Raw genomic sequence first — 68,886 nt, 5'->3', positions numbered from 1 at the left:
TTTTGTATTCAGAGCCTTAGGGTTTGGGCTTAAGGTTAGAGTTAGAGTTGGGCTCCAATGTCCTACACTATGTACATACTACAAATACATATTATTCCATCACGTGTGTAACACATAGATACAAGTTATTACATGCTGTTACACAGCACATTACATTGAACTAAATTTGGCAGGTACTATGTATCAAGCTAGTGTAAATATGTGTTACCTAGATCTGATTTATTCCAGATTTAGCATTGTCCTTGTGCTACCGATAAGCCTATGAACGGTTACTTCATGAAGAAAAATTGAGAACCATTGCTTCTACTTTTTTTTGGGAATTACACTATGAACAAAAGTAATAAACGTGTCGACCATAGCGAGTTTAAGAGTTTATAAACCGCTTATAAACCGCTTATAAACCGCTTATAAACCACTTATAAACCGCTTATAAAAAGTGGCCTTATGAACCTGTTAGCTATGTTATTATCATTTATGTATTATTTGCACCTGAAACACCTCCTGTCGAACAGATTGTGTTAACAGCTGATTATAGAAGCAAGTGCACATCACTGCCAGATCTACTGCGAAACTGCACATGTTCACCTCAGACTAAAATTACCCCAGCACTTTACACATACCAGGAACATTTCATTAATCTGCTTTTTCCTTTTTATAGACCCACCACTGCAAAAACTAGAAGGTGCTTATAACTTAGGCCGAAACCATTACCCTATGAGAGCAGAAATCAAAATTGTACAATATAATGTTTACCTCTGAAATCTTTTTGAATGCCAGACCACCAGTTTTAGTCCAGCTGATTTTTGATTGTTACCATAGGCTACCATATAATTACATGCTCTTATACAGTATGTAGACAATAGGCTTCTTCTTTTGAACATTCTGAATAGTTGTAGTTTTCTCGTCCTGATGTATAGGCTGCTTTCATTAGCCTACTGCAGATTCAAAGGTACTCGGCTCAGGTCTATTCTCTCCTTGCCTTGGCGTGGGTGTGACTCCCTTTTGAAGCTCAGCTTTGTGGATTTAAGTAATTTAACACGGGATTTATTCACACTAATGCAATACTTATTACTGATTCAAAACTACAATTTGGACTGGACGGTCTGTGAGCTTGGCCCGTCTGCTGAGGGATCCTTCGGCCCTGGGTCTCTATAGCCTGTCCGTCCATGGGAGTGGATCTCTCCTTCTGTGGTCTTCCCCAAGGTTTCTCTTTTCTCCTGCCGGGTTTTTAAGTTTTTCCTTGCCGTGCTGGAGAGTCTAAGGACGGGGGACACCCATGCTGCTCGTCGCTTCCTCCTATTGGACATTATATTTGCCTGGATTCACCTGAACTTTTAATTGTCATATTTATTGCTCTGTTTTATTGCCTTAATGTTTGGTGCAGCCCTGTGAGGCGACTTCTGTTGTGATATTGGGCTATACAAAACCATTAAACTTGAACTAGAAACTCACAATTTCCTCTGGGAAAAAAAGGTTTTTGTTTGAAACCTATCACCTTATTTAGCATACTTGTTGATCAAGATTTACAACCTTAGTCAACCCTTCAGTAGTGCTCCACACACCCCCAACCTCAAGGGTCCTGCAGTTTATTTTGAAAGGGGTCACTTAAAAGTACTATTTATAGCTAAAAAGACAATGTTGTGTATTCAAAATAAAGCTAAAACCATATATTTTACTGCAAAATATTTCAATACCTTTTCTTTTCACAAATAATGTTCTAATAGTGCTGAAATAGTTCCAAGTACCCCCTGTTAAGTCCTCAAGTACCCCTGGGGGTCGCCGTACCCCTGGTTGGGAAACACTTCTTTTATAATTAATAAAATAAATTTAAAAAATGCAAGAGTTCTGTAAATTGACACTTGAACTGAAAATGCAAATTGCCCACTGACAAGAGGGGCATGGTAAATAAATGGTTTCTTTAGTTTGAACGACCCTCACTCGCACAGACACAGAAGCCCGTTGTACTGCTACATTTGTAACCAGAGTGAGATGAGCAGGTGGTGCCATCTATAAAGTAATTAGTCATCTGTCATGCTGATGTGAATGCATGGCACTGTCACACTCTGATTCAGTAATGGATGGTGGGCATCCTCCAAACCTCACTTAGTACCAGCGAGACAGAACCGCGGAATTAGCTCAGCAGAAAGGAAAGGGAAAATGAGGAGTGCGGGACTTGTGTGTGTGTGTTTTTCAATCCAATTTGGTAATGCTTTATAATAAGGGTACATGAATTCATCATGACTTCCTGAATTAATTCACTATGAATTTGTGTGAGTTCATGATGCTTCATGATGAGATGCTCATGAATTAACACAGTTAAATCAGGCAATGAACTCATTATTGATAATGATTCATTAATCATGAAGAAATAAACGGCGGCAAGGACCAAACTTTGTATAAACTAAATATAATCTCATGATTTGTCTTCATGACTTCATTATGAATGTGATCCTTAAACTGAAGTGTTGCAGCTTTGATAACTTGTAACACATATTAGCAAATACCTGTGAGAATGTAGTGTAAGAGTGAATGTGTGGTGGTGGTCAGAAGAGCTGATGGTGCAACTTGGCAGCCACGCTTCTGTCAGTCTTCCCCAGGGCAGCTGTAGCTACAACAGTAGTTTTCTACCACTGAGTATGGAGTGAAGGAATAATGCAATGTAAAGCGTCTTTGAGTGTCCAGAAAAGCGCTATATAAATCCAATACTGTATTATTATTAATTATTATTATTATGTTGGATGAGTACGCAGCTGTAAGCCTATATTCATGTTTAAAATTATCTAAAAATGTGTAAAAATATTTTTAAATAAATGAATAAAAAAGTCTTGAATGTTGATGAATGCTGAACTAACCATGAGATCATTTTTAGTTGTAAGTTCATACAAAGCTTGGTCCTTGGCGTGGTTGCTTTCTTCACAACAAAGAATTTAATAATTATCATTAATGAGTTCTTTTCCTGAATTAACTGTGTGAATTCATGAGTATTTCATCATGATGCATAATCACCTCACATTAATTGATAATGAATTAATTCATGAAGTCATGATGAATTCATGCCTGAATTCATGTACCCTTATTATAAAGTGTTATCGTTTCAAATCCACATGCATATTTACACACTTGGACAAATGAGCTTTCACTGACTTGTCTTTATTGCCTTTATCATGCTATTATTTGCTGTTTATATTTATTTTATTTTTTCAGTATTTGTATTATCTAAATTGTTCTTCATTGTTCTTGTCTTCATCATGGAGTATTTTAATTTGTGAAGCAACTTGTGAGCTCATCTACGTGAAAGATGCTCATCAAAACAGCTACATTGAACTGAACTCATGTCTTTCCTATGCTCAGAAAGTGCATACATTTTTCACACGCATGTGGGACATCGGTCGCATTAGACATGGGCGACTGCACATAATGATAATAAGGTGATACACTTCAGTTTTCAGAAGGTGACTTTCATGAATGTGCCGCATCACAGGGACATTTAGCCTATAGGTCGACTTATGATATATATGATAGGGCTGCATGTGCACGGTGTTATGTAGACAGGATTTTCTTTACATATCTAACCACAATGAAGAAATACTTAGATACATAAATCTACAAAACCCCAATATATCCCCCACAATATTTGGAGTGCATGAACCTACTGAATCTGATTTAGTCCTCTGTCAACATGAGGAGTCCAGTCTCTTTATCTTGACCGCTGCTTAGATATTCTATCAATAGCCAACCTCTGGAGTCTGAGAGTCCCAGGACGTGCAACACATCTTTATAATCTAATCCTCAACTTCAGCCACTGGACTTTCACTCAAGAGACACTCTCAAAGACACAGGGACAGAGAGGACAGATTTCAACCCACGTGTTATGATCTTGCACAAGTCAAGTTGGTAGACTACAGTCACGTTGAGGTAAAATGTTTAATTATCATAGTTTGATGGGACAATGTTCATGAATATTAATCATAATTTTACACCACTAAAGTGGTATTGCTGTGAAGACATTTTTATTTTATTTTATTTTACCTTTATTTAACCAGGAAAGTCCCACTGAGATCAAGAATCTCTTGGGGACTCATGGGGAGTCTTGGCCCCAGACTGGAACCTAATGTAATTTTTTTTAATGGTAGGGGAAGCTGGAATACCCGGAGGAAACCGACGCAGACACGGGGAGAACATGCAAACTCCACACAGAGAGACCCCATCCAGGTGGGAATCAAACCCGGGACCTTCTTACTGTGAAGCACATGCGCTAACCGCTGCACCACCGTGCCGCCAAATGTTGATAAGTTAAAAATTATGGGATGTATTCTTATTTATCGATCTATTACCAGTAGCTTTGTGTCGGGAGGGCACTGGTTTAAAAAAGACACTACATCTATAATGTAAAATTACAATTATACTGTTACATTACAATTGTCATCACGAAAACCAATAGTTTTAGATATTTATATGTTGTATAACTTTAGATCATTTCACATCAAATTCACTTGACACACGTTTTCTTTTACCAACACTAATGATAATGTCAATAAAGTCATATTTATGACAAGTCTTGATGTACTTGTCCAGCTGGAGCAGAGCCTTGGGGTTAATGGTTGTCTGGAATACAACCATCTTGTCTTGTACGGAGCTATTATTAACTCCTGCAGAGGTGAGGCTGCACTCTCCAGTTTTCACAGATTAATGAAAAGGTAGTCTGCACATGAATTATTTAGCTTCAGCTCCTTGGATTTTGGAACACATTGGGCACTTTCACTTAACCCAATTCAAATGAAGTTATCTCATAAAGTTGATTTGTAGGTTAAAAAAAAAAAGTTGTCCTTGTATTAAATACATTTCTATTATAATCTTGGAATAAATTAGAGAAAATGCAGAGGCAACAATTTAAAAAATGGTTGAGTTAACTCGAAGTTTACTTTTAAGAGCCCCAAGTTTGTTTCTCAGTTGATTGCTGGCACTTACATTCAACGTGGAAATTCTCTGATTGCATAAGATCATGCTACATATAAAATGCACAATAGAGTGAGCTGAGTGTACTGTGGCTCTACACAGGAGTTTCTGATGTTGGAATGCAATGAGTAAAAAATGTGGCAAAAGTTTCAAAAATTATTTAGAATTAATGCACTTGTCAAATATGCCTAACTGTGATTTATTTTGGTTTAGCTGAATCTTACAGGACATCTAACTTTTTACTTACCTAATATAACTTACAGTACCTCAGATTCTGCAGATTCTGCCCCATGCCATGAGCCTTGCCTTGAGAAGATATTGCACATGCTCACAGTAACTCTGGGGCCACTGACATTTGAAAGAGCAATTTGGAGGAAATGGATGTGAGTGGAGCACCAGCTGAACCATGTGATTGAATTTTTCCCACGTTCAATCTAATACTCAGGACATTGCGCAGCCATGAATCTGAAGTACAGTGCTTTTTATGGCACACGTATCTTGATTTTAATGAAAAACAAAACAAACAAACCAACAATATACTATGATCAAATCCCCAACGTCTGCATGTGACCAATTTTCCAGTACCACTGTTTGAGAACTTTAGTGAACTTTTAGTTTGATCAAGTGAATCAAGATTGCAGTTTTACATCCTGCCAGCAACGCCAGTCTGTGCGCTGACTGCATGCATTATTGACTAAGAAGCACAGTGCAAAAGTGCATCTCAAAAAAAAAACGTATATTCAGAAAAAGTCGGGCCTTAAAACCCAGACAGTGACCCGCTGTGAGCAGGGGCTGCAAAGGAGGACAAAGCAATGACTGAGTGACCAAGGCTGAGTGCATCTGACCAGTGTGCTGAAATAACATGTCTGAAAGGTCACAATCCTGTTGGTTTTACTGATTCATCCTTGAGATCGATTTACATCAGACATGGCAAAGGTTGACACCAAAAGAAAGGGCGCTTAATCTATTGATCGCACCAATTTATCAAAACCATGATTTTCCTCTTCGGGCTGAGAGCGGTGCATTGCAAGATTGGCGCAGATTAATGGCTAAAGGGTCACTTCAATTTTTCGATCGGTCAAGTTTGAGGTTTAGCTTACCATGATCAAGAGTATCTAAATGAAAAAAGTAATGTTTCCTGAAAGTCCTGAGAAGTGTTTCTGTGTAAGACTCTGTAGGACTAGAAAACTGTCAAGCAAATGCATTAGGTATTTAGGTATAAACGGGTCGGTCACAGATGATCTTGTGATGCTGTAAGTCTCACCTTGAGCGTGAGAATTCTCTGAGCATGGATTGTCTGTGTTTAATTAGTGTGAGTCAGGTGACAGAGGCAACAATTGGAGCCAAAGCAACAGCTTTGTGGTGTGAATTCCCTCGAGGCGATTTTAGCTTTATTTTATCTTTAAACGTACCTCTATTTAACCACAAAATGACTCCGACACCCCTGGAAACCAGCAATTGTGGTTTTCTGGCCAGAGACACCAGGGGGAGATGAAAGACCCCCCAAATCATCCCATTAACACTTGTTTTTCCTTAGAAAAAAATTGTTTAGTTGACCACTTTGCAAAAATATTGAAAGATATGGGGTTCTGGGAGTTTATGGTAAAGGAACGATGTAAGGGTGCTCGAGACAAAAAAGGTTGGGTATCACTGGGTTAGGCTATGGATGCTATGTATAGTCTCATTTCTCAAAAAACAAATGTCTCTACTTATTTAGGAGCTTGCTGTGTCTCTTGCTGTGTCTCTTGCTGTGTCTCTTGTTGTGTCTCTTGCTGTGTCTCTTGCTGTGTCTTATAGGTCTTAGTTACTCTGGTTTTCTGGATGAGTTGTTCCTGACCAGTTCCATAAATTAAGATTGAGAGACTGCACTGGTCACCAACACTCACACAGAAGCAGCAGCATAGACAATAACAATCTGGAAGATGGCGGTTTTGTGGAGTTTTCCATAGGCTACGTGTGTCTTCTGAAACATGCACCAAATGAGACACACAAAAAATCTAGATTATATTTGGTAACATATCCCATTGCAAAACCACAACTTCTTCCTACTTCGAGCTCTGATTTCAAGCAACCCAACACCTCTGTGGATTTTTACTTCTCCCTGTTCAACACCTGAAAGCGCATGGGCAATGATTCATAATTATACTTTTTTTTTGTAAAGCATTGCTATTAAATCTATTTTGATCAAGCGCAGAGTGTACACTGAATGTGGGAGTCTGGTCTCAAAGCATGAAAAAAAGGGTCATGAGGCAGAATAATGAAGCAGACAGTTATTTAAAGCTGGAGCCATGACAACAGAAGACCACTGCTGAGGGAAATTGTGCTGCTTTTCACGTCGGAAAAAGGGGAAGCAGAGGGGGATACGCGGCTAAAGTGAGGGTTTAGGAACAAAAAAGACATGGGGGTCCTTTGAAGAGTCTTGACAGCCAGAAATAGTTTCCAAGGTAACCCCGGCTTGGTAGTTGAACAGGTATAAACCCATACCCATATTGATGTGAGTGTGGCACATGTCATTATGGGGCAACTCCAGTTTGTTTTTGGTTTACAGCAGTGGTTATGCACTCAACTTTTTTTAATTCTTATGTTACTGAAACCATTTTCCTTTATAGATTTATTTGTAAACTTGCAACTTCAAAGGCCGCCTCTCAAAATGCACCCCCCACCCCGGATTAATGTGTTTACATCTATTTCCTTGCCTGATTTATTGAGCCTTAATTTAAAGGATTTATACCTGACTTTTTTTTTCACTTTTTGTACGGTATAATTATTTTTGCCCCATGAAAAGCAAAAGTTGTAAGTTGTAAAAGAAGTCTTTTGTGAAAAAAATCTGCCTGATGTGCGAAGTTTGCATCATATTATGATTTGTTGATATGGTCAACCCAAAGAGTCAATATGTGACGAAAAGAGGTTTGCCGTGACGGTAAAAAATACCCATTTCGTCACATTTTGACTAAAATTGTTCAAAATTAGGTAAAGTCCCTTGGCATTATTACCATTTTTTCCATGAGATTCATTTTTTCAAAAAACTAAAGATCCCCTCTGAAAAAGATCTTGTTGTTTTATATGCTAACAGTAAAAAAAACCCATTTAAACTACAATTGAAGCTATATAATTTGTAGGTAGCAAAAATATACCATATGATATACTGTAACTGCAGCATCTCGGCTTATATTTGAAATGAACATACAATTAAGATCCCCCTTCCTTAAAATTCTGAACAAGATATTGCTATTGAAAGGTGTGTGTATCCTTTATATTTTGTCTGGCTGCCAGTTGTCACTGTTGCTAAGCTCAAAAGGGAAAAACGTGTTTTTTCTATCTTCACCTAAACCAAATCTGACATGTTTACGCCCACACTCCATGCTCACTGTCCAGTGAGAATTATGCAGCCCACACTTTTGCCCCTCCCCCTAACGCACATGCCCCGTGAAGAGTAAAGATCGTGGGAGACCCTGTCTGACTGACCTGGGGAAGCAGGTATCGACAGACAGATCTCTATAGGAAACCTCTTTCATGATCATAAGGGGCACTATTGATCCATTGCACCAGGAGGCCCGCGAGATAAACGCTCACCAGAGAGTAGCAAATACCCCTCAAGATCTTATTCAGCCTCGAAAGGTCAAAAGAAGAAAGACTTCTATACTTATGCTGCACTGGTAGCTACTATGATATTGTAGCCAAAGCTGTATGTTTATTATAATAGTTTTAATGGATTTTTTCTTTGGTCTTTTTTTCTTTTCTTTTTTTCACATTTTGTTGCCTATTTCACATTCTTTGTCAGAACATTGAGATGAAGGATTTCTGTGATTATAATTCAAGATCCTGTTTCTGTTTTTAGTTGTTTATTCTTACTTTTTTAATACTGGTGGGTAATCCTTTTTGTATCTTTTTGCCCAGGGCACCTTTAGACTTTAGCTGCACCTCTGGATGAAGAGCATCCTCTCAAAGTGCATCCACCGCATACACAAGAAAGGCCACTGATGCATATCACATGAGGTGTTTTTCTGCAAACTCAACATAATTACACGTCTCACCTACGCACATTTGTTTTGTTCGTAATTTGTGACTTTGTTTTGCAGACTTGTGCACACATTTGTGCCCTCAAAAAGTGACAGTAAATGCAGATAAGGGTGAAGTGGAAGGAGACAGTTTGAGAGAGCAGGGAGTGGGTGGCGGGCCTTTACTTTGAAGTGTTTTTCCACAGGGGATTGCATTTTCTCATACAACACTGCATCTGAATGTGTCACATAGGCTAAGCATAAGCACGGATCTAAGTGCAAAGTCCTGTAGGCCAGTCACTATTAGAACAAACCACCCAAATGGTGTGGTTGGGGACTTACTTTCATTTCTTTTACTCATGTTTTCTTATGCGATTAGAATTATCCGCCAAGAACAGAGTATCTCACTAGTGGTGCCAGAAATGAAGACACCATGTATTACATGTTCATTGTACATGTCATATATTATATGAAAATCAGAATATGAGAGATGGCTGGGAGCTGACATGATGCACAATATGCCTCTCTTCTGAATGACCAGTTTGCCTAAACTTCTGTTTGCTGTGCTGCTGCGTCTTGGTTTGATATTCAACTTCAACAATGGAGAGTTGTCCAAAACATTAAAAAATGTCTACACCAGACTAAGATACGTCAAGTTATAAAGACACACGATTAATATTACTTTATTTTTATTTTATTTTTTTCTTAAATACTGCAAATACATTTCACTTATAATGCACAGTTTTATTTCACAATATCCACTTTATTGACACTCGCAGAAGTTTCAAACGTCTGGGGCCACACATGGTTAAAGGCAATTCGCCTATGCGCAAATGACAGACGACACTGACTTTCTCGTCTTTGCTATTGTCCAGTTCAAAGTTAACAATGCACATCTTGTCAGTCCACTTTAAAAGACCTCACTGTTTACAAAGAGGCTGAGGATTCACCCCTGCTCCTCCTCCGCTCAGTCTCCGGGCTGGACTTCATCTCCATCAGCTCTACCTCGCGCTTTGCCGCTATCTCCAGCACTTTTTGTTTGTTGTAAAATATAACAAAGTTGTTGATAATGGGGTGTATGGGGAGTGCGATGGCTATGACCCCGCAGAGAAAGCTCACCGCGGCGTTGCATTTTCCTAAGGTCGTTTTGGGGTAAATGTCTCCGTACCCCACTGTGGTCATGGTAATGATGGCCCACCAGAAAGACTGCGGGATGCTTCTGAATAGTGTTTCTGGGTGGCTTTGCTCCATGGTATAGGCCAACGCTGAGAACACGAATATCCCCACACCCATGTACATAAGAAGTAGACCCAATTCTTTGAGGCTCCTCTTCAGCGCATAAGTGAGAGTCTGAAGTCCGGCAGAGTGGCGCGCCAACTTGAATACCCTCGCTATGCGCATGATACGCAGGGCTTGCACCGCTTGCTGTACATTTGCGAGTTCCATCATTGATGTAGTGCCAAGATATGTGAGTGACAGAACCACGTAGAAGGGCATAATAGCCATGAAGTCTATCACGTTCATAAATGAAAGGGCAAAGTGGATTTTGTTTGGAGAAGAGGCGAGGCGCAGAACATACTCCGCTGTGAACCACAGCATGCACACGGTTTCTATGGCCTCGAGTATGGGGTGTTCAACAAGTTTCCCATCGCCGTCTGTCACCTGCAGCTCCGGGATGGTCCCCACACACATCACAAATGCAGAAACCAGGACGGAGAGGAAAGACGCGATGGCGATGACCCGCGCTGCCAAAGACGAGCCAGGCTTCTCCATGAGGCGCCACAAAAACCGCTGGCACTTCTGGCTGCGCGTTACGCACCGCTCCACCTCCAAGTCCTCCAGGATGATCTTCACTTTACTGGAGATCTCATTCAGCTCTTCTTCTTTCTCAGTCAAATAACTCTTACAGCACTCGTCCAAAACGCTCGCGTCAATTTTCCAGAACTCCATCTCTTTTATGAAGCAGATTGGACAGATGCCATTTTTGATGTGGATTTCATCAAAGTAATAAACGTCTATGATGCACTTGAACGCGTCCGGGTCTCGGTCAAAGTAGAATTCTTTTCTCCCGGTGTCAAAATCGTCGCATAGACTCAAGATGCCCTCGTAGTTTTGAGAGGAGCAGGTGAGTAGCTCCGCCAGCCTGCTCTCAGGGTAGCGGTTTATGACGTCCCCGAGGAGAACCACGCGAACTCCGCCAATGTTCACGGCGATCTCTCCATGGGCGCTCAAACCAGGTCTGTAATTTGGCTTCGGTGTAGTCCACATGTTTAAAGTTATTAGTTGAGGTTGTGGAAAAGTTCTCACCAGAGCTCTTTACCCAAAATGAGTGACCATAACTCTGGTGCGTAAAACAACCATCACTCTCCAAAGCGCTTTATGAAATGAGTGACACAGCTTGAGCGCACAGCTTTACCAACACCAGTAGTTTCCTTCCCCCCCTCCCTCTCCCTCTCCCTCTCTCTCTCTCTCTCTCTCTCTCTCTCTCTCTCTCTCTCAACGTGAGAGAATGGCGCTTGTAACACCTATCGTTTAACGTGGCTGAACTGCAATATGTAGCGTTTGGTTCATGACTGAATATCCATCTACAGAACATGTTAGCCAACAGTAAAAATGACAAGGAAGTGTAACTTTAGTGTCTATCTCCAAGTATGAATCATAATAAATCATAAATACCTAGAGGTCTATCAAACTCTGAAGTGCTGGTTTTACGAGCAGTTTCATGCCCTTTATTGCATTCTACACCAAATAATTTATGTGCCACACTGTTTATTCCTGCTATCATAAATTTGCATTATTAGGGGAAAAAAATATTTTACCATGGAAACTGGTTCGTACATGAAATAGACCTCTCAAAGCAAGGATTGTGAAAGGCATACATTACAAGATTGCTTTGAAAAACAGAATGTATAAAAATCAGTGTCTACTAGTTGCCATTTCAAATATATTTCACAATACACATTTATTTAAAAGCATACCTGATTTTCTTTTGAACATCTTGACAACACAGAGATAATGAACTATGTGGTCATTTTACAATGAGCAATGTCCATTTACTTTGAATGCGTGCGCCGTCCTAATGGGAGTGTTTTAGGCAGATTAAAAACTAAAAACTTAAGGCAAGTTTGAGTTACTGTTCCAAACTCTGGCGTGGGCCCAAATGCAGGACTTTAATTTATTATACCATTAAAAACTGTATGTGCTTTGATAAAGATTATCCTCACCTTGTTCGTCTGTACACAGCCTTATTTGCCTTATGCACTTCAGTTTTTTTTATTCTGTTGTGTGTGTACAGGAGGATGTGAGGGACGTAGGTGTTGGGTGTGTGAGTGTATTGTGATATCTGCAAATATTGGGGGTTCTGGGCATGAATGTATTTCAATATTTTAATGTAAAGCCCTTTGTGATGCACCTGTGTATGAAAAGCACTTTATAAATATAGTTTGATCTGATTTGAAATCTGTAGAGTCAAATGTAAGTGTATTGTGTAAGTGTTTTTTTCAATCACATTTTCTATTATCTAGATGACATCAGACACCATCTCAGTTATTATTACGTCCAACAGTTGTACAGGAGTTGAAAAAATATAGCATCTGTACATCTATTTACAGGGCAGTTATCTTCAGGCCATTATGTTTTTTACTGAGTGGGTTTGCAGTTTTCCAGCTGCTAGCTGAGCTCCAGGACACTGGTGTTGATGTGGAAGGAGATGTAGGAGAAATACTCCTGCTGACATAGTCCTGGGATGTCGCAGTTCACCTGCACACAGTGAAGACAGAAACATTATGGGTCACCTTGAAATGATCCGCTGCTGTTTGCTGTGTGAGCAGAGCATGCAGATGAACTCCCTCGGGTGCTATGGATAATGTCCATCATTATGGTTGCAGCAGTCAATGACTGATCTTTCAACAACGGTCCAATGGGGCTGAGATTTAGCAAGTTACACTGGTCCAGTTTTCCAAACCCTTTGAAGCCTGGACAACACAACACTTAGAACGTTTGAGCCTCTTTGTACATAATTATCTATTTTTCTTTATTGCAGTGTTTATGCATCATGTTGACATAGAACTTTGCAGGTTTATTGATTTGCTAGTGATATTAACAATGTTCTTCTTACATCTGTTTTGCTGGTCATGGCAGTGGGGTCAAGGTGCATAAAGAGTGAGGCGAGTTCCTCTCTCATTTTTTTTGAGCGTTTCCTTTCCGTCTGCAGCAGAAGAGCTTGGAAGTTTACTGGCAACCCGTATCTAACATAAATTACAATTACAACATTAATATCAACAATCCATACCTAAATTATAAATATGCATCAAAATGGATGTAAATTATGACTGACCTAAGGACGGATTCTGCAAAAACTCTCAAAGCTTTTATGTGAATCCAAGCGATAAACAGCTGGTTAAAGTTCACCTTAAGCCAACGCACAAAGACCCCCTGTGTAGAAGCACAAGCATAGACTTATTCAAATGTAAAAAAGGTTATGTTTGTTTCTTTTTACGGCTTACACTTACATACTGCTCTTTCTTGCAAACAGTGAGCTGCTTCAATTCTCTCAGCTTCTGCTCCTCCAGCTCCACACAGTATTCGCGCACAGTGAACCTATTGGATCATAGGCTACACCATGTTAAGTGACACAGACAACACAGTGGACACACCACACCAGTCTGGTTTTCTGCTGGTGCACCCTGCTTACTTGCTCTCCTGTGCTTTGGCTCTGAACGGGTTCACGGCTCGCTTGAAGAGCGTCACTGAGAAAACGCCAGCTTCCTCGTCCTCATACAGCCGCCTGGTGGTTGCACCGAGGAACAAGCAAAAGATTCACATCTCGGTATATATTTTGCATACCAAAGATTTACTGAGGTGTAAAAAATATTGTGGACTAAAGGGGCTTTAATGAATACAAAATGTTTTCTGTTTTACAATGAAACTACATGAAACAGGGAGGGACAAGAACCATTTTATATATGGACTAGTTACTAGGACTAGTTACAAATCATTGTTGCAAAGGTTGAAGTACAGATGGTCATGGTTTCTTTCCACGTTTGTTGAGATGCAAAATACCTGGATGACTGAAAGCTTACATAGTACACTATTTTCTATCACTGAGGCTTAATGGATAATGTATTTGCCTGAGAACTAGATCTTTGAGTTAGAATCAATGTACCTTAACCATTGCACATAATAAGAGTGGTGCCCCATTTATAAAGGTGGACTTTAATACTTGATCTCCTATAAACATTTTAATTATTGCCACCTATACCGTATCTCCACAATGGGAAATTGCCACAATGTCACCTCCTTTGGCTGATCCCAGCGAAGTGGGCAATTACTTTCTCCTGGTAACTGAACACCTTTGGTAGTAACTAGTGGTGAATGAACTCAGGCTGATTGGAAACCCGGATCTAGTGCAATGGCTACTCACCTACTCGACCGAGGAACCACAAAATCTGAAAGAGATTCGTATGTCCTGTCCCACTGGTTATAGCTCCCTCTAGACGCACAAATACATACGTTAAACATGACAAATACACTGCAATAGCACAAAATGTCTAGCAACTGACCTGTTAACGATAACTAGGAGAGTCGTGAGGTACTCAGAGACAACCAGATCTTCTTTCCTCACAATGTCATTCAGACAGCGACTGTGCAAAGTCCCCCTGCAAAGACAGAGTTTCCATTTCTCACAAATAAATGATTAGATATGTTATGATTTTTAATGGCATGTTTGTCTCTATCTCTATCTCTCTCTCTCACCGATGTTTCAGTTCTAAATTTTGAAGACTACTTTTCAAGCTGTTGTACGCCGCAGATCTGGATTTTAACTCCGTCTCCACCAAGGTCACCTCCTAACAAGAAAAAACATGATTCAAACTGCATATTTCATGTAAATAAATAAATGTTTCTATTTTTTACTTTACTGATGATTTCCGTCAGGGCAGAGAGGGACAGAGACGTAGAGTACTTGGCTTTATCCCATTGAAATCTGGTCACATAGGTCGTGAGGTCCACTAAAACACAGATCAATTCTATTAAAAATTGTATTGTAACACTACCAATACTAGGCTAATTGAGTATTTGGGTGATTGTTTCTGTTTTTTAGAACTTTAAACTCAAGTAGTCCACAAGCAAATAACACAAACTACACAGCCATGTTATTAGTTTCTTCTATGTCTTTGCAGTTACAGATTTTTGTGCACTTTATTGGCTAATATTCACAACATTCAAATCTATGAGAGCCTCCACACCACTGCAAACTCAAGTACCCCTCAGTGACTGGAAGTAGGCTCTCAAGGGGGATGAAGGAGCTTTCTCGTTCAGTCCGTGGCCTGGGAGGAGGCAGAGTAAAGTGTGCACATCAGCATGAGTCAACTTTCAATAGAAAAGGTTGTCTTTTCCTACTGTAGGTCATATTGGCTGTGGTGCCGTGGCCTGGGGCATCTATGCATTTGACTAATGAGACTGGAGTGTAATTAAGACCGTGGCTGTGTGGTGGGTGACTTACCGCCATTGGCTAAGGCATTTTCCAGCACTTTATCACTGGACTGCTCCATCACCTCCTTCATACACTGACATGTTTTTTTAATCACACTACGAAAACAACACACAAGTTAAATATTCAATTTGGAGTATTTTGTTGCATAGTTACAGAAACAAAAAACAGAAACAATCAATCTGACAAATTAATACAAATCCATTTGTTAGATTCCAACATGACTGACATTGAGAATCATGGTAAACTATTAATGACACTTTTTCCATGTTGCATGAAAATTAGACAGAAGTATTTCTCCTTCTCTTTCTAGTTTTTTCCAGTTACATTGATCCTCACAAGACAATAAAGAAGTACTCAAGGTGCAATAATTGTTATAATGTGTAATGCAATGCCTGGCAAAAGGGATAAATTGTGGCGTAAGAAACACAAACCACCAAAAAACAACCTTCACTATCTAAACAGGGAATTATTTAGGAATATGGAACTGTATCAAAAATTGTGGAATTCTAAAAGAACTACACAATCAGCTATTTTAGAGTGTTTGGGTTCTTTATGTACAACTCAGAAAGTGTCTCAAGTAACAGATTGAGCATACTGTATTCCCTTACCGCTCTTTTTCGCATGCAAAACCAAAAAACACTTGCTTACACCACAACAGCTCAGACACAACAACCACAGTGAATTTCAAATCAGCAAAGGAAAACTAACCATCAGGCACCGCTGACCATCAATTAATCATGCCACCGACCGCAACAGCTCAATGTTACACGGCTTAATTAAGGACAAAGCTGCACATTAAGTGAAGTACATGCATTGTCAATTAACACAAGAGGCTCGCCGCAAACAAGTGCATATCGTCAACCACTTTAACTTTGTCATTTGTGTATTATGTAATTTTATTTTATCTTGTACCTTTCTGTCACGCCGTCAAGCCTGGAGAGATCATCTGAAACGCTGAGCAGACTGTCCAGTATTCCCACCTGCAACAAAGTCCTCATTGTTAGTTAGTTGTACCTACCATAGTAAAGAAGGTAATAATAAAAAGGTATTAATAAAACTATCAAAGGAAAAATATGTGGTAATATTACATGGCCTTTTTTGGGTGATTGAGTAGAGAGATGCCAGGGGTTTGGATTGATATTATTGCTTGCATTGAAAGCTTTTTGGAGTTGAAACGTTTTGCAAAGTGAAACAGGTTGGATGGAAATTTTGCCCCAAACTGTAGAAAGCAACCTGAGCCTTTATCGCTACACCAGAGAAGGACACCAAACACCATCAGCCTCCTCATCTGCACTCTACTGTACCCTTGAAAATCAACTAGAAGACATCCTTGGACTAAAATGCAGTATTCCATGAAAAGAATAATATGTATGTGGTTGGCCTAAACAGAGATTAAAGAGACAAAACAAAAAGACAGCGCACACAACACAAGGTCATCTGTGTGCTAAACAGCTGATACATAATTGGTTCTACCTTGAGCTCAGGGATGAAGAACTTGCCACAGGAAGCCTGGTTTGATTTGGCAATTGTGCGTTTGAGTTTCTCGACATTTGTTGAACTCGTCTTATCCAGAGGGACAGAAATCAACCACAAGTCACTCATGGCTCCAAATGTGTGGCGTCCAAGAAGACAAAAAGTGTACTGTTGAAGAGAGAGAGAGAGTTAAAGAGATAAAAAATAATCATACTGTTGATAAGGGGGAAATATTGTAATACTTTCTTTTCCCCCAGATATATTGGTTTACAACTTTATCATATTGTTTCTAATTGAACAAAATAATAAAACAATAGGAAAGTGTGACATATAGGATCAACCCGTGGATAATCTTAAGCATTTATTGAGACACCGGTGTAAATTTGTCTAATTGCGTCTTACCATTAGGCTATGTTGAAGTCCATCTTCCGTCAGTCCCAAAGTGAAGGGAAAGTGTGAGCAGTTCCTGAGACTGAGCCAACAGCTGACTGTCCCCAGTATCACACACACTGTTACATCACCCAGGTGAGGAGGCAATGCATTTGTTTACATGCTTGGTATTTACTTACCCTGTGGGAACAAGGCATCCCATCAGAGGATATCAAAGTAGGCCTACACATTTAAAAAATAAATAAATAAATAAATAAATTAATAATAATAATAATAATAATAATAATAATAATAATAATAATAATGCGCCATTGCGATTGACTGCGGAATTGCGGGAAGCGAATGCAGAAATTGCATAAACTGTTCAAATTGAATAAATTGCTTGATTTGCATAATCTATTTTGCATAAACTGGTAAAATGCATAAAATGTCATGTTGCATAAACTGTATAAACTGCATAAAGTGGTAAAATGCATGAATGGGTTAATTTGCATAAATTATGTAAATTGCATAAACTCTTTAAAATTCATAAATACTAAATGGCATAAACTCTTAAGTTGCATAAACGGTTTAAAATGCATAAACTGGTTCATTTGCATAAATTGTTAATATTGCATAAACTTTTAAATTCCATAAACTGGTCAAACTGTTGAAATGGCCTCAGTGCTTGATTGGCAGAAGCTGCACAAATGGCTGAAAGGCCTGGAGTCTCCTGATTGGCTGGATTCCCCCATACACACCAATGCAAACATTTCAAACTCACGTATAAAAAAACTGGAAAACTGCAGAAGGCCAATTTTTTCTCAAAACCCACAAGTTGCATAAGCTGAACATGCACAAAGTGCAGAAATTGCATAAAAGGCAGAAAAAAGTGCAGAAAAGCATGGATTTGCGGCAGCCCCATTATAAGTCAATGGGAAAAATCTCCGACATTTTGGCCGATTGCGGAAAAACCGTAAATTGCAGAAGTCCCAAAAGTAATAGCACCCTTCTCCTCAACATGCGGAACATTTTGATGCATAACTTGCATAAATTGCACAAAGCATGAAGGTGCTGAAAGCTCTAGAAAATCGGGAAAAAGATGGAAGAGAAATAATAATAAAGAACATGAAAACCAATAATTGACTGCGGAAGAATTCCGCAGTCAATCAATAATAAATGTTTGAAGATTTGTCTCTCTATATGTGACTGATTGCTTGCCTGTGTTCATTTATGGTAACTTTCATCATTGAGCTTAAAGTAAAAGCAGCTATTATCAAACAAGCATTAAAATACGGCCTCTTTTCAGCTATGGTAAAAAGTGTTTTACGCGCATATATATTTGTGTTATTGAATGGAGTTGTGTTGAGTTTTAGCCAATGGCCGCTGGCTGCCCTGCTTTTTGACCACAAACGTGGGGGCCGCCATTGCTCCGCCGTTGCTGCAGTACCTCCATATCGCCGCTAGGCCCCCATTGAAAAGCATTGGACTTTAGACACGTTAAAAACTACTTTAAAGCCTGGTTTCAATTGTTTCAACGCTAGACTAGGCTAGATCTTCCTCCTGAGATAACGCTGGGTTAATAACAATATATGAAACCAGGCTGGTTTTCGTAATATGATTTTTTGAAATCTCGTATTTAACGAGGCTCGGACTGTTAGCATTGGAGCAGCGCGAGCTACACGTCACGCAAGGGCCGAGTCTACGGTGAAAATCCCGCCCGTATGTCCTTTTTAGGAACATGCTTCGTCAGAGCTGGGGAGGGGGAGCCTGTAAATCCGCCATGAATTTCCCCACTGCCGTGGTCATTCTGGTAAACGGGGAGGAGTGAGCATAAGACGTCCATTATTTTCTACAGTCTATGGTTTTAGCCTTTAGTGGGCACGTACATTTCAGCCTTGTTTTCACACGGACCTATTTTGTAAGAACTCACACAACTTCCTGTTTTGTTCTGAGCCAGCAACGTGGGTTCACAGGAGTTTACCGGTGTTTAGTAATGTATAGTAGTTTTCTGTTCATCAGCAATGCAGGTATCTAGTATAAATGACGTGAAGATTTATAATTTAAGCCATGGAAAGTCTCTCCCTGAGGTAAGAGTGTTTATTTCGTGTAAATGTGTAACAGACAGCTTCAGAACTGGTTAGCAATGAGGCTAATCTGCCTGGCTGGAGTGATTATTATAGATATACACGAGAAGAAGAGATGGAACAATTTATCAGAATTAGATACTACATTTTTTTTACGTCATTCAATTAACCTGTTCATTTGTTTAACTTGTTTAAACATAAATAATATTAATAATAGCAATGTATGAAATTAAATGCATGAATACTAAACTCTTTGTGAGAAGATTTGGAATATTTTTTATTGGCCCGCTCAAACGAAGCACATGTTGTATTGCTTCATATACCTATATTTATTTATTTTTACGCAAACAATGACAAATGTCTTAACACCTGTCACTTTGATTCCTAGTGGCTGTCAGATAGAAAAAAGAGGCAACTCCAAAAGAAAGATGTTGGTAAGTGAGGCGTTTATATTTAGTTTTAGGATCTAGCTTTCAACCAGACTGTCTTTGTCTTCACTTACAGACATCCAACGCAGGATTGAGCTCATTCAGGACTTTGAGATGCCCACAGTGTGCACCTCTATCAAAGTATCAAGGGATGGGCAATACATACTGGCTGCAGGTAAGAAGAAAAGTATTAAAGCTTGAAGTAATTATATTAAAACTTGCAATGAACTGTGCTTATTTGTTTTATGTATTGTTACATCTCTATAATTTACTTTTTACTTCTCAGGAACATACAAACCCAGGATACGATGCTATGATACTTATCAGTTGTCACTGAAGTTTGAGCGGTGTCTAGATTCAGATGGTATGTAGAGTCAGAACATGCTACTTGGAGCCTCATCATCATATTTGACTTTCCTTTGACTCTTTCAGTTGTGGCTTTTGATATTCTGTCTGAGGACTATTCAAAGGTAAATTTCACTTTTAAATCTATTCTACTTATTATCGTCTGATTCCTCACAGATAATGATAATAATAAGTATTTTTTCTTTCTGTTCAGTTGGTTTTCCTGCACTGTGACCGCTATGTTGAATTCCACTCTCAACATGGGCACTACTACAAGACACGGATACCTAAATTTGGGAGAGACTTTTCTTATCATTATCCATCTTGTGATCTGTTCTTTGTCGGCTCAGGGTAAAACCAGAGTAAATTGGAAAAAATATTGGTACATTTATCGGTGTTTATTAATGTTTATTAATTTTTAGATCTGAAGTGTATAGGCTGAATTTGGAGCAAGGACGCTTTTTAAACTCTCTTCAAACTGATGCTGTGTATGTCCTCTTTGAATTTTTTTTTTTACATTTACTTGTTGGATGCTGTTTAAAAATATTTTTTTGTCATTTTAGCTTTTCGCTCTGGCTTTAATGTTATTTTTTATGTCCATTAGAGAGCACAATGTTTGTGACATCAACCCAGTTCATCATTTGTTCGCCACAGGAACCTCTGAGGTAAGTCCTCTTGCTGACTGAAAGTACAAACATTTGTCACTTTTATTTAGCCTCCTTTTCATCCAGCTTGTATCTTTAATATCTTGTTGACCCGTCTCTCAGGGAAGGGTGGAGTGTTGGGACCCTCGTGTTCGGAATCGTGTGGGCCTGCTGGACTGTGCATTGAGCAGTGTCAGAGAGGGAACAGAGTGAGCCGACACGCTATAGATTCACATCACATTGTTCATATTAGCATTGTTCATTGTTAAACAGAAGCTTATTTAATTTTGCATCTTTTAACGTAATGCTTAACTATTTGACAGAGTTCAAGGCTTGCCCTCGATCAGTGCACTGAAGTTTAATGGGTCACTTTCCATGGCAGTTGGCACCAGCACAGGACAGGTGAGTCCAAAGACCCAATTAATTGTGTTCTCAAAGTCCCTGGGAACACCAAGAAGCCTGGGTGAATGTAATGTGCGAGTAAGTGGTTGGAAGTGGTCGGAGGGGCTGATGGTTCAGATTGATAGCCTCGCTTCCATCTACCCCAGGGCAGCTGTCGCTACAATAGTGGTCACCAAGTATGGAGTGACCAATGCATTATTATTATTATTGTTGTTGTTCCTGGTTTCTGTCGTCATCTCAGATCCTACAAAGGGAGTGCCCCATGACAGAGGGAACTTGTTTCATGTCTTTTTAGGGCATTTATAACCTCCGAGAACCTTTGATATAAGTGATTTTATTTGATTATTGATTTGTCTTGAAGGTGCTGATGTATGACCTGCGCTCCAGTCAGCCGCTGTTGGTTAAAGATCACTTTTACAATCTGCCAATCAAATCACTGAACTTTCATGATCCCCTGGACCTGGTGGTTTCTGCTGACTCCAAGATTATAAAAATGTGGAATAAAGACACGGTAAGAAAGATAATAAATCAATGATTACTAATATTTCCAATAATTACATTTGTTAGTAATAATTATCATGTTGTTTATTTGTTGTTAAATACTGGATAATATATTTATCTATTCTAAGGCTGGCAATAATATTTATTCTTTATTTCACACAGGGCAAAGTGTTCTCCTCTATCCAGCCTCAGACCAACCTCAATGATGTTTGCATGTATCCAAAGTCTGGTAAGAAGAAATCTTTTAAACCAGGCCTATACACTGCTCCTCGTGTGTGTACAAAAAAAACTAAAAACAGAGCTGTAGTTCCCACTTTTTAACAGTGGATGGCGCCATCCTACCTAGTTCCCTGATGTTGAGCTCAGGATGCTCTATTCTGTTACATGAAAAGTTTTGTTATACTTTTCTTTTAATTCATGCTTGAAGTCCAAGACTGAATATCAGCAATAACTTACACTAAAACTTTATCAACAAAAACACAATTCATGAGATCTAAGATCCTTAGTTAACTCATGACACACTAATAGATTATTATGTTATTTAACTTTTGTTTTTTTGTTAATTAATCTGCATCTGTCTCTCATTTACAGGTATGCTCTTCACCGCCAACGAAGACCCTAAAATGAACACTTTCTACATTCCTGTGAGTTCACACATTTTTCTGTCAAAAATGTTGAAATGTCCCACATTTTTTACTTCTTTGCTTTACTCATAATTTTGGACTCAAGGTCACAGGGTTCAAACTGGCCATGTCTGATGATGTCAACACATGTCCTTATCCATATTTTACTCTTTTGTGAAGAGACTGTGACATAGCAGACACACAGTGATCTTTGGTTTCTGTGACTTGTGTCAGATAGTCAGGCGTCTAATCTACAACACAGGCATTCTCATGATATGTCTGGATAGTGGATTTTCACTTTATGTGGGCAGTCCAACTTTCAGCTTACTTTTCCCTGAAGATTTCATTTACTACACAGTTGCTTCTACTTAAACTCTGAGGATGGGATGGAACGGCTGTGAGAAGTCTGATTGTTCTGACATGAACATACTGTAGTCTTTGATTTGACCAGTCTGTGCCTGTGCTTTAGAGAACCATATTTAGGGATAATGAACTAAATGACACTAAATCATTCCTTTCATCTATCTGCATCAGCAACTCCTTCACATTTTGCATAATGACTTAAGAGCCGTGTAGCTGTTATCTATGGATTCACATAGCAGTGGTAGGTGGGCTTGACTTTGCCCCCATGTGATGACAACTGCTGTATCGACTGATCGGCGCACAGTAACATGTGGTAATCTTTAGTCTACTGGCATCCAGACGTCCAAAGAATGTGTCAAGCCCAAGCTGATAACATTCGAGCAAACCAGTCAATGAATATAGTGAATATTTCCTACAGGAAGGATAACCATTGGAACATTTACAATTACAATGAGGACAGGACAAGGCCATTCTTAACATCTGAGTTTTCAAATACGACCTTTATGCTGCATTTGTCTGAACAGTTGTCTCTTTAGATGAGTTATGCAACGTCACTATTTCTCAGTAGTGTAAATCTACAAACCACATGTGTGTTTAGGCACTGGGTCCAGCTCCTCGATGGTGCTCGTTCCTCGACAACTTAACTGAGGAGCTCGAGGAGAGTCCGGAGAGCACGGTCTACGACGACTACAAGTTTGTCACCCGCAAGGACCTGGAAAACCTAGGTGGGTCACTTGTGAAATGGATGATTAAAGCATTAGCAACTTTTCCTTGGTATGATGTTTGATTCTGATTTTGACAATGTGATGAATGACTGAGAGCAATGGAATGATTTTTTTATGAGTCAGAATACCCACTGTATAAGCTGTATGAACCACTAAGATGAGGTCTTGAAACCAGGGTAAGTAAGGGGGTCAAATGGTGTGCGTAGGGTGAGGAAGCCCCTGGGAGCTGCTACTGGAAGGGTTGAATGAACACTGGAATGCGGGCTCAGCAGCAAAAAGATCAAATGACAAGGAGCCGAAAAGTGGTTGGCTGCAGTGGGATAAAGGAGCGAGGGAAGGGCAGGCAGAGCAGCAGTGGTGTTGATTTACAGGAGCCGCGTAATGCTCCGCTGTTATGTAACTCTGGGCCCACTGCAGCAACATGCACTGTACTGTCTCCCTGTCTTCTAGCACTCACTTTATCTCCCTCTCGCTTTCACTGACGCCCCCCTCTGACCTTTTGGAGTTTACTTAGTGGATGTGTCACTGTAATTTACACTTCGGTGCAAATAGGATCCTCTTTTTATTTGACTTTCCACAAACAAAAGCTCATGACTAACCAAGTTTTGTTGTACAATTGTATAATGGCGATACATGCACTGTACTTTACTGTACTTTTTATGCTCGTCCACATCACTAAACTGCTGTTTATTTTGTCTCAGGCTTGTCTCACCTTGTGGGATCCTCTCTGCTCAGAGCCTACATGCATGGCTATTTTATGGACATGAGGCTTTACCATAAGGTGTGTAGTTGTGAAAACCAAAACACCGAAGTCTCACAAATTGATTACTCCCTACATTTATGTTGTATTTATTTGATTTTTGTGGTCACAGGTCAAAAGCATGGCAAATCCCTTTGCTTATGAGGAGTACCGCAAAGACAAGATCCGACAAAAGATTGAGGAATCCAGGACCCAGAGAGTGCCACTAACGGTAAGGTGTTGTACTTGTTGCACAATAAAAATGTACTATCCATTATATCCCATCCCATTTTAGAGAAGTGGGTCTCAACTGGAGGGTCACTGGACTTTGCCTAAATTCAATTTTGATATGATATATACTAGACAACATACATAAATGGGACCACACATTTTTTAAATTTTAAATGTATACTTTTTTATGGGTCACAGCTTGTCTTACATTAGAGGTGAATTCCAAAGCTAAAGGTTGTAGCATGTTGAATTTTGACCTACATTTTCTGTGACATAATACCCTAAATTCCCCCAAGTGTTTTTGAGTGTCTCACAAATGTTCTGTTCTGGCTGAAACAGAAGTTGCCTAAGGTGAACAAGGAGCTGGCACTGAAGCTGATGGAGGAGGGCGACAACGAGGCTGAGCTGGCTTCGAGGAAAAAGAAAGGAAAGGTAACACGCCCTGTTTGTTTACCGACCTGTATAGAAAATTCTGCCCTGACGCATCACTGACCTCATCTCTGCTCTGATGTCTTGATTTTCAGTCTGTTCCAAGTATTTTGGGTGATGACCGATTCAAGGTTATGTTTGAGAATCCGGACTATCAAGTGGACGAGCAGAGCGAAGATTTCCGCCTGCTCAACCCCATCGTGTCCAAGGTCGGCCAGAAGAGGAAGAAGAAACTGAGGCTGCTTTCACAGCAGGCTGCTGCTGCTGCTCAACAGGTAGTGGCTCCATCACTGTCTGGCATCTCAATAGACTGTAAAACCTTGTGTCAAACCACCTAGATACCATGCAATATTTTATTCGACTCAATGTCTCTGTCCAGGAGCCTGAGGAGGAGGAAGAGCCAGAAGGCCGTGCAAGCTCAGAGGAGGAGGAGAGCTCGGACGACGATAAGAGCTGGGTGGAGGAGGTGAGGGAGCAGCGGCGTCTTATCCGGCAGGAGGACTATGAGCGCCGGCGGCAGAAGAGGAAGGACACAGACCGCAACACCGTCCTGCGCGACCAAGAGCTCAACGGGCCGCACAAAACCGGCAGCGTGTCCGCAGGCAACAAGCCAAGCCAACCCCAGTTCTACCAAATTAAAGCTGGAGAGGAGTTCCACAGTTTTAACGACATGGCCCGCAAGCAAAAACTACAAAAGTATGTGATAAATTAGATCCGTGACACCAATCTTTGATTTAAGATTAAAATCAGCCCACTATAGGGTTTGTTACAGTGTGTCATGAATAATAGCTCATGCACAGATGTACGCTATTGGGTTATTGAGAGCTGTTACTGTTTCACCCCAGGGCATCTCTGGAGGAACGTCTGAAGCTGGAGGAGAACTCTGGCATATGCAACATGGCTGACACAGCAGTGGGAAGCAAGCAAATCACTTTTACTCTTAAAAAGGTAAATTAATTCACCAAACCATAGATGTTGAGGTTTTAGGCATTCCTAAAGACGAAGACCGTGGCACCATCCATTTTGTTTGCACTAACAGCACAGTTACGGCATTTTGCAGCTCTGTTTCCATATCATTGCCAGCTTTAGAAATACTAACCATGTTTCCTGTTCATTGAAGTCTTTTTTTTTATGTTTGGTTGGGGTCATGATTAATCAAATTATCACTGAATGTGTCCTGTTTCCGAAAATAATTAGCAGAACAATTGCCGTAACTACATCTTACCATGCAATTTCCATCCAAATACCATTATATTACTATGCTATAAAGTAAACAGACATTTCTTTTGCTCATGTGAATGTTTACAATTGGTAATTAAAGGCATTTTTTTCCTTTTATGTCAGTCTGAGCAGCATAAGAAGCAGCAGCAGGCCGAGCGGGACCACCACGCAGAGAGAAAGAAGTTGAGACGTTCGGCGGGGCACCTGAGCAGCGCCCGAGGGAGGGGGCGAGGCAGAGGACGAGGCAGCGGACGAGGAAGGGGCCGGTTCTGAGGTGTCCAGTCGATGGCCTCCTTCTGTCACCAGAGCTGTAATTCGGTTCATCCAAACGCTTCGCAAAGTGTGGGATATTCTGAACCAGGCAAAACTGACAGTGACAAATGGACTCTGAAGCTTGTGGGTGGGCTCTGCAAACAGTGCAACGGCGTTCACTTGCTATAAAGGTGTAGTTTACTTTATTTGGAAGTTTATTTTCGAAAATACACACCAGCTTACAGTGACTTTGGCCAGACATTTAGACTGTTTTTAAAATTCACACATTAATTGCCTTGTAATTTTGTAGATGTATTCTTGTGTAATATTTTAAGAAAATGTTCTGCTTATTGTACAAAAGTGGATTCATATCGTGTGCTATATTATATTTGGTACAAAACAAGCTTGACTGGTATTTTGTCATTACATAAGAAACACACTAATATATTTCTAAGTTTTGTAATGTAATGTTCCTCACTATATATAATGAACTTGCCTTGTGGCGCCTATACTAGACAGGCATTCATACATTCTCTGGAGCTTAGGAGTCATTACATCAGATATAGTACGCAAAGCAGAGGGGTGGAGAAAAGTGAGGGTTTTTTTCCCCCCAGCCTACAACTGCAGTTCTTGGAAATGCCAGTACTTCTTGTGTGTCCTCCCCATCCCCCCTCTTCCCTCTGCCTGCAGCCTGATTTGGTCCCTTTTTAAAAGTGGAGGAGGAGCGCGACATCAGTGGCCTGTTTGAACTCCGAAGTTGAAAAGTATCTAAGCAGAATTCACAGTTTGCCTTAATGTTTAAAATTAAGGCGAGACTAGAATGAATGGAAACAAAGTTAACTTTTCTGTTACCATAACATTACAAAGTACTATGAATATAGAAATAGGACATTTAAATCAACAGTTCTTGTGTCGAAGACAATGGTCTTTAATGTTAGATTTATCTATGAAGAAAAAGTAATTCAGTTTAATTATAAAACACATTAATGTTTACTTTTGACAATTTCTTTGTTTCCATATGAAAACTTGCATGTTAAAGGGGCTAGATGCAAGTTTGCCATTTTATACTCACTACTGCCACCTCAGATCTTATGTGTAACTGCACCTTCTATATTAAGCTCGTGCATGACGGCACTTCGGACCCGAATTAACACCTTTTTGAGTGACTGCAGGATTTTAGAGGCAGTTGTGCTGAATAGGTCTGGGCTCATTCTACACATTACGACATTGCTGGAACATGTAGGGGGAGGAGAATACTTAATTTTAACATTTTTAAATTCTGTATAGTCCCTTTAAGGGAACAAAGTGACCCAAAACCTGAAAAAAAGGGGTTTACCTTTAATGTCTCTCCTGGAGCCTTTGTCCATTTGTCTAATACAGGTTAAACGGCTAATGGCAGTTCACACACAAACTCAGTTGAACTGTCTAACACTCTAATCTGTGTACATCACGTTGTACTAAATAGTGGTTAATGGAAAAAAAAAAAAGCTAAATGATTACAAAAGGTTTTAATTTTAACCTGTTGATAATTGGATTCAATAAGCTTCAAGAAATAATAAAAAGGGATTTCCCACATACATAAAAGCCCATAAGCAGAATGGTCTCTGTATACTTTGGCATTTACTTTTCTGACTTCCTCTGAGATGCCGAGTAGCTGAGGCCGTAGGAGCCAAGACAAGTTGTTTACGTTTATTTTAATTGAATGCGTCCAGGCAAAGCGAGTACTGTGGGTCAGTCAGAGCTCTACGCTTTAATCCACTTAACCCATTAAGAGGTCTGTGTTTATGTCTTACAGGTGTCAACAGCACAGACAGAATATTGGTCTAGTTCGGAAATGGCTAAAGGATGTTGAGAGTTGTCAACAAGTGGGTCGTGAGCCAAGAGTAGGTCGAGTAGAGGTGGATTATGGTTTTAAGGGCATACTTAAAACGTGTTTATTTGAATACCTTGTTGTATCAGATGGCATTTTTAATATTAGCGTTTTCATTTCCCTGTTATAATTAACTACAGTAATATGTGTGGAAATTATGTAAAGTTAATTCAGCTCTTTTTTCCCCAAGCATGAGCAAAGAGTGAAGCAGAGGCCAGATTGTAGCTCTTGAGGGCCTACTTTGGACCTCGGGCCGTCCACCGGTGATCACTACCAGAGATGGTATTTAGAAGTTGAACAACAGTGGAGACTTTTTGTTTCTACACTTCAGCTTAGGAGTGTTAGCTGTAGTGTTTTACAAGCACATTGTGTGCTAACTTTCGAGGATATGTGCCATACTTCTGCTTCTTCACCCTAATGATCCAAACGTCTGTGTGATTTAACCTGTCTTTAGAATTGGCTCTTCTTCTTCCAACAGGATCAAAGCCGGTGTAAAATGTGCTGATGTGGCTTGTTCTGCTGGAGCCAGTCCCTGGAGCCACAAAAGATGTTCCAGTGAAAATATCAGTACGTTTTTTTTTTTTTTTTAGCCTTCACACCACCGGGTGAACTGACCAGAGAACTCAACCTTGAAAGAAGACCAGAAATGATGAGCCAGCAGAGGGACAGATAAAACAACTCTTCTCATCGCGTCAGTGTCAACATGTGGCAAATGGGTCAGCTGCATGGTATTTCTATTGCTATAGATTTTATAAATGCAACAATACATACTATTACATGTAGAATTACTTATATATGTACTGAGGTTATTTTGTTGTTTTTTTCATATCAAGTACCTCCTAATAAAACATTTGACCTGACCAGACCTGCTATCAGGATCAAATCAGGACCAAAACTAGGACTTAAAGTGGAGAAAATTGTCTACTTGTCTAAACGGGGTGCAAATCATGTCAAAACCAGAGAAAAAAGGGATAATTGAAATGATTCAAATATAAAAATAACATATATTCTCAAACTATTCCCTACATAAATCTTTCCATTTGAAAATCTAGGATCCTTGTTTTAATAGTATAACCCACATAGCATGATGTCAGTGCACATGTTGGAGTTTAAGATGCTGTGGTGTGCATCCACGCATCCAAAAATACCAGTCAACTGTTCCATATGCCACGCTAAACCTCTCATTTACTTACTTTGTGCATGGTGCTGCGGTAGGTTGCCAGACCCTAATTACAAGCCACCCCATTGTCAGTATACCTCATGAAGCAGTCTAGACATCTCATCTCTATTCTTCCAATTCAGATCGTGCCGATAATAGCCACACATTTGTATACGGAAATAAGTTATGCACCGTAATTTGAATTGCCTTATGTGTCCTACTTTTTCTGACCACCTGGATGAAGTCTGACAGCCCAGATTACAAAGAGCAACCTACAAAGCCTCAAGAGGTGTCATCTAATGCGGTAAGGATAAGCGTCTGTATGCCCTGAAGCCAAGTCTTTATGGAATTGCAACAATGTGAAATCCCTTGACTTCTGACCATGCAGTAGGAGGAGAGACACAACAAGCCATCCCTTTATTAAAGTTATTTAAAGTTTTATTCTTTAACTCAAAAAGCATCCATTTGTTTACATGTGCAACAAATGGTGCCAAGGCAAACTTTTGATGGGTTGAAAAACAGTAAAGTTAGCTCAAAAACTGAATAAGAGACAATCATAAATTCTCCCTAAATCCATTTTTTTTTTCAGTCTTGTGATTTTGCATGATAATGATAAGCATCTGTGGCAAGTGAATGGGAAGCTCACTTCCTGCCTGCAAGGAACATCTGTGAAAATGAGGCTTGTTGGACAAGGACTAGGAAAATAAGGATTATGATAGATAGAAATTATAAGCATTAAAGATTACTTTAAATTAATTACTCAATTCATAATGGTTTTAATGTGGATGGGCCAGTGATGTAATTTGTATCTTCATCTTTTGCTTTTTATCGGCTAAACTGCAGGTTCTGCTACTTTGTTCACATTTGGAGACAAAGCAGATTTTTGACATTTGAAACCATGCGCTCAAGGAAACACTTGGGTCTTTCAAAGTTTGCCAGACAGTGGGGGATGCCAAAAGGTATTCCCACAATAAAAGGACAGACCGGTTTGAACAGGTTCCTTTACTTCATTACTTTTGTTCTCCCCGGGCCGGACAGCAGACACCCCCTGTCCTGTGTCCTGACCATTGAAGTATACGTCCTGATAATGGTCCTGACTCCTGATGAGCGCCATGCGGATGCGGGACAGGAATGAACCGGTTGGCGCGAGGGAGGGGAGAAGGGCGGCCGGTTTGATCTGGCTGCGTTGCTGTGGGAACGGCCCCTTATAAATACTGCCGGGTCCTCGGTCTCCCTCCACTCCAGTGTCACACGGCGCGGAGAGAAAGTTCGCCTGCAGATTTCGCTAACGGGAAACTGCTGTATTTTACCCCAGTACTCGGATCTAATGGACTCTTTGTAAATGCTTTTTAAGGTGAGTGAAGCGTTTTGTTGGAAGAACGATTTGGATATAATGTAACGTAAATCACGTGTAAGCTAACGATTCAGCAAGTTATCTTTGACGTTTCAAATCGAGTTTGGATAATTGCTAAAGCCCTAACTTTGAAGTTACTGTTTGAAAAAGATTTAGTCGAAACTCCAACAAAATAGCCTATACTTGTTCGTTCATTCATTCATTCATTCATTCAAGCCTTGTAGAAATGCGTGGCGTTGCTGCTAGCATGCTCAACGCTAACTTAGCCAGTATGATTTGTAGTACCTGTTTTAGCATTTTCGTATAATTTAAAGTAACCCGATGCTTATGTTTGTGCTTTTGGATAATTTGGAAATTGGATGGTGTGATAAAGAAGATAGATCATTTCTCGTCGTCATTATCGCCGCATGGCCGGAACCGGCACAGTTACCGCACGCTGACGTCGTCGCTCATTGTTTGACTCCATTGGTGTATGGCGGTGCCTGTCTGCACAGAGAGGGCGACCCTTGTTTGTAATTGGGTTGGGTCATAGGGGGCGGGACTCTTGCCTCGACGTGTTCCTGTAACAGATGGTGTCAAATTGTCATGACACGTTATAATGCTCTTAATACGAAGTTAAAACTCTTTAGGCTTATCGTTGGCTCAGTACAAACAACCATTGCTCAAACCAGGCGTTTATTTCTATGCCAAGTATTACGTTGACTAGTCATCTGCATCCGCACTCACTGAAGTATGCTTTGTATGTACTTTTACAGAATCAACATACTGGAAAATCACACACTGGCTACTTGGAAGGCCCTGGCCTGGAGGCTTATTTGAAAGGGTTTAACTTCACTGGTGAACCCCCTTGGCTTCTCTGCACCTGAGCAACGATCATCACAGATTCTGTTGATTTTGTATCCTTGTAAGTACCAATATTGACACTTTGTTTCAGATTAGACATTTCATGGTCCTGTCCCAGCCTGCCAGCCCATGTATAACACATTTGTTGTCTGCTCAGCACCTCACAATTGCCTTATTGTTTCAGCTTTTTGATCTCAAACATTGACCATGAACCCTGCTGCTGAAATAGATTTTGCATTCCTGGAGGAAGGATTTTCTGCCAAAGATGTTGTTGAGCAGAAAATCAATGAGTCATCAATGACGGTAAGCCAGTATCTCTGACACTGTTTAGAGGTGCCACTGTTGATGCCCTTGTTTATGTGACTGATGCTGCACGTGTCCACTGCCTCCTCCTAAATTTTACTCGTGTATTTTGTTGTAGGATGACAGAGATGCCTTCTATGTCTGTGACTTGGGTGACATCTTGAAAAAACATCTTCGATGGTCAAGAGCCCTGCCTCGTGTCGCTCCGTTTTATGCTGTCAAATGCAATGACAGTAGGAGTGTTGTTACAACCCTTGCATCATTGGGAACGGGCTTTGACTGCGCAAGCAAGGTTGGTTCATTCACCACTTTAAACAATTTAAAGTGTACTGTCTATTGCTTATACTAAAATATAACCTGCCTATTTTCAGACGGAGATTCAGCTGGTTCAGTCTCTGGGAGTGGATCCAAGTAGAATCATTTATGCCAACCCCTGCAAGCAGGTTTCCCAGATCAAGTATGCTTCTGCCCATGGGGTCCAAATGATGACGTTTGACAGTGAGGTGGAACTCATGAAAGTGGCTCGCTATCATGACAATGCCAAGTAAGCAACACATTTTAGACAACAGTCATTTATGGCTTCTTTTCAAGATGCTAAGTAAATATTTCTGACCTTTGTCTTTCCCCAGGCTTGTGCTGCGTATTGCCACTGATGACTCAAAGGCAGTGTGCCGCCTCAGTATAAAGTTTGGAGCACAGCTCAAAGCTTGTAGAGGTCTTTTAGAAAAGGCTAAAGATCTGGGGCTGGATGTCATTGGTGTTAGTTTTCATGTTGGAAGTGGCTGCACTGATCCACTGACCTATAGTCAGGCTATTGGTGATGCCCGCTGCGTCTTTGATATGGGGGTAAGTAAAAACATGTTCACATGTAGTATATTGCTCATTTCAATCACCGCATGTTAACAGTTTGTAATTTTGTTAGGATGAGCTTGGCTTCAACATGAACCTGTTGGATATTGGAGGTGGCTTTCCTGGTTCCGATGATGTAGATCTCAAATTTGAAGAGGTTTGTTTATCGTTGCTGTTATTGTGTCCATATATTATACATTTACGATTTAATAAATATTTCTCCTTTTAGATTACAGCAGTCATTAACCCGGCTTTGGACAAGTATTTCCCTGTTGACAGTAAGGTGAAGATCATAGCTGAGCCTGGACGCTTTTATGTGGCATCTGCTTACACACTGGTTGTGAATATTATTGCCAAGAAGGTCATTCTGGATGATGATGAAAATGCATCTGATGGTGAGTCTTCTCCCTATTTTAAGAGACTTTCCTTTTTTAAGTAAATGAACATGATAAAGCTTGTGCTCCTTCTTACAGACGAGGATGAAGGGACCACAGACAGGAGCATTATGTATTATGTCAATGATGGTGTTTATGGTTCATTTAACTGTATTCTGTATGACCATGCTCATTGTCTGCCATCACTGCATAAGGTACAATTACATGAGTTTCTGTCCAAACTACTTGAAACTTGCTTTTATCATTTGTGTCTTTGTCACTTTCAGAAGCCAAAACCAGATGAGCCCATGTACCCCTGTAGCATCTGGGGCCCCACTTGTGATGGTTTGGACCGCATTGTGGAGCAGTGCTTTCTGCCAGACATGCAGGTGGGAGACTGGCTGGTGTTTGAGAACATGGGTGCTTACACTGTGGCTGCGTCCTCCACATTCAACGGCTTCCAGAAACCAGACATCCATTTTGTCATTTCACGGCCCTCGTGGTAAGGAGTGCTTTAGGATATGTATGTGAAAAGTATAATTTGAGTATTGTAACAAATGTCTATATTCTTTTTAGGCAATGTGTCCAGTTTTCATCTGCAGACCTTCGTGCTCCAACAGAGGAGTCTTTCCTGCAGGAAATGCCAGCGTGTTGTGGCAGAGAAAGTGGAGTGGAGATGCCAACCAAACCATACCAGACCAATATGGTTTAAAGGCTTCTTTTAGAGGATGTAGTTCTTTTACATTATGGCCAGTTACTTGACTTAAAAGGAGAGGAGCATGTTGCACACATTTGGTTCAGTATGAAAAAGAGCTGGGTATTGTTTCTGAGCTGTGGCTCTGTATACATGTTAGTTTTTGTATCAAAGCAAGTGCTCTGCATTGTAATTCATCTGTAGAAAAATAACTGCATTTACAAACTTTGATATAACAAAGTTAGTGGCTGCTAGACTTTTTTCTTTTCTTTTTTTTTTGTAATTATGACCCAACTTTTTGGTTGAACTTTTGATTACTATTATTAGTATTATCAGGATGCATATTCTGTGGAGTTGCTGCCACGCCTATGCAGCATGATTAAATATTTATAAAGGTGTGCAGTCACTTGCAGACGTTGCTTGTGCATCTGGGAAGAAATGAGGTATTTACCCTTCTGAAGAAACCACAGGGACTCAAAGCACATGCTAACTCTCCTTTTTCATAACTTGTGTAAGGCGCCATGGTTGTTCATGAGACTGATGTTCAATGGTTAAAAATGGATACAAAGGAGACGGGATTGCACATCAATTTTGCTTTCCTATGGAAACTTGTTAAATGTTTTGTATTTTTTTTTTTATATGAAAATAAAACTCTAGAGGCAGAGCCCTTTTTTTTTTATTGCCTCACAATATGTACAACACCAGAATTATGTTATATACATCTTCAATGCATTTACAAAGTCTCCATCTGGAGGGTATACAATGTCCACAAGACTGGGGAAAAAAATAATATGCTATATTTAACGCACATGGGTCTCAGTCCTCACCTTGAAGAAATATAAGTTTTGCTTTGAGTTGAGCCATGGTAATATAGCGTATACACACACCATTTGATAATGCCAGTTTTGGTCTATTTAAGCAGAAAATGGCTACAGCCCGAACTAAACGTCCCTCAAATGTGTACTACAGAGCTTGGCATCTTTGCTGCGGGCCTGTGTGATATAAACTAAGAAAAACAGCCATTTGGCTCCCTCTAGTGGACAAAGCTCATAATGCAAATCAAAAGGCATACATTTCACCCACACAAAAGAGAATAAGCAGGCCACACACTTCCATAGAGTTAACAAACTTTTTTAGTTCAAATTTTTTCATTCAGCCATGGCGTTATTACAGACAATAACAGCAACAGCAAAGTATTCAATGCTGAATAGGAGCATGAGGAAGACATTGTCTTATAAATTTCATGCCACTTTTTTTTTTTTCCAAAATCTGAGCTGGCTCTGAACAGATGGCTCACCCGTTTTTGATTTGTTTTAGCCTATATCAAGGTACAATAATACTTTACATCTAAATCAATGACTGTTTCAAATTTGTCAAGCATTGGTTCTTATGTTTCGTTGCCTTCGTATTTTCCAAGTACATTTTTTTATACATTTTATTGAATTGAGCATAATTTTTGAACAATGTCCAAAGAATTCCATAAACTGATCCCTTTTACAAGAAACCCCTTTTGTTTTTGTGAAGTGTGTGAATATGGTACCCAGAAATTGCCCTTTCTTCTGTTGTTACTATCTGTGATTAACATACATTTGTTTTGGATATGTATTGGCACCAACTTATTTTTCACTCTCCACATAATTTGTAGTATTTTAAATTTGACTAATTCATTCAAACTGGTCTGTCTATGAAAAGGCCCAGTTCAGGGCTAGGTCTCTTGTTATAGTGTCATTGTGTTAAGAGGTTGCCACATCAGATCTCACTACTGGGATGCCTCTCTGCTCATAATGCTTCCTGATGTACTCTGTGATGGCCCTTTCATTGTTGAGGTCTTTTTTGAACACCAAGATGTAGCACTTTGGAGCCAAGTGGAAACATAAAACACTAAAGCTTGATATGACAATACATGCTCCTTCAATCACACGTGTGTAGTTGTCTAACATTTTTAAACATATAGGCAGTAAAAGAGCCCAGACAATCAGGTAAAGCAGCATACTCATGGCAATGGAGCTGGCATTTTTATACAGGTCTGGCAGTTGTCTTCCTTTATATGCAAAAAAGAAACAGACCATTCCAACAACCGTATTATAGCCAAACATCCCTATATGGAAATAATATGTGCCCGGTTCACAGATATAAACGTGTTTGTCCTGGTGTTCATAATGGTGTGTTGTAGTGGGTTTGATGCATATCCAGAGAATACATAGGATCAATTGGATCCCGAAGACGAGAGCCACTACCGCTAGTGGCTGGTTGAGTTTCTTAAGCCAAAATGCAACCCTTTGGTTAAAGTTAAAACCTACTAATATTTGAAGCAAGTTAGCCAATATACAAGACAAACAGAGACAAAACGCTAGGCTGAATATAGGAAGGCGCAACATACACTTTTTGTCATTGGGAACCCCAGGGATGGTGAGAGAAATGCACAAGCAAATCATTAAGGAGAATATCTCTAGGATGCACAAATAACCCCCAATGGCTTTGACAACGGGAGTGCTGAAATGAATAATGAATAGCACCCCAAAAGTGACAGCTATAATAAGGCCTAGGACCTCTAGAACAGACAAACCGATAATGAAGGGATCGTCCCAGTGCAGAACAGGCCCTGTTTTATTATGACATCTGTCGCTTTGGTCCAATGAATACTGGTTTTTACCACAGGGTTTACATTCCTCTCCTAAAAAAAACACATTCATGTTTGCACAGTATTAACATGTAACATATTAAAAGGGATGCGTACATTTAAGAAAAAAATGCATACCATATTATTATAGCCTACTATATACTGTTGAAGAATTTATATAATATTGAATTCATGCCAAATTTAAAAAATTGCTATGAAATGCAAAATTGTACAATATAGCAAGGTGATGTTATGCACATGAGATTTTGTATGACAGGCGTGAGAAACCATATCTGCCAGTCAAAGTAGATCCTCAATGAACATAAATGCGAAGTTTATAGTCTGTAAGAAGACCTTTTCGAGAAACTTGTTGTAGCCTATTTTATAGCCTTGGATTAAAGTAATCCTACACTCACCTTTTTGTGTAGAGAAGAATCCTTTGTTGCATTTCACACACTGTCTGCAACACATTTTGTTTTCCATTTTTTGTAACTCATATCCAGGATCACATGTTTTATGGCAGTTGTAAACAGTCACCTTAAAATAAATATTAAAAAGGAGCAAAGTAATTTATTTCTTATTTCTTATTTATTTTTGCTTGATATGACCTCAAACTCACCAACACACTGCTTTTCTGTTCAACAAGATCTTCTGAAATCCTTAGATTACCATTAGGCCAGTACTCGCCAACAGGTTCAATTGTTCTACTGGGGCCAGACATGTTCCAGTACATGATATCATATCCCAACCTGGGGTCTCCATTGTCGTCAAAGGATATAGAAGTGTTCTCTACACTAAAGTTGACCTTCATCATTTCATCGTACAGCTGTAAGACAAACTCAGTTATAACTTCAATAATTACAAATAAAATAATTATCAAAATATTTTGTTTTAGAATCTACCTCTAATGCTTTGAAGGAGGAGTTTCGCTCACAGTGTTGCTTGTCACCCTTAAGCAAATGCCTCAGACCCTCAGCTATGACCTTTACAGCTAAATAGATGTTGAACGATTCATGTTGGTCAATGTTATGAACCAGACAGCTTTGGTTTGGACATGGGACATCATAAGTCTTTAACGTGGTGTTGTACACACTGGTCATGTTTTCGACATACTTTTTAAACCCTGGGACAGGTTTCCCCTTTGAAATAAATCCAAAAACCTCTACAGTGCTATTTAGTTGTAAGAGAGCTGAGGATGTGGACCATGAGTCGCTTGCAATCCATGTTCTGGACAGGTTGTTCTTAGCTGCTTCATTCAAAATTATTTCCACATTGCTCTGCTTGGTGAACAGTATAATGGCCTCTGCTGTAGAATATCGAATCAAGTTTACTAAGTTATCAAGTGTGCTACTGTCATTGCTTCGACTAAAGTCTCCAGGAAGGATTTCATTAAAATCAATGCAGATGCCCTTTTCAGTGAAAAGGTGAACGAGACTATCAGTTCCATACTTTCCATATTCATCATCACTGCCCACAATGGCCACAGATGCCCAATTAAACGTAGTGACCAGCTCAGCGATGGCTTTTGTTTGGTGTTCATCACTAGGTATTGTACGCATAAAAGTGGGGAACTTGGACCTCCTACTCAGCTGCTCACTAGTTGACGAATAACTAATCTGTGAAAACAACAGAATTATTATATTTAGTAGCTTGTTCTTTCTCGGTAAAGGATTGGTTAAGAAATATTACAAAAATTACACACCTGGGGAAGTGATGCCAACGCGGTAAGTCGGGCCACAGCTATAGACACCTCTGAGGCAGATTCCCCAATGATCACTTTGGTTTTGCTGAGGAAAGACTCTTTGTTTTCAGACACCAAACACTTTTGAGTGTCTGACTGGTTTTTGAGTAGCTGCAGTGTTGCTTGAAGAGCTAAACTTACATCAGCACAGGTGTCATAGATGTCATACCCAAGAGTGAGGTTATGGAAATCTCCGCTACGATTGATCTCTTCAATAGCAAATATCATCACTCGAGATCTCAGGAAGTTCCTCACATTAAATCTACAATGAAACAATTTCAACAGAGTTTGTCTATATGTCAAATAGGTTATAGCCTAATGTATATAATTGCTTATACGTACCTGTTACAACATACTGTCCCACGGTCAGTCCTGGTGCTACCAGAGTGAATGGAAAAAAGACCTCCAATAATGATGTCTCCATCAGATTGGTCGTGCAACCCATTACAGCCAACTTCTGTAATTAACACATAGAAACAAAAGCCGTAAAATGAGAACATTGTGGAATCACTGATCACACATGCTCTGTGAAGAAAGAGAGCTCTATAAAAGTACACCATAGAAGGAAATAGAAGATTCATTTGCATTTGATGAAAGGGCTTCAGCTATAGGATATTCAAATCATACACATTTGGCACAACCGAACAAACAAGTATGAACAAATGAAATGGCTCACTAACACGATGATATGGCCTCTTACTTTAAAATGGTTATAAACTGGGGTCATCGGACTTCAGCAGCACACATTTTGCTCTTTTGTCGACCAACATGCACACTGTGTAGCAGCTAAACCATGAGCTAAAACCCCTCCTTCGCACTCGCTTCTTAACACTCAGGATTGGGCAAGATGCTGGTGGGCAGAAAACTCCATCGTTGGTATAAAAAGGGGCGCCACAGCTTTGACGTTATGGCAAAAGCAGAAGCCTCAGTTGCTGATTGACTTGATCAAACTCGCCATGGCTGCACCGACAATTAAATGTCTCATGTGCTTCCTGACAATACACACACTTGGAGCTGTGGCACAGAGAGGACCTCGACAGCGGCAAATCCATACAATTAGTCCTATAAACAGACGTGAGCGCTTCGAAGCCCAAATCTCAGATCCTGCTGAAAATGTACGGCCGGTCCACGTGGATGAGCGCACGGCCAGACGCACGGAGCAGAGTGCGCGACCAGGGGTCAGCAACCAAGTGACACTGGACAGAAGCGCCAACGAAGGTAAGTTTATTCCACTTTCATTTTATTTTGTTGATTGACAATTTGCTCAATGTCTCTCTATTCTTCAGACCCTTTCACTGTGCTCTGTGTTCACCCCTTTTGAGGCAGTCTACTGTCCTGTTTGTTCATTGAAGCGTGGGTCTAATAATAATGCCCTAGTCTATAATAATCATACTCATAATCATAATAATGATAATAATAATAATGATAAATGGCGCTTTTCCATCTACATTAGGCACCCAAAGGAACCACTCATCCATTCACACTCTCATTCATACACCAATGTAAGCAGATACTGGAGGCAATGTGAGGTGTGTCTTGCCCAAGAGCACAACGGCATTGTGCACTTATGGGGGACAGAATTCGAACAGCCAACTTTTCGATCATGAGGCCACCCGCTCAAATAATAAGATAACAATAGCCACCAGATGTTTGGTGAACAGCACTGTATTTCATTTGGCTTTTTTGTATTTTGTAATTCTTGTTTCTTAATGTTTCTTTTACAGTCTCAAAAGCCAACTGCCGAAATCGCCCTACCGACCTGGTCTTCATTATTGATAGCTCTCGAAGTGTGCGCCCTGCTGAGTTTGAGAAAGCCAAAGAGTTTCTTCAGGACATGGTTGAAAGTATGGCGATCGGTCCAGACACCACTAGAGTTGGTCTAGTCAACTACGCCAGCACAGTCAAGATTGAGTTTCAGCTGAAAACATATTCTGACAAGTCTGCCCTCAAAAAAGCTTTGTCTCGTGTGGATCCCCTGGCCTCAGGCACTATGACGGGCCTGGCCATCAAGACTGCTATGGAGCAGGCCTTCACCATTGAGGCAGGAGCACGACTGAACTCCAAGGACGTCGCCAAAGTCGCCATCATTGTGACAGACGGACGGCCCCAGGACAGCGTGGAGGAGGTGTCTGCAATGGCTCGAGCGTCTGGGATCGAGATCTACGCAGTTGGGGTGGATAGAGCTGACCTGATGTCTCTGCGGCTCATGGCTAGTCCCCCTCTGGAGGAACATGTCTTCTACGTGGAGACATATGGGGTCATAGAGAAGCTCACTTCCAAATTTAGCGAAACTTTGTGTGGTAAGGAAGATGAAGGAAGTGCTGATATTCCAATAATTGATGGGACGGATGAGTATGGCCTAGGTCTTGAAAACAGGAAAGAAGGGAAAGGAAAAAATAAGGAGAAAGGTGATAAACGAAAAAAGGGTATGTTATGGTTTGAATATTCATGCTTCATTGTGTACAAAAGGGCAGCACCATAGAGGAACTTTCCATTTTAATGTAAATGGTCCTACTAACCAAGATTAGTGTATGAAGTTGATCTGCCAACATTGAGCAAATCCAACTATGCAGACACATTAAAATGGTAGTACCAAACATGATGCTGCCTTTGTGGTCACAAAAAGTGCATTGCTTTTTGAGCTGCCTCTGGCGCAATATGCTTTTAATTTACATAGTCAGCTCAGAGGAAACTTACTTTTGCCATTTCATGCTCCCTATGCTGTTCAATTTAGGATCTTAAAGTGAATTCTTTGTTAGTCAGGATAAGTGCAATTGGCCTCATACTACATCTCTTTTAGAATCTCTACAAATGCATCAATTAGTTTGTTGTTTATTGTACAATGTCCCTGGACCCTGACCTTTCCTCCCTGTGTGATGCCTTGGAGTGAAAAGTGTTATCTCTACTTTTCCAGGATGAGATGACAGCACTGCATGAGACTGTCGTCTGGAAAAATAGCCATGTCATTCTTGTGTTTGACTTAATCTTAGTTATGATTAAAACTATAAATCATTAACATATGCTGCATAATATGCAAGCTAATTTGCATGCTTCTTCATATGATTCCTAATATTTACTCATACTAACTTACATCATTGTTAAATGTATGAAGGCTAACTGATTTGACCAATTCTAAGCCAATCAAACGTTAGATCATGTGTTTCAGGTTCGGATGTTTGTGGCCGAGGTCATGATTGCCAGCACATTTGTGTAAACAATGGCAGTTCATACACCTGCAAGTGTCGTGCTGGCTTTGCCCTCAACCTGGACAAGAAAACGTGCTCGCGTAAGTAGCTTCTTTATTCTACAATTTTGCTTTCTTGTTTTCTTCTCAAAAAGACACATTACATTGAAATTCTCAAATGTTTATAATGTGTGCTTTTAATGAATACTCTGAGGTTGCACTGTACAAAGCATCAGATTCATTTAACTGTCTTGCAGGATTGGATTTATGTGTCTTGGGCCATGACTGTGATCATATCTGTAACAGCATTGATAATTCTTACTACTGCCAGTGTCAAGAGGGATATGTGTTAAATGCAGACCAGAAAACATGCACGCTTGTGAATATGGGTTTGCACAATTCAAGTAAATGTATTTCTATCAATTATTTTATTAAGTAATGCATAAATAATGCATACAACTGTAAGCAATTATGAAGCAAAAATGTTAGTTAGAATTTTTAGATATAGTAAAAGCACTTATCTAAATGACCTTTGCAGGTTTGGATTCATGTGATCTGGGGCATTGCCAGCACATTTGTATTAAATCAAATGATTCATACATTTGCAAGTGCCGAGAGGGATTTGTTTTAAACGCAGATGGGAAAACATGCTCAAGTAAGAACCCAATTATGATTCTGTACTTTCTTGGTTCTGATCGGTCAGTTGCATAACAACAACACGCACTCTAATTCAGTTTTCATGGTTGGAAGGTTTTTCCTGGACACAAGCACATACTATATAATGTCCTGCATTATATGTGTTAAATTGTGAAAATAAGACATGTTCTCATGAAGAGTGACTGTTGTATGATGTTGTCAACCGTATGGGTCCTAATGGTTTTAGGGCCCATACGGTTCTTTATACATTTACTTTTGTATTTCAGCTATTATTTATTTGCAGGTTCTGATGCTTGCAACCTTGGACACAAATGCCAACACATTTGTGTAACCAAAAACAACTCGTTCATTTGCATGTGTCACAAAGGATATGTGTTGAATAAAGATCACAGAACATGCTCACGTAAGATCCTAGCTATGGTGAATTATACTGAAGGTAAATCATATGATTAACAATTTTTCGGGGGTTTATTTATTATGAATAATTTTTTGTTGAAAATACGATAAGCCATTGTAAACTGTATTTCAGATGCAAATACAGGGCATGGTTGTCAGCATTTCAGTGAAAATAAAGATCAGTCTTACATTTGCAAGTGCAAAACTGGATACGTCTTAAATCCAGACCAGAAAACATGCTCCCGTGAGAACATACTGTGTATGTCCTAAAAGATTTCTCTGATAAAACAAAACACATAGATTTATTTATATATTTGAGTTGTCCTCTCAGTTTCAGATATCTGTGACTCAGCCCATGACTGCCAGCATATCTGTGTGAGCAATGGCCCCTCTTACAGTTGCAAATGTCGTGGGGGCTATGTGTTGAATAGTGACCAGAAAACATGCTCACGTAAGATGCAGTGGTAATGCACTGAATAGAAAGAGGGGCAGCTAACAAATCTGTCTTTAAGCAACATGCTTGTTATCACTTGGCCTTGTGTTTCTTCAGGTTTTCATCCATGTACACAGGGACATGAATGCCAGCACATCTGTGTAAGCACTGACCATTCACACAAATGTAAATGTCATGTGGGATATGTGTTGAATCCAGACAAGAAAACTTGCTCACGTAAGGATTTCTATAATTCAAATGTCAAGATCAACATTTTTGCATTAGAAATGGAGATTCTTATCTGCAATTGTAGATTTAAGATTAGGTCTGTTTTCTGGAGGCTTATGTTTGAGTCTGTGTGATGATGGAGGTCACCTTTAAGTAGTGTGGAAGTATGTCATGAGTACTAACATTATGTCTTTAGTGACTGTAAATATGCCCAGAGGCTGGATTGTCATTCTCTTTGTCAATACTGATAGTATTTGTCAAAAGGGTCTGGATCTCACCTTTTAAAGGAAAGAAAAAACCCATCAACCAATCCTGCTTGTCATTGCATTACAATTATTTGCTAATACAGTGTAATATTATCTCTGTGCAGGTTCCTTAGGAGATGTTTGTGCCAAGGGACATGACTGCCAGCACATTTGTGTCAACAATGAGAGCTCATACACATGCAAGTGTCAGCCGGGATATGTGTTAAACGTGGACCAGAAAACATGTTCACGTAAGACTTTAATGTGTTTGAATTCTGTCCTTCCCATGTGCCTCCTCTCAGGTTCAATTGTGTGTGAGCTCAGACATGGACAGGTAACTGAGTCTCCTCAGAACAGTGGACTTTGTAATGCATACATGCTCGGATTTTCATTGTGAAGCATGGGCTTTGACTTGTGTAACTTGCATTTAAAACCCTAGGCTTCAAAGAAAAGCTGTCTTAGGGAACACGATGTTTGGTTAAAATGATTATTATTATACTGCTCAGAGAGACAGTTAAATCCTGACAATGGACATTTGCACACATGGATATAAATGCTAACGTGTTTCTCTCTTTTGCAGCCTGCCAGAGAGGAGCCCAAAATCAACTGCATACTGTTTTTACTGTTCGGTTTCATAACATATTTAACTATGACTGTCCTCTAATACCAAAGAAAAACAGCACACTGTCATTTACCATTGACTCTTTGTCTCCTTGAACAATATGTAGATGTATTTACATACTGGCTAACTGTTATATTCACCATCACATAGAGACTAACAATATCCAAGATCAAAACAAAACCCAATAAGTATCTAATCTGAAATGTGTTTAATCCATTATATTTGATTATGCTTTTTAAAATAGAATCAGATGTAAATTTTCATGTGGATTAAAAACATAAAATAACGGTGTATATTACTTTTTATTCTTTCAGAGGAAATGAGAAGTGAAATAACCCAAGATGCCTGCATGTGTGAAGCGCAAATTGTATTCCAGAAGAAAGTGCAGTCAAGTATTCAAGACTTGACTCGAAAAAATATCCTTTTCTGTTTTCTATAGTCTCAGAGGTCAGGTTTAAAGCTCTCGGCCATTTGAATTTCTCATTATCGACTCTAATATTATGTTTCCCTTGACTCATGTCTTACTTGATGAACTCTCGAGCAAGGTCAACCTTATTGAAGATATGCCACAGTATTAAGATTGAACACTATTCAACAATTATCACCATTACTGGATCTTGTGATATGCTGTTGTTGTCCCCGATCAGCAGACTGTATTTTATGAATATGAGCTTCTACCATGCTTTAACATGCTAAAATTGCATATTCATATATATTTTTATCTACAAATACATTGTACAGCATTTTTGTGTGAACATTTGTACAATACAAAGCTAGAGTGTAATAAGATTGTTTTCTCAATCTGGTTCAATCACCACAATCAACAATCTTATGCTTATCTTTATGAAAGTACTATGCTTGTGCATGTCAACAGTTTTACACAAGTGGATACGTATTATTGGATTTGTACTCAGTGCTATTTTTGTTTTTAACAACGTGTATCTGTGCAATAAACAAAACATATTACAATAAAATGTCTGTCGTTTTACATGACTTAAAAGGCAATGGAATTATGCTCTCATACCAGGTCATTACTTTTCGAGGATACTTTTTACTTTTTCTATTTCAGCTGATTTATTGTTGTATCTGTCTTAATGTTCCTGCTGCTGCTGAGACTACAACTCCCACAATCCTCCACTGCTTCATTTCCGGTTACGGTTACCACGGGAAACCGAGGGAAGCTAAAGCAAAAATACGCCTGCAAACCGAGCTAAAACAAGAAATGTTGGTACAAGATGCTTGTTTGCTATTTTATTTTTAGCATAGCTATACTCAAATATTATAACGCAATAACACAACCAAAGTTACTCAGGCTAACAGCATAAATGATGTGGTTTTAAACTTAGAAGATTGTTGCTGTCTTAGCCTAGCTGGACAGTTTTTACTCGTGTTATCCCGGAGAAACCACTTTTAGATTACAGAGAGTTTATAATGTTTATCTACCTCAGCAAGAAGGTGAGTAACTTTGCATTTTGGATCAACGGTATATACAATTGTACAGTTTCTCAGTCCGACATGTAGTGTTAACACTCACTGGTTGTTTGTTATGTAGATTGCCATACCCAACCACATTAATCTAAAATGCGTATCTTGGAACAAAGACCAAGGTTTCATTGCATGTGGAGGAGATGATGGTCTTCTCAGAGTTGTCAAGTTGGACAGTCAAACAGGTAAGACAAAGCAAATCAGCATGTGCTCCCATTGCACGATCACAAATAATGCTGAAAAATATTTTAATTTTTATATACAAATTTGTTACCCTGTTATATAAGAACAGTATTCACACTTATCACTGGTGTGACAAGTTATGTAATCCATGTGATTGGGATTTGAGGGTTATTTAAACAATGGCTCTCAACGTGTAACAAATCTTTTAAAACTTTAATAAGCCAGGTGGCTTTGTTCTGGTGCCTTGCTGCCCATGCACTGAATTAAACAGTACCGCCTTGTCCACTCCATTAGTAATGACAGATTGTATTATTCTATTATTTTCCAGATTAAGCTTCATTATCCGCTAACAGTTTACAAACCAAAAATGTGTACTGACTGACTTCTGTTATTGTTGAATTTGTTAGATGACGCCAGACTTAAAGGTCTTGCTGCACCCAGTAATCTGTCAATGAACCAGGGTTTAGACGGACACAGCGGTGAGTTGAATAAAACTTTGCAATGTTTGCTGAAAGCTCAGCTACCCCTAATAACACAACTTTTTTTTTTTTTTTACGATGCCAGGTGCTGTACAAGTGGTTACATGGAATGAACAATATGAAAAACTTACCACAAGTGACCAGAATGGCCTCATCATCGTGTGGATGCTTTATAAAGGTGACTTCTAATAAATACTAATGGCTTGCCACAAATGCTATTTTCATAACAGCTTGTGTGTCTTTGCTGAAGGTGCTTGGTATGAGGAGATGATCAACAACAGAAACAAGTCTGTGGTACGGAGTATGAGCTGGAACGCAGACGGGCAGAAGATCTGCATTGTTTATGAAGATGGGGCAGTGATTGTAGGATCTGTAGATGGTAACCAGTTTAACAGAGATATTATCATCATAGGCTCTGCACCACAATAAGTACTGTAAACATGTATTTATTTTTATTTTTTATAGGTAATCGCATTTGGGGAAAGGAATTAAAGGGAAATCAACTTGCACATGTAGCTTGGTCTCCTGACAGCAAGATCCTTTTGTTTGGCATGGCCAATGGGGAAGTCCAAATTTATGACAATCAAGGAAACTTTATTGTAAGTTTGAACAATTGGTTATTGTTTATAATCTTGTTATGCTAATGTTTTGTTTTTTGTTTTATTTTCAGATGAAAATGACAATTTCTTGTCTGACAAACACAACTGGGGCTGTGAGTATAGCAGGAATCCACTGGTATGCCGGGACAGGAGGTTATGTTGAGCCGGACTGCCCCTGTTTAGCTATCTGTTTCGACAATGGAAGATGTCAGATTATGCGCTATGAAAATGATGACAGTAAGAGAATATCTACACCTAAAACAAAAGATTAATTTCTCTCTAGTTATAACCAGTGACACTTTTCCTCTCACTGTAGATCCAGTGTTCATTGACACAATGATGAATGTGGTCAGTATCCAATGGAATCATTGTGGCAGTGTGCTGGCTGTTGCAGGCTGCCTCAGAACAGCAAATATGGAGAAAGAATTAAATGTGGTTCAATTTTATACACCATTTGGTGCAGTAAGTCTTTCCTTCTATTTCCAACACAGGTGTTGTGAATCACTAAAACAATTGAAAACTTTTGGATGTTTTTAAACAGCATCTTCGGACTCTGAAAGTCCCTGGGAAACAGATGACAGGCGTTTCCTGGGAAGGAGGGGGGTTGCGTATTGCCTTAGCTGTGGATGCCTACATTTATTTTGCAAACATAAGGCCAGATTATAAGGTAAATTCTACCAAAATCAGCATATATGTATAGAAGTTGAATAAATGCATGGCCAAGGCCAACTACTCACAAATTCTTATATTATGTCCTATCAGTGGGGCTATTGTTGCAGCACAGTGGTCTACGCCTACACCAAACCAGAAAGACAAGAGTACTGTGTGGTCTTCTGGGACACAAAAAACAATGAGAAGTTTGTCAAATATGTCAAGAGCCTGATGTCCATTACCACATCTGGAGACTTCTGCATTCTGGCAAGTAAAACAGACGACAGCCAGCCTCAGGTACAAAAACAAACAAATAAATAAAAACAACCGCAACAAAGATTAGTCAGAATTGACAAAAGATAAAATGCTTATTATAATGTTTCTTAAATGTTCTTGTGCAGGAGGATGCTGAAGCTGAATCTGGCTGTGGCAATCATTCAAGGGTAACTTCAATATTAGAATACGGGACAGCAAAAAATCAATGTTTTGGAGTCCACCATTGTAAGGTCTCGTAGGTTGAATATAAATAATCTTATATATAATATATAATCTTTTTCAGTATGTTTTGATTCTGTGCAACTCCATTGGAACACCACTGGACTCAAAGTACATTGACATAGGTGAGTGTGGCAAATTTCGTTTTCAAATTTAAAGTGAAAATAAGGCGTGCATCAAAAACTTGTCTTACCCACACGTTTCCATAAATGACCGTGGGAGTGCTATATTTCATGTCAATATGAGATTTCTCACTGTCTGTATGGAGCGGTGTGTGTAATAGTGGAGGGTTGTTATGCCTCTGCTTCCCAGTAACGCATGGGCTTACTGCATCACATCGCAAATAGAATGTAACCACCGGGCAGATTTGCACAGTATATCAACTGTATGCAATATTCTGACTTAAATAATCTACTGTTTGAAGAGGAAGGCAGGCCAAGGTGCTTCAGAGTCTGTAGGTTTGAGAAAAAGAAAAGAAAAGTGGCTTGTGGTAAATCGGCGTTGGGTGCAAAATTACCATGAGGTCATGTGTAAGTCTCTGTCCGAGGTCTGTCCTCTAAGAGCCCATATTAACTCAACTGACTTATGAGCTTGATTTCATTCATGTATGTATTTTTGATGAATCTTCTTGCTCTTTCAAAGAGCTGGCTGGGGGATTTTTCAGGTTTTTATATCTTTTGTATTATTATATGATGTATCTTATGTTGCTTAATTCACCCATCAGTACTTGGCACTTTTTGATTTTTATCTGTGAAAAGTGCCAATAAACTTTACTTGCTTACTTACTAACATTTGTCCCAGTTTAGTTAAGGCCTTTCCCTAAATAACACAGCAGTTTGTGTGGAGTTTGCACGTTCATTCGTGTTTCCTTCCGGCCGCAATAGTTTCAACACATGAAACTTGGATAATTAGGATTATTCTCAAGCTAGGTGCTCAGCTCAAGATCTGGAGATATTGTAGATGTTGCCCCACAGGCATTGGAACATTGAAGCATACCTTAACAATTTAGGTATTCTCTAATGTGTTGTTATGAAGGATGCTTTAATTGAGTTCCTTTTGAAACAGCAGCTCACATGCACTTTGACTTTCTTTTTAGATCCACTTTATGTCACAATGACCAAAACCCATGTAATCGCTGCATCCAAAGAGGCCTTCTATTTGTGGCAGTACAGAGTGGCGAAGAAATTAACCGCTCTGGAAATCAATCAAGTTACCAGGACAAAGAAGGAGGGACGAGAGAGGTGGGTCTTTTTGGAGACAATTACAATGATGTGGAGCCGGGTGGACAAGCTGTAATTACTGCACGAATAAAAAAAGAAACAAGAAAAAGAGCAAGGAGCTTTAGCAGCCCATGTAGGAAATACATGAAACCACGGCTCTGTTTGTTGGTGCTAAAAGCCATAAAAAGAATGATTCATCGGAGTCAAATACCACTGAGGTTCCAGACAGGCCCAGCTTGACCTAATGTCCGGCCAGGGCTGTCCTCGCACCTTGACCGAAAATCCTCTGCAAAGGAATTTAATGTCTGTTTCATCTGCCGTCTCCAACTCAGTGCTATTTCCCGTGTCCGCAGAGTTTATCACATTGACAGCAATCCAGCCACAACCTCTGATGGTGGTCCAGATTTTACAAAAGCATTTGCAGTGAGTATTTTTATATGAATACTATTAACACAGATTACTTATTTGCTCTATATAGATAAAAAAATAAATAATAATAATTCTTTATCTTGCGTTTTACAGTCAACGCAAGATCCCATTTGTGCCATTACAGCCTCAGATCAGACACTGATTGTTGTAAGTATTGTTTCCTTGATATAAATGAGGTTATAACATATCAATCAAACATTATGTATGCACATGCTGTATATCAATTAAATGGCAGATTTTGTTTATCATAGGCCCGTGAATCTGGAGCCATCCACCGGTATAGCCTACCACACGTCGGCGTTGTCCAGAAGTACACTATGAATAACAGAGCCTACTATCTTTCCATGAATTGCAACTCCAGGTAGGTTACGCTTTCCTGAAATGACAGATTTTTTTTCTCCAGTCGTTATATGTAAAACGATCCCGTCTTTAGTCGCCTGGCCATTATTGACATCGCCGGGGTGCTGACTCTACTCGACCTCAATGTAAGAAACTCAATCGTTGACTCCGGTAACCAAGCTGCTGCCGGAGATCCTTCCAAATTCGAGCGAAAAGACGTGTGGGACATGAAATGGGCCAAAGACAACCCCGATCTGTTCGCCATGATGGAGAAGACCAGGATGTATGTGTTCAGAAATCTTGACCCTGAGGTGAGCGCTTTATTTTTCGGGTTTGATAGAATGTGATCGTAGGCGTGGCTGAAGTTGCTGTTTTATTTATGAAAAGGAACCCATTCAAACATCTGGATACATCTGCAACTTTGAGGACCTTGAGATTAAGTCGGTGCTGCTTGATGAAATCATGAAGGTAAAGTCAAATTAAATATTAACTTTTAATTTAAGTACATTTGTTCGATCACTCGAGTGTGTCTTTTCACAGGATCCAGAGAGACCCAACAAAGATAATCTGATCAACTTTGAAATCCGATCTTTGCGAGACAGCCGTGCTCTTATTGAAAAAGTGGGCATTGAGGATGCGTCACAGTTTATTGAGGACAATCCTCACCCAAGACTTTGGTAAACAGGATTTGTTTATTTCTACTCAGTTGGTTGCTTCCTTTATACAATGCAAATATCTATAGTTTTCAAATCTACCTATGCTGTAAAATTCGTCAGTATTTCTCTCTCTGCCTTCGCTTTCTCTCCTACATTTGTTAAGTAACATTCATTTACTCTCAACCCAGGCGTCTGCTTGCTGAGGCAGCCCTCCAAAAACTGGACTTGAAGACGGCTGAGCAGGCCTTTGTCCGCTGCAAAGACTACCAGGGCATTGAATTTGTGAAGCGCCTCGGTAACCTGCAGAGCGAGCCCATGAAGCAGGCGGAGGTGGCAGCGTACTTCAGCCGGTTTGAAGAGGCTGAGCGCATGTACCTGGACATGGATCGCCGGTAAAAACCTATAACTTCCAAGTCAAAATGTAAAGATAAAGCACTAAACTTTTTATGTTGCATTTCTTCTTTCATAGGGATCTGGCCATTAGCCTCAGGATCAAACTGGGCGACTGGTTCAGAGTTCTTCAGCTGCTCAAAAGTGGCTCCGGAGACAGTGACGACGCGCTGCTGGAACAAGCTTACAACGCAATAGGAGACTATTTTGCTGACAGACAGAAATGGTTCGTGCATTTTCTTTCTTACTTTTTGTAATGACTGTACGGATGTGCTCAATGTCTGTGTTTCAGGGTGAACGCTGTGCAGTACTACCTCCAGGGTCGTAACCAAGAGCGACTGGCAGAGTGCTACTACATGCTGGAGGATTATGACAGTCTTGAGAGGCTAAGCAACCAGCTCCCAGATAATCACAAGCTTTTGCCTGTAAGTTATTTTGCATGCTACATATTTCAGTATTAACAAATGTTCCCACAACAAAAAAACCTTTTCCATGCATCAAAACACTTATTTGTGAGCAATAATTGTAAATATTCCTATTGCAGGACATTGGGCAGATGTTTGCTACAGTGGGAATGTGTGAACAAGCAGTCAATGCCTACCTGAAGTGCAACCAGCCCAAAGCTGCCGTGGACACTTGTGTGCATCTGAACCAGGTCAGAGGCGTTTGGAAAACCACAGGCTCAGAATCTGACCACATGCAGTTCACATGTAGCTGCAGAGTCACTGAGGCACCTACTGTCCTCCCACCACTGCCCATCCCCTCACTGGATACCTCTGCAGTCTGATCTGCGTGCCAGACTACTGCAGGCTTCTCCAATGTCCAATGCTCCAGGAAAATGATTGATATTTCTCTTTCTTGTCGGTGACGCTAATACAAACTTGCAAAGAAATGCCAATGTGAAGCTGCAACATATTTCCCCATCTCACTTTAGATTTATCAATACTGTGTAAGTAACAATGTAATGATGCTTCTTTGTCGTAGTGGAATAAAGCGGTGGACCTCGCTCGAGTGCACAACATGAAAGAAATCAAATCCCTTCTTTCTAAATACACCTCACATCTTCTGGAGAAAAATAAAATTCTTGAGGCAGTGGAGCTGTATCGAAAAGCCCACCACTTCCTTGAAGCGGCAAAGCTCATGTTTAAGGTGCTGTATGTGTTAATGTACTGTATCACTGTAGTTTTAATCATTTCTGCTAAACCTACAGCGTCTTGTTTACAGATTGCAGAGGAGGAGGCCAAGAAAAGAGCTCGTCCTTTGAGGGTGAAGAAACTTTACGTATTGGCAGGTCGTCTGGTGGAAGATTACCATGAACAAGTGAAGACCACGCAGCAGGGCAAGGCCAAGGGCAAGAAGTCTGAGGTGGGTTGGTTTGATCATGTTACTCGTGCTTGTGACCTTACCGAGTTCAGATACTAACCTTGTTATTTTACTCAAAGGCTACATTTGCCCTGGCAGGGCTGCTGGAGGAAGATGCGTCCACTTCAGATAACCGTTTGGTGGACAGCGCCTGGCGTGGAGCCGAGGCGTATCACTTTTTCCTGCTCGCTCAGAGGCAGCTTTATGACGGCTACACGGAAAATGCAATGCGGACAGGTATAACCACTGGGAAATATTATATTTAGTATTATATTATCACTCTTATCAATTTAAGTAACTTTTATCTGCTTTTATTTTACTTTAGTTCATATAAGTCAATTTAGATACTGATACAGAAATAGAATGTGATTAATTAATTTATTTCTAACAAAGGCAATAGTCAATGCACACTGTATGGCTTTTTTGCATACATGGAAACTACCGATACTTATTTGTATGAAATTTTACTGTTTTACTTCCTTTTGCTTTCAAAGCTCTTGCTTCATGTGTGGCACCTTGTTAGACTTAATTAATTGTTGAATGTCTTTCCATTTCAAAGCTCTGCATCTGCGTGAATACGAGGATATTATCCCAACTGTGGAGATCTACTCCCTCCTGGCTATCTGTGCCTGTGCAAACCGGGCATTTGGCACGTGCTCCCAGGCCTTCATCAAACTGGAGTCGTTGGAGAGTCTGAGTTCTGAGCAGAGACAGGCCTATGAAGACCTGGCTCTGGAGATTTTCACCAAACACACGCCCAAAGACAACCGGCCCCTTGACATGATGGACATGGACGTAATATCCGAGGGGTAATGACACTAAATGATTAATCTCAACTTTGATAAATAAATAATAAACACTGTTGTATTCTGTTTTATTTTTTTCAGAGGTGAAGGAAAAGCACCAACATGCATTGTGACAGGACTCCCTATCCAGAATCCATACTGGATCTGCAGTGTTTGCAAACACTGTGCTTTAGAACAAGAGATGAGCAAACATAACTGCTGCCCTCTGTGCCACACACTCATAACATAGACTGGCTTTCATTCCTAAGATTATTAAATACATCAATACAGAGCAAACTGAGGGACAATTAACACACAATCATTTCTCAACAATATAATTTGTTTTGGGTTTTTTAAGTTGTTTTGGCTTTAATTATGTTACTGTGGCTATATTTATTGTCTGACACAACTGTTAGTTGTAACAAGTGAATAAACAGTTATTTCTAGTGCACTGTCATGCTCTTCTTAAAATTAATTCCCTTCTGCCCTCTACTGTTCGCAGCCGGTATTGCATGGCAGTTCAATCGCCTAGAGTTGAAAGACTTATTGTTCGCTTAAAATAAAGTTGATCATACAAGATCCATTTCAGGGATGTGTAATAGGCCTATATATTCAACAGTGTGTTCATTGATATTTTGCTTATATATTTATTTTTGAAAGCAATAAGAAGTTAGAACAGGAGGGTCTCCTGCAGTTAACCTATGCCTTGAAGAAAAAACAAAAACATTAAATATTCAATGTAGTTAATATGGCGCGACTGACCTGCTCACGCTGTAAACCGAGCGCGCACGAACGCGCCACACAGGCTACTTGTTTTAACCAAAGTGTGGGTCATTCGTGTCTGTCCGGAGAGGAGCGGAGAGGTGGACACGGAGGGGTCACTGGGCAATGAACACTCTCAAAAGAGACGGCGAGGTGGCTTCACACTGCAGCTTTTACGCGTCTAGGGACGTTTCCACTTGGGACGAGAAGCGTACCACAATTTGAGGTAAAGTATGCTAAACCAATACAATAAACGAAATTCATGCGCTCTGTCGCTGTACCTTGTTTTTAACAACTCATTTAGCAGAAGTGCGTTGCACGGCTGCGGTTTGTAACGCTATAGCTTATTTACCGCGCGTAATATTATACTGCTAACACGCCTGTTAGACCTATAGCTTCTGACACCTAACTTTATTTTTGTTTTGTTTTATTTTGTTTTGTTTTAGGCTATGTGACTCAATGGTTGATCTTTTTCTTGTTGATCGTCCATTCTTTGATTTCTGTTAACATGGTTTAATTGGAAAAGGGTCATTCCAATTAAGCCAAATTGTCAACAATTGACCAAATCTAGGCCTGCAGAGGTTTGAGATTTCATCCCACTGCCCTAATTCTTCACTAAAATTAAAACTGCACAGTCAGAGATACCATTGCATTGCCTATATCTAATTCCATTACAAAGTGGCACAGAAACCTCCAGGAAAGGTGATCCTGTGATGAGAAGTCTGCTGTAAAACAGCATGTTCAGTGTGTACTAATCACTGTCTGCTGTTGTGTCCAGGAAACCTCACTGATGCATCCGTTATGCTGTACAGACATACAACCCATAGCAGTGAAGACTGCTGCATCAATGTCAATGTCGGGGGGTTCAAACAGAGGATGGATCCTGACATGGTAAAAAAGTTTCCTCAGACACGTCTAGGACGTCTTCTGTGCTGCAGCTCACAAGAGGCCATCCTGGAGCTCTGTGATGACTTCAGCCCCTCAGACATGGAATACTACTTCGACAGAAACCCTCTGTTTTTCTGCTATGTGTTAAACTTTTATGTGACCGGTAAGATCCACCTGGTGGATGGCATTTGCGTGGTGTCCTTTGTTCAGGAGATTGAATACTGGGGCATAAAGGAGAGGCACTTGGACTGCTGCTGTAGCGAGAGGTTCCTGGAACTACTGGAAACAGCAGGAGACAAACAATGGGAAAGTGAGGAGGAGGATATGGATGGCTCAGACCTCTCCAGTCTGCAGCTGTCCACTTCAGAGCAGGAAATGGACATGTATGAGGGACGCTGGTGCGGTGACACCCGCAGAAACATTTGGCTCCATCTGGAGGATCCTAGCCACTCCACTTTAGCCAAATCAGTGGCTGTAACCTCACTGAGTGCAGTGCTGGTGTCCATAATAGCCATGTGCGTGCACAGCATGCCTGAATTTCATGAGCTTGATGAAAATGACAGAGAGATTGAAGACCCAGTGCTGACTTTAATTGAAAACCTCTGTGTTCTGTTCTTCTCTGCTGAGTTTGTTCTCCGTTTGGCCGTTGCACCTTCGGCCAAAAGGTTTCTGTGCAGCCCTCTCAACATGATTGACTTACTGTCAGTGCTACCCTTCTATGTCACCATAGTGTTTGACATGATGGATAAGGGAGAGAGCGCAGAGCTTGAGAACCTTGGCAAAGTGGTTCAGATCCTGAGGTTGATGCGGGTCTTTCGCATATTGAAACTGGCCCGCCATTCAGCAGGCCTTCGCTCTCTCGGTGCCACGCTCAGACACAGCTCCCGGGACGTGGGTCTGCTCGTGCTTTTCTTGTCGGTAGGCATGTCCATGTTCTCTGCCCTGGTTTACTTTGTGGAGAACGAGACAGAGGAGTCTACACTGCGGACCATGCCTGTGGGCTGGTGGTGGGCCACTATCAGTATGACCACAGTGGGCTACGGAGACACGTTCCCTGTCACCTTCGCGGGGAAGATCATAGGGACTCTGTGCATCATCTGTGGACTGTTGATTGTGGCCCTTCCCATCACTAACATTTTCCAGAAGTTTTCAAAGTTTTATGAAAAGCAAAAGCAACTTGACCTTATCCGGCGGCAAGTGAGCGCGCAAAATGATTTAAGACCTTTAGAAAATTAACTAAGACTAAGCAAGATGCATGGTAGAGCCTGTTTGTGCATGGACAAATATATCCCCTCACTGTAATACTGTTCAGTCCATTGCTACCTTTTTTCCCACATGCTCAACTTCACAGCGTTCTGATATTGACATGCATGTCCCTCTGTAACATCCCACTGGATCATCACTGTAATTACTGCTTGATCAATGTGCCACTCAAGTCAATAAAGGATTGTTATAGGTGCAAACTGCTGAATACACTCTTCTGTCACAGGATGCAATGGTCTTAAAGATGTTTAGTTGCTGTTGTACGGAAACTATTTAAGCTGGGATGTTCTGCAGTGTGGCTTAAAACCACACCGTCACTTATGTCACCAAAATGTACTTTCTGATTTTATTTTGCCATACGTGCTGCTCTTGAATGCCTTTGTAAATATTTCATGCAGTCACCTCCATCAAGTTTATCTTTGTGTTGTGCTGTTATCTCACACTGATGGCTCCGCACCAATCAATAGTACCAGGCTTGTTTCAGGACTGCCCTCCAAAGCAATTTGCTGCACATCATGGTTTCCTTTAGATATCACAGTGCAAATTATGAGTTTATGGTTGGGCATATTTCATTTGTCAGGACATTAGTAAGTGTCTTCAGGGCTCCAACATAAGTCTTCAGAACTCTGTGGTTGTGCCTTTGTCCCATGTCCTTGCTCAAAGACATTTCGTGTAATTTAGTTCATCGCTTAGGCTTGTACACGGGAAAGTCACCGTCAGCAAAGTGGTCAAGTACGTGAAGGGCAGCCAGGTTTTCAACACAGAGACTTTTTTTTTTTGCGTCGTCACTTTGTAAGACATGGATTGAGGTTTAGGATTACCTATAGCATGACCAAATGTTTTTGCTTTTTGTAGACACTCTTTCTTAACCATCGCGATTTGACTCAAGGCACACAAATTGAAAGTAAATACAAGTTTTTAATGGTGGAAAATACCTCTGAAAACATGTGACTTTGCTGTATGTGGGCTCAACTCTAGACAGTAGGGGAAACATCAACCAGCTTGCCTCCTTTAAGCTGCTTTGTTTCAACTACATGTAGCCAAATATGAGGTTACTCTATGCTTTATTTTGATAACCCACTGCAAAAATGGCATTTTCAGTGAAGCCTGTTTGATCTTGCTGGTATGTTTGTTTAGCCTGTTGATTAGCGTTTTGTGACAGTAGTTACTCAACAAATATCCAGGAATGTTCTGCAGTGTGGCTTTAGATTGTGTGTGCAGCAAAAAAAAAGAGGCAATGTTGGGCTTATAAAGTGTGCAGTCCTTTGAAATAGATCATTTTCCTCCTATAGAAAATGACCTATTAGTACCGCCAGATCTTATGTTGACTCTTCTATGCATCTCTAGTATCACTATCTTGCTGGTAGGTCTAGTAGAAAAGTGGAAAAAGGCAGTGCACAGCAGTATTGCGTGTCTATAATGCTTAGTAGCTCAACCGTCCAAAATGTCTTTTGTTTCTGAGATAAGAAATCAATTAGTTTCTTAATTACCCTGTGTGGTCATCTACTGCTTAGTCAGCCTGACTGGGATTCATGCAGCACCTCAATGTGTCAATAAGAGCAGGCAAGAGGAAGACAGACAATGATCAGGCATAACATTGTGACCACTGTGAAGATTTTCCCACCTGTTGCACCTTATAATGAATTATAAGTGAAGTTTATATTCACAAAGTTGTTGTTTTTTTTAAACAAAGGCGAGTGCAATGATTTGGTTTCAAACTAAAACAGATTATTAGGCTAGATTGGAGACTAGATTTCATTGATCCCAATAACATTTACTGTAAGCATCTCCACCCCTGTGAGCTCTTCCCTGTCGACTGAAGTAACGCTGCACGATGAGGGAGAAATTGCAATATTTGATTACTGTTTTGAATAGCCTAATATAGTGGTGAACTGTGTCTGGGTCTGTGCCTATAAGTCAAGTGGACATAGAAGCCTTGGGCAAACATGACTAGTAGGAGGCAGGAGTTTATTGGTTTTTGCTTTATTGGTGTTTTTCCATAGACCCAAAGTCAAAAGAGAACACAACTTCTGAGTCATGGGTCAGAAGTTGTAACGCTATAGCTTATTTACCGCGCGTAATATTATAAATGGCATGTTTCCAACTTGCCATTTCTAAAAAGATCTTTCTTTTCCAGCTGTCACAGTTGAAGTGTGTGACTCAGCTGGAGTGTAGGTTTAATACGAGATTCTATGCCATATACAGAGTCTACAATGTAATTAAAGCTATTGATACCCTACAAACATGATTACTCTACATTTTTCACCAGATAAAATGAATTTGCATCGTCAGGACCAGGCTGTCAGTGCCTATACACACTAGAGGCCACTGCTCTGGAGCTGCAGGGTCAGGTTTTCTGATTGATTTTTGCCTGCAAGAGAGATGAAACTGTATTCTCCACAATCATCTCAGTATTTGTAAAGGAGGCATAAAAAGGAGAGTTCATTTAGTTCCTTTGCTTATGCTGCCATCTCGTGGTGAATGCAGACTATTACATTCTAAAATCCGGAGATGACTGCAAATTCTTCTGCCTTGTGGTATTGTTTGTGTAATCTCTCAGTCGCATCAGCAGTTTTCTATCATAGAAAAAGTTTCTTCAATTGTCATCTGTAGTTGGTAGCTTAAAGGGACTATACAGAGTTTAAAAACGTTAAAATTATGTATTTTCCTCCCCCTACATGTTCCAACAATGTCCTAAGGTGTAGAATGAGCTCAGGACTGTTCACCACAACTGCCTCTAAAATCCTGCACTGTCACTCAAAAAGGTGTTATTTCGGGTTCGAAGCGCCGTCATGCACGAGCTTAATATAGAAGCTGCAGTTACATGTATGACCTGAGGTGGCAGTAGTGAGCATAAAATGGCTAACTTGCATCTAGCCTCTTTAAGTGTTGAACAGGTTGAACCTCATCCCAGAAGCTCCGTCAACGGCACTGACGCCAAACCAAGCTCTCTTAAGTGAGGATGAACCTTTGTCAACTGATGTGATATTTTTACTGGATGTTTAATATTCAGATCATCTGATGACTTTCACCTGCTGTTTTAAGAGTGGCATATTTACGTCATGAAGAATCCTTCAAATGCCACAAATGCCCGATCAGCATTGTGCCTGGGCCCCCATAATGTTAGAAACGGCCCTGGCATGAAGTTGCTCAGTTTATTGAAAATCTTTTTTTAATCTTTTTCTTTTTCTTTTTTTTTAAAATTACTCTGTAGTCACAGCTAGAGGGCAGAAATACACCGTGTTTGTGCATTTTATTCACTCTCAGTAGGAAAGGTTTAAAGTTTAAATCCATGGAGGTGTAACTCAACTGTGTATTAATGTTGGAACTTCAAAAACTGAATATAGGATATGAAATAATAATAAAGGGTGTTATTGAATGTGCTTAAAGGCTATTTTTCTTTTTTTATATATTAGTTCAAGGTAATTTCCTCCTTCGGTACATTGCAAACTCAGATATTTGCAGAAAGATACCAAGATACTTCTTATTAGAAAATAATTTGTATTAATTTCATGAACTTGCTATTAGTTAATTTTTTTAGCATTTCTGTAACAGTGACCCTGAAAAATGACCGTGCCAGTTCAGTTGTGAAAAGTGCTTATAAACTCATCGCTTTGAAGAATTTAGAATTTAAGAATGTATAAGGAAAGTTAAGAATTAGTAAGTTTTCGTCTTCCTCTTTTTCTTTGTTTATATTTGAATATTTTTTTATTCGGAGACTATGGGAGCACAATGCAACAATAGAGCCACAGCAGACAGGGTCACAAAACAAACCTAATATCCACAACCGGAAAGGGTCTCGTGGCCCTGTCACAATAACCACTAAATGGGCATTGCTGAATAAACAATATATTTTTGAGCCCTATGCCTGCAAAAAATGTGTTATTTATCATTACTTGTAAACAAAAAAAATCAGGTACAGGGTCTTTAACTGCCTGCCTGCTAGCATCTGTTCATTTATTACAGAAAAGGAAATGCTGTGACGACCATCCAGTTTCTTAATTACCATATTTGTTTGATGCCAAAATCTATTAGTCTACTACGGAGCCCCTAAAGTTCCCTAAAGGGAGAAAAGAAAAAGTCGTATTCTCAAAGGATGTTTTTTTTTTCCTTCAGCCCCAAATGGAAAAAAAATAAAAAATCAATTATCTTTGACTTTTCTTTTTCTCCTTTAGGAGCTCCGTACTTTTCAGCTCAGTGAGATCCAATAGTTCACACAAATCTAAAACAATTTTGGATTTCATTCTTTCTTTCAAATAAAACATTTGAAATAATATGTAAACAACAATGAAGATGCAACATGCAATTCCAAGATGAAAATGAAATTATTTTTATTATTATAATTATTATTCATTTAAATTAACAAACACTGCTTTACATATTGCTGTTTTTGTCCATTTTGAATCATTTTAAACAGTTAAAGCATTTGGAAATCAGTTGAAAACAAGTGACAGACAGTATAGATGACAAGTACATCAAAAGATCTACAGTCAATGGCTTTCCTATGTGTTTCTATTGTGGGGGGGGCTTCTTGTACATTCTCACACTCGCGCACAACCACACACATCACTGTTTTTTTTTTTTTCTTTTTTGGTTTTCATCCATCAGAAAACAACTCCCTCCAAAAAATGGCCTACTACGTCTTTCCAAAGAGCAGCAGTCATTTGATTTGTCACTTTCCTGCTTCCAGCGCAACAAAAGACAAGCAAAGATGACGGCCCCCTTGACACTACAACAGGAATGTACGAAGTAAATATAAAATAGATACAATAGTCCTTCTCAGTGCACTGTATTGAAAGAAAAAAAAAAAAAACATTTCCCTTTAAACACACGTAGAAATCATTTAAGAAGTGCTTCGTAGAACTTCAAAACTTCAATTTCTCAGGCCCGCTGCAGAAAGAGTCCACCTCAACTTTGTATTTGTGATGGAAAAATACTTATTTGGCCGATATGGCTTATGCAAAAGTTTCTACTAAGTACCTCTGTGTTGGCAAACGTTCACACGCTCCAAAATCTGCGTCTTTTTTCTTTTTTTTTTTTTTTTTACCCAAAGAGACAGATTTACAAACACGGAATAAACAAGGTTTGACATCATTGAAAGCTGGCGACAGTCTAGACCACAGTGGCTTTTTGCATCTGAAAAAAAAAAAACGGTTTAAAATCCCTCTTCTGTAGACAAGGACTGACGTTACAAGGATTACGTGTGTCACACAAAGCACTGGAAACCTGATCTGACGCTGGAAAAAGTAAAACAAACCTTCCAAAGTTTGTTCCCCCCCCAAAAAAAAAAAAAAAAAAAAAAAAGAGTTGATGGATTTTTGGACGACGTACCGCAACGCAGGCTGGCTCGAAACCATCCTTTAGCATCAAAATCCCTGACATTGATGTATAAAAAAAAAGAAAAAAAAAGAACACATATCAGCAGGTACAGGATCACTGAAGTAATAGTCACACCGATGCTAATGCTAAGTCAAGCCACTGCGACGAAGAGGGTGGTCTGAGTTTCAGACTTGGCTTGTATCCTTTTGCAATGCTTCGCCACGTGGACGGCCACTTTTCTAGATAAAGGAGGGGACATCGTCTGAACAGAAAACAAAACACGCCATTAAATATCTCACAAAAGCCATAAATACAATTAAAGATGTCAGAAATGTTTTGATTCCTGATTTTGAAAGTCTATGGTCTGTATATCCTCTACAGCTGACCTCGTTATTGATTTGTCTTGGCGGAGTGCAAGTGTCGTCGACCGCATGGCTTTTTTTCTCTCTCGTAAATCGTCAAAAAATATATAAATTCATAGTCAGTCCATCGTGTCGTCATAGAGTTGTTTATGCCTGGTAAACAATTTGACACCCTTGTTTGAAATGGTGACAGAGAAAGAAAAAGGGTTGACACTTTTATTGGACTGCTGCACGCACACAGAGTAAAAAGTTTGAAAAAAAAAAAAAAAAAAAGGAACGTGCACCGTCTTAGCCCTTTGTTGGGTTTGTAACACAGGTCTGTCAGCTTGGTCTGGACTCGTTATGTGCTTGTCTTTATGTCTTTTTTAGGGGTTTCAAAGACACTGGATGAGGAGGAGGTGGACTCGACTAGATCACAGTGTTTCAGAGCGCCAGGAGAGTAGGCGAGTTGAGCGAGTCTGAAGACTGATCCCCGCTGCTGGAGCTCCGGCGGTGCGCCTTCGAGCAAGACTCGGAGGAGGGTGAGGGGCTCTCGGGCTCCATCATGCTGGGGTAGGTGAAGATGAGGCTGGGCGGGTTGTTCAGGGTGGCGGCCGGGGTGGACGCGACCACCACGGGAGTGTTCAGGCTGTCCCCGTCGGAGCAGTACATGCCCCCGCTCACCCCCAGGCAGATGGGCTTGATGACGGAGCGCTGCGGCTGCTTCGTCCCGTCGTCGTCGGGCTCCTGCTTGACCACCACCTGGTTCAGGGAGGCGCGGGGGGGCATGGGGCGCATGGTGAGGGGCAGGGGCGCGCACTGCTGTTGCTGCTGGGGCTGGTGGTGCGAGGGGTGGTGCGAGGGGTGGTGCTGCGCGGGTGCCTGGTGGCGGTCCTCCATGGGGAGCTTGCACACGGGGTTATGGGCGACCAGCATGAACTCCAGCTTGTCCTTCTCCTTCTGCAGAGTCTCGATCTCCTTCTGAAGATCGGCCTTTTCCTCCTCCAGTTTTTCAGTCTCCTGTTAAACAAAAGCACAAGTGTAAACATCAATTTACTTGAACACATGTTATATAGATCGGTCCGTATGCACGACCTTATCTATTATGTGATCTTTATTTTGAAGGAGATAAAAAGGATGCAATGTGGAGATAGTTTGCCAATTAAAGAAGAAAATCATGGACTGACATAATAAATTGAGCGCCAACAAACACTGGTAGTTTGTCTTCTCTAACCGGCCAGTTCACTTTGATAACACCTGAATTCATAATACCTGGATTAGCTGTACTGTGTTTTCACTGTGTTTTACTGATATATCTACATATAACAACCAATAATTTATAAAAAGCAGAAGAAAACTATCATTGCATTTTATATGTGGCCCCCCGTTCATAAGCTGTACACTTATGGGGAGTTTTTTTTCTTTTACAAAGACTGTGTGTGCACATATGTTTTGTTTTGTACAGTAAATAAATAACTATTTAGATTGTGGAAAATAAAAATTGTAAGTGGCTGACAACATTTGAAACCAAAGCCAGCCATTTGTGAAAACAAACTCATAGCATTTTAAATTCACGCACTTTGACCTACTACTTTACTCTTAAGTAGTGTGTTTTATTCTTGGAATTGGATAGGTTTCTATATTACACATATCTTGTAACATTATCTTGCCACAAGGGGGCAGTGTTTGCCTACAATTCTAGAGTTACTAATTACTACTACTCAGTTTGACATTTAACTCACAGCAGCGAGCAAAGGAATTTGTTAGTTTTAGTTTAATTGCCTTCATTAGCTGGTACTTTGATTTAACACGCGGCTTGCCCTGTACACTGGAAGAGCAGATTAGGACAGAGTGAGCTGCTGTCTGAGGACTTTGACTCCTAGACAAAGGTATGAGGAAGTTGTTATAAAGGAGCCAGAAGACTACAGACTCAGTGACATCAATAACAGGCCTTATAAGGACAATTCCTGTTTCCTTATAGGGATTTATTATTTAAAGACAGCCTGTTGTTTGATTGGATGACTTATTTTCAAACTGACAGACAACGCATTTACCCCCTTTTTTTCAAACCATTATGGATTCCGACAGCTCCCTATAGCAAATTGCACTCCTGGGTTACTTTTTTTTTGTGCTTGTAATTCTGACAACCTCGCTGTAATGTGGCTAATTAGTGCATTTAGAGGCCGTTAGTGTCTGCCAGGGAGGGCCAGCGAGACAGCCCTACCTCTGTCTGCCACGGCTCTAGACAAAAACGCTTTTCACTGCCTGTCATTGCCGCACTCAGACGTACACGAAAACCAGTACTGCGAGCTTTAGGGTTTAAGGTGTGGACTCCGATCACTCATCAGGAAATCTGGACCGACTCTGCCTCTTTGCTCATGTCATGTGGTCAACAATCGCCCTATAGTTTACCGTACATGCATAGGCGTTGTGCTGAGTGTCTTCACGTACCCCTTGGAGCATTTCTGTGAGTTCTCGTCTGCGGTTGCGACATTTGGCGGCCGCGAGCTTGTTCCTCTCGCGCCTCACTCGCCTTTTCTCCTCTTCTTCAGGGGTGAGCTGAGGGCGACAAAGGCAGGAATGCAGTGGTTAAATAAACTGACAAGACGAGTCGGGCGATATGGGACACGGGGTATGAACAACAGGTGTAGTGTGTGCAGATGTAGAAGCAATGGATTCCATTTTTGCAGTATAACATGAAGATTTGCAGGAACATTTCTGAGTTACTAAATATGATCTCGTAATGTAAACTATTTATTCTGTAACCTACTGTGCTTCAGTATAGTTTCCCATTGAGTGTTTTTTTTTTTTTTAACCTTTACATTCTCCTTTAATAGTTCTATAGTCTGTTGAAGCCTCTCAAAAAAGTCCCTGAAACTAGTCACATGGGTGAATAGTTCAATTTGAAGAAAAGCGATTTGTACTTTTATATCTATTGGAGTGCTTTCGAATTTTCTGAATGCTTTCATCCGCTGTATTCATAATTTTCAACTTGTCACAAAGGAGATCGCAATGATCACAATGCATATTAAGGTCAACTCAATTCTCGACTCACCTGCTCATCTCTCTTGCGTCTCCTGGCGTCCCCGATGGATCGTATGACCCCGGGCCGCGCCAACGTGTTGTGCCCCAACAGTCCCGGGCCGTTGGTAAGGTGGTGGCTGTAGGGGTGCGAGCGTGAGTACGGGTTGGACATGGAGGTGATCACTGTGGGCTGTACCATCCACTGCAGGTCCTGGCTGGTGGTGATTGCATTGATGGTGGGGATGAAGGCACTGTTCGAGCCGGGCATGTCGACTCTATACTTCTGCAAAAATAAAAACGTGGGATATGTTCATGTGAAATGTCTTAGGCTGCTTTGTGGATAACATCTTTATAATTGCTGTGCATGTTACGAAAAGCAAAATATGTCACAAAGCTCAAAGTCCTTACTGTCGGCAAAAAGTGACCAGAAGGCAACTCACAGATGGATAGTGTGCAACAGAATCGAACGATAGGCACACAACGATGCATGTTCTGGATAGGAGAGCTCGTAGTAATGATTCAGTGGTGGATGTAACCCCTGGAGTGGAGCAGTGACACACGCTGTGATTCATGTGGGAAAGCCCAAGGTGTCCCGAGCATCTAATTTTTACTACAAAACTATGACAATTGTGCACTGCTTTATCAAATCCAGCGATGGCACAACGTTATGATCACTTTTGGAGATTGTATGTAGTCTCTGTGCTGAGCTGATGATGAAAGAATTCAAATTGTTTGTCAGGGATCTGCATGAAATGTTTTGGATTCATGTGAAACGAGCCCACTAATCGTCTTTCCTTTGGGTAAAGTGCGCACGTCCTCATCCCACAATATTCCCGACTTTCCGACGGACGTCCCGGCAGCCCTTTTGGAACTTTTGTTTATCTGGTGAGTCATTGTGTATGGGATTTGTTAAGCACATGCGAAACGCGCTCAGTTCCAGTAAGAGGGGAAGCAGCCAGCTGGAACAGAGCAAGACAGTTCGCCGGAATTATGCGAGAGGAATTTTACCCTGCCTCACCTTTACAATAAGTGCACTCCGCTCCCGAAGAGAAATAATTAGCGTGTTGCCTTTGCGTAATTGGATGTGCACGTACTTATTCCACATTAGCGCTGTCTTATCACCAAAAGCAATGCAACGGTAAACTGCTGAGTTAATGAATGCAAAAGGGGCAATTGCTGTGCAGCAGAACGCATGTTTTGATACGTGTGTGTAAAACTTAACGAAGAGGTCATGTTCCAACCCGCTGTAATGGGAAACAGGCTGCCAGTGTGTGATTACAGGGAACCGGGGCAATAATAGATACGGGCCAAAAGTAGTTTACCGTCATGTTGCGTGAGACTGATGTGGTCCTTCCGCATAATACTTGATACACAAGACACTTTATAGTGGGACACAACGTTGCATTGGTTTTCGTAAGAAGTTTACGGGAGCTCCTTATCTTTACGCGCGTGTATGGAGGACTGTTTTGTGACAACAATTAAAAAAAAAACCATCTAATCTTACTAAATGTTAAAGGGTGCCAAAGATACTATAAGAAAAAAAAAAAAATACAATTCTGTAAGTAAAAGAAAAGTAGTACCTCGCACACGAGTAATTGAAATGTAACAACTGGTCTTCAAATACCCCCTGATCTTCTAACAGCTGATGTTGAGACATGCTTGTGCTATTATGCTTCTTCTAAAAGCAGCTGTCAACACGTCGTTTAGTTGAAAATGACTGAATCTCAGAATGAATCTGATCAAGGCAACAGAGGTTCGTGTTTTTAGGCTGTTGGCTAGAATGCAAGACATAACACCGTATGGCACGCACAAGGAATAAAAACCTTGTGCAAGATTTCTAAATCAGAACAAACCTTATGCACTCTAAAGGAGTGGAGAGGAGGAGATTTCGTAATATAGACCAAATTAATGGAGTGCGTCAACGCGCCTAAATAGGCTACTTGGTGCCGGTGCGTAAAACACTTGAAAAGCTAGCCTATTTGTATGCTAAGCAGTCAGTGACTCATTTAATATCAGCAGGGAATATCTGCTAATTAATTGAACCTTGAATCCTGAGTCATTAGTGAGTGAGCGCTGGATTCACAGGTACTGATCCCAGGTCAGTGCAATAATTCCACCATGTTTCAGAATGTTATAATGGAATTTTAAATTAGGATTAGTGTAATTTTCTCGGTTTAAGCTATAGACCTAAACTATGTGCGGTGCACTGAGGGCTCACCTGGTAGTTGGAGGTAGAGATCGGACTGCCGATCGTACTGCTGCCGCTCGTGAAAGACTCAGGCTGGGCCGGAGAAGTGCTGCTGCCGCGGGACGACGTATCGTAATTCCCGGAGTAATCCTGGTACATGATCCAGGGGAGAGAAAGATTTCACTTTGAGCGTTGAAACCTTTTCCCTAATCCTCACAGTTCAAGGCACCAGAAACGCAAGAAAATCCCACTGACTTCAGATATTTGTTTTTGGGTATCCAAAAAGTTAAGTTGAAATAAATAAAGCTTCGCTTCTAAACGCACCTCGATACCTACATATGCTGCCAGTGCAATTGCGCATTTGGTAGCTAGCAAAGTGTGTTTGTTGTTCTATTCTATTCTAAAGGTCCTCTCAGGTGCGCCCGTCAGCCGCCAAGTCTACAGCGCACCTTTCTGCTGCAGATCCAGAGGAGATAAGTGCCGTGAGTCACGCAGGTAAACGCTCGCTTTAAAACCTACTGCCCCCTAATGTGCTCACTATTTTCCGTCTAACTGCCTGCCTGATCTGAGCGCGAGGAACACTTCGAACTTTTTCTTTTCCTTTTCACCACACTTCCTAGAGATGACTCACTTCAATGGCACTATGAACAAAATGCCTCGGCTTTTCAACACCAACGACACGACTGACGTCACGCCTGGGCGTTGCGACGAGCGGTCAGGGAGGGGTTCAGAGCGGTTCAGGAGCAGAAAAAGATTGCTCTGCTGTGAGCAGCGTTGTGTGAGCGGACATTAGAGACTTATCGGGAGAGCAGTGAGAAGGGAAAGTGGCTGTAAGACCATTTGAGAGACGTGTTTGAGTCGCGGACGTCAGTGCGCGCTGTGAACTTCACTATTTTCTCACTTGCTTTGGTCCATTGACGCATGTTTCCTAAAATGGGCAGTTGCGTCAGCGAGCGCATGTGGGTTTCCTTGGTAAAGGAAGCGTCAGGCGCTGGAGGGATTCCCTCCCCTCTCGCTCTGCTCTCCGCACTCTGGCTCCCAAATCTCGGTCCTAAGTTGACCGAGGTTTGAGAAACGAGAGAGGAGTTATAGCCTATTTGGCTTGGAGATAAGGTCAACCGCGGGCTGGACGTTTTGCGACGCGTGCACAGCAACTGTCTTACATGGAGCTACCTACAAGTTGACGTCTCTTAAATCAGTTTCCAAAATATGTTAGCAGTTTGGTTAGGTTACGAACCTTGAATGCACACATTCAGCTTGCTAATTATTTGTACTGGGTGTAGGTTTTAACACGCACACACTCGTTTCTTTACCGGCTTTTATCGCGTAAGGGCAACAGGAAGTTAGTGTCACTCGCAGACGCGCTCTTATTGTTTTTAATAGGCAAATGAACCAGCTAATAGACATCTCGGCAGGCCTTATCTATCTCAAAGCCTATAGGCTACGATGTCTTTTTTTGAAGCAACAGGCGCGATCCTTTCGCGGGTGCATTTATTAGAGATTTAAGTGTGGCTCGCTGCATTAACACTTAGCCCCAGCTTCAAAGGGAATCTCAGAAATGTGGGCTAATTGTGTTTCGGACACACCTCATAAACAGGGGCAGCGCGCCCAGAATGTGACACGATCTGAAACGCCGTATTAAAACTAATCCAATCCGCTATGGCGTCTATTTTAATCTGGGGGCGATCACCATAACGCGTTTAGCCTAACTGTTTAAGAGCTGTGTGGTCTCGTGTCTTTGCCAAAGTCTCAGTCTCAGAAAGATGGTTGCGTTGCTGTCAGGAGAGAAATTGTGTGAAAACTTAACTGCAGGGGATTTTCTAAGATAGCCAGTCTACAGGGACAGTCTTTGTGAGGGATTCAAATCGGTAGCCCATCTCTTTGCTCCTAAATAGGCCTACAACCATAGTCAAAGTTGCCAGATGATGGAACTCACTGTTCCGCCCAATGGCCCAATCCAGCAGGCGCACTGGCAGGGGCGCCATTGTTGGTGACCTTTACACCATCTCTGGAGAGATGTGTTCAGGCGGTGTCGGGAGTGTCCAAGTAAAAATGTTTTAAAGTGAAAGATAAGGCTATTAAAAAACAATTACATTGTAAATAAATATGTATAAACTGAATACAGGGTGCCCCTATGGAGCTTGTCCACTTGTTTATTTTTTATTTAACCTTTATTT

General features: G+C 40.4%; 9 protein-coding genes across 10 annotated transcripts; 5 read left to right on the top strand and 4 right to left on the bottom strand.

Annotated features, from left to right (window-relative positions):
• Positions 1-9,698: 9,698 nt before the first annotated feature.
• On the bottom strand, positions 9,699-11,307 carry kcnf1b (potassium voltage-gated channel, subfamily F, member 1b). Its single transcript, XM_079573681.1, has one exon. It carries the CDS (start codon positions 11,220-11,222, stop codon positions 9,882-9,884), a length of 1,341 nt encoding a protein of 446 aa, XP_079429807.1. The 5' UTR covers positions 11,223-11,307; the 3' UTR covers positions 9,699-9,881.
• A 1,279-nt stretch (positions 11,308-12,586) lies between these two features.
• On the bottom strand, positions 12,587-17,049 carry LOC306975586 (V-type proton ATPase subunit C 1-B-like; the record flags this gene model as incomplete). Its single annotated transcript, XM_079573175.1, has 12 exons — positions 12,587-12,713; positions 13,072-13,201; positions 13,291-13,388; positions 13,466-13,553; positions 13,648-13,740; positions 14,377-14,445; positions 14,516-14,611; positions 14,709-14,800; positions 14,868-14,962; positions 15,457-15,542; positions 16,360-16,427; positions 16,921-17,049. 12 exons carry the CDS (start codon positions 17,047-17,049, stop codon positions 12,624-12,626), a joined length of 1,134 nt encoding a protein of 377 aa, XP_079429301.1. The 3' UTR covers positions 12,587-12,623.
• Positions 17,050-19,228: 2,179 nt separating this feature from the next.
• nol10 (nucleolar protein 10) lies at positions 19,229-26,652 on the top strand. The gene is made up of 21 exons (XM_079572971.1): positions 19,229-19,379; positions 19,765-19,810; positions 19,881-19,979; positions 20,091-20,168; positions 20,237-20,274; positions 20,364-20,500; positions 20,572-20,637; positions 20,754-20,814; positions 20,917-21,002; positions 21,117-21,195; positions 21,557-21,706; positions 21,859-21,925; positions 22,288-22,340; positions 23,281-23,407; positions 24,109-24,188; positions 24,280-24,378; positions 24,717-24,809; positions 24,902-25,081; positions 25,189-25,502; positions 25,652-25,754; positions 26,151-26,652. Exons 1-21 carry the CDS (start codon positions 19,314-19,316, stop codon positions 26,298-26,300), a joined length of 2,172 nt encoding a protein of 723 aa, XP_079429097.1. The 5' UTR covers positions 19,229-19,313; the 3' UTR covers positions 26,301-26,652.
• A 3,850-nt stretch (positions 26,653-30,502) lies between these two features.
• Positions 30,503-33,990, top strand: odc1 (ornithine decarboxylase 1). Its single transcript, XM_079574162.1, has 11 exons — positions 30,503-30,662; positions 31,418-31,566; positions 31,690-31,808; positions 31,927-32,100; positions 32,180-32,352; positions 32,438-32,654; positions 32,731-32,814; positions 32,887-33,052; positions 33,131-33,246; positions 33,319-33,533; positions 33,608-33,990. Exons 3-11 carry the CDS (start codon positions 31,713-31,715, stop codon positions 33,741-33,743), a joined length of 1,377 nt encoding a protein of 458 aa, XP_079430288.1. The 5' UTR covers positions 30,503-30,662; positions 31,418-31,566; positions 31,690-31,712; the 3' UTR covers positions 33,744-33,990.
• Positions 33,991-35,458: 1,468 nt separating this feature from the next.
• On the bottom strand, positions 35,459-38,314 carry LOC306976360 (G-protein coupled receptor family C group 6 member A-like; the record flags this gene model as incomplete). The annotated part of the gene is made up of 5 exons (XM_079574279.1): positions 35,459-35,823; positions 35,926-36,080; positions 37,029-37,171; positions 37,248-37,961; positions 38,048-38,314. The coding sequence occupies 5 exons, from the start codon at positions 38,312-38,314 to the stop codon at positions 35,459-35,461; spliced, it is 1,644 nt and encodes a 547-aa protein (XP_079430405.1).
• A 749-nt stretch (positions 38,315-39,063) lies between these two features.
• Positions 39,064-43,999, top strand: LOC306976145 (matrilin-3-like). 2 transcript variants are annotated; one of them, XM_079574029.1, is made up of 5 exons: positions 39,064-39,304; positions 39,811-40,512; positions 41,253-41,372; positions 43,355-43,480; positions 43,810-43,999. In XM_079574029.1, exons 1-5 carry the CDS (start codon positions 39,070-39,072, stop codon positions 43,944-43,946), a joined length of 1,320 nt encoding a protein of 439 aa, XP_079430155.1. In that variant the 5' UTR covers positions 39,064-39,069; the 3' UTR covers positions 43,947-43,999. The 2 variants fall into 2 exon arrangements, with proteins under 2 accessions (XP_079430155.1, XP_079430156.1); XM_079574030.1 differs by lacking the exons at positions 43,355-43,480; positions 43,810-43,999 and having other exon boundaries at positions 39,811-40,386; positions 41,253-41,423.
• Positions 44,000-45,017: 1,018 nt separating this feature from the next.
• wdr35 (WD repeat domain 35) lies at positions 45,018-53,287 on the top strand. Its single transcript, XM_079573016.1, has 28 exons — positions 45,018-45,306; positions 45,404-45,521; positions 45,927-45,998; positions 46,084-46,176; positions 46,249-46,377; positions 46,464-46,597; positions 46,669-46,834; positions 46,914-47,059; positions 47,139-47,264; positions 47,360-47,545; positions 47,650-47,691; positions 47,808-47,868; positions 48,840-48,984; positions 49,317-49,386; positions 49,486-49,539; positions 49,644-49,753; positions 49,826-50,042; positions 50,119-50,199; positions 50,272-50,408; positions 50,576-50,779; positions 50,857-51,003; positions 51,070-51,202; positions 51,322-51,432; positions 51,762-51,926; positions 52,002-52,142; positions 52,220-52,376; positions 52,699-52,948; positions 53,027-53,287. The coding sequence occupies exons 1-28, from the start codon at positions 45,283-45,285 to the stop codon at positions 53,172-53,174; spliced, it is 3,567 nt and encodes a 1,188-aa protein (XP_079429142.1). The 5' UTR covers positions 45,018-45,282; the 3' UTR covers positions 53,175-53,287.
• Positions 53,288-54,475: 1,188 nt separating this feature from the next.
• Positions 54,476-55,973, top strand: LOC306975997 (delayed-rectifier potassium channel regulatory subunit KCNS3-like). Its single transcript, XM_079573823.1, has one exon. The coding sequence runs from the start codon at positions 54,488-54,490 to the stop codon at positions 55,808-55,810; it is 1,323 nt and encodes a 440-aa protein (XP_079429949.1). The 5' UTR covers positions 54,476-54,487; the 3' UTR covers positions 55,811-55,973.
• Positions 55,974-61,141: 5,168 nt separating this feature from the next.
• Positions 61,142-67,503, bottom strand: fosl2 (FOS like 2, AP-1 transcription factor subunit). Its single transcript, XM_079573899.1, has 4 exons — positions 66,740-67,503; positions 64,553-64,804; positions 63,949-64,056; positions 61,142-62,517 (listed from the first exon to the last, which is right to left on the bottom strand). Exons 1-4 carry the CDS (start codon positions 66,866-66,868, stop codon positions 61,942-61,944), a joined length of 1,065 nt encoding a protein of 354 aa, XP_079430025.1. The 5' UTR covers positions 66,869-67,503; the 3' UTR covers positions 61,142-61,941.
• Positions 67,504-68,886: the final 1,383 nt, after the last annotated feature.

This window comes from Gobius niger (genome assembly GCF_951799975.1).
Source record: "Gobius niger genome assembly, chromosome: 16".
NCBI classification, from domain to species: Eukaryota; Metazoa; Chordata; class Actinopteri; order Gobiiformes; family Gobiidae; genus Gobius; species Gobius niger.
Note: the sequence above shows the minus strand (reverse complement) of the source record. Positions and strands in the feature narration are given on the sequence as shown.

What these genes read in the sequence shown, in the direction of transcription:
- kcnf1b (XM_079573681.1), bottom strand. Translation starts at nt 11,222, where the DNA reads ATGTGGACTACACCGAAGCCAAATTACAGACCTGGTTTGAGCGCCCAT.
- nol10 (XM_079572971.1), top strand. Translation starts at nt 19,314, where the DNA reads ATGCAGGTATCTAGTATAAATGACGTGAAGATTTATAATTTAAGCCAT. An exon ending in GCAATACATACTGGCTGCAG is followed by an intron (nt 19,980 to 20,090) that starts GTAAGAAGAAAA and finishes TTTACTTCTCAG; the next exon opens with GAACATACAAACCCAGGATA. An exon ending in TGAACACTTTCTACATTCCT is followed by an intron (nt 22,341 to 23,280) that starts GTGAGTTCACAC and finishes ATGTGTGTTTAG; the next exon opens with GCACTGGGTCCAGCTCCTCG.
- odc1 (XM_079574162.1), top strand. Translation starts at nt 31,713, where the DNA reads ATGAACCCTGCTGCTGAAATAGATTTTGCATTCCTGGAGGAAGGATTT. An exon ending in GCTTTGACTGCGCAAGCAAG is followed by an intron (nt 32,101 to 32,179) that starts GTTGGTTCATTC and finishes GCCTATTTTCAG; the next exon opens with ACGGAGATTCAGCTGGTTCA. An exon ending in TAGATCTCAAATTTGAAGAG is followed by an intron (nt 32,815 to 32,886) that starts GTTTGTTTATCG and finishes TTCTCCTTTTAG; the next exon opens with ATTACAGCAGTCATTAACCC.
- LOC306976145 (XM_079574029.1), top strand. Translation starts at nt 39,070, where the DNA reads ATGTGCTTCCTGACAATACACACACTTGGAGCTGTGGCACAGAGAGGA. An exon ending in GGACAGAAGCGCCAACGAAG is followed by an intron (nt 39,305 to 39,810) that starts GTAAGTTTATTC and finishes TTTCTTTTACAG; the next exon opens with TCTCAAAAGCCAACTGCCGA. An exon ending in GGACAAGAAAACGTGCTCGC is followed by an intron (nt 41,373 to 43,354) that starts GTAAGTAGCTTC and finishes ATCTCTGTGCAG; the next exon opens with GTTCCTTAGGAGATGTTTGT.
- wdr35 (XM_079573016.1), top strand. Translation starts at nt 45,283, where the DNA reads ATGTTTATCTACCTCAGCAAGAAG. An exon ending in TACCTGGACATGGATCGCCG is followed by an intron (nt 50,780 to 50,856) that starts GTAAAAACCTAT and finishes CTTCTTTCATAG; the next exon opens with GGATCTGGCCATTAGCCTCA. An exon ending in ATGGACGTAATATCCGAGGG is followed by an intron (nt 52,949 to 53,026) that starts GTAATGACACTA and finishes TATTTTTTTCAG; the next exon opens with AGGTGAAGGAAAAGCACCAA.
- LOC306975997 (XM_079573823.1), top strand. Translation starts at nt 54,488, where the DNA reads ATGCTGTACAGACATACAACCCATAGCAGTGAAGACTGCTGCATCAAT.
- fosl2 (XM_079573899.1), bottom strand. Translation starts at nt 66,868, where the DNA reads ATGTACCAGGATTACTCCGGGAATTACGATACGTCGTCCCGCGGCAGC. An exon ending in GACGCAAGAGAGATGAGCAG is followed by an intron (nt 64,057 to 64,552) that starts GTGAGTCGAGAA and finishes TGTCGCCCTCAG; the next exon opens with CTCACCCCTGAAGAAGAGGA. An exon ending in TCACAGAAATGCTCCAAGGG is followed by an intron (nt 62,518 to 63,948) that starts GTACGTGAAGAC and finishes TTTGTTTAACAG; the next exon opens with GAGACTGAAAAACTGGAGGA.